At 37.7% G+C, this 72089-nt stretch overlaps 2 protein-coding genes across 2 annotated transcripts; both read right to left on the bottom strand.

Annotated features, from left to right (window-relative positions):
* Positions 1-4806: 4806 nt before the first annotated feature.
* On the bottom strand, positions 4807-6712 carry LOC145135585 (cytochrome P450 93A3-like). The gene is made up of 2 exons (XM_079069836.1): positions 5761-6712; positions 4807-5693 (listed from the first exon to the last, which is right to left on the bottom strand). The coding sequence occupies exons 1-2, from the start codon at positions 6664-6666 to the stop codon at positions 5067-5069; spliced, it is 1533 nt and encodes a 510-aa protein (XP_078925962.1). The 5' UTR covers positions 6667-6712; the 3' UTR covers positions 4807-5066.
* A 39014-nt stretch (positions 6713-45726) lies between these two features.
* LOC145141233 (cytochrome P450 93A3-like) lies at positions 45727-47650 on the bottom strand. Its single transcript, XM_079074540.1, has 2 exons — positions 46658-47650; positions 45727-46569 (listed from the first exon to the last, which is right to left on the bottom strand). Exons 1-2 carry the CDS (start codon positions 47555-47557, stop codon positions 45943-45945), a joined length of 1527 nt encoding a protein of 508 aa, XP_078930666.1. The 5' UTR covers positions 47558-47650; the 3' UTR covers positions 45727-45942.
* Positions 47651-72089: the final 24439 nt, after the last annotated feature.

The following is a 72089-nucleotide window of genomic DNA, read 5'->3' as shown; positions in this document are numbered from 1 at the left end:
TTAATAACATATCTAATAATATATGATGATTTAGGACTTACAGAATAAACCTAAATTAATTAAGATGAATATCAGGTAGTATATCCATAAGAGCACGGGTGAGATATACACGAAGGGTAGAACTCTAAAATTTGTCTTTGATCTGTAAGCATTGATTAGACATAGTCATTCGTCTTTAGTCCAAGAGTATGAATTAGCCATAGTCATTTGTCGATAATCCGAGAGCATGGATTAAACATAGTCATTCGTCCCTAGTCCGAGATTACAGAGTGAGTAAAGTCATTTGTCGATAATCCAAGAGCATGGATTAGACATAGTCATTCGTCCCTAGTCTGAGGGTATGGAGTGGGCACATTCATTTGTCATTGATCCGAGAGCATGGATTAAACATAGTCGTTCATACCTGATCCGGGAGTATGGATTAGGTAAAGTCGTTCATTTTAGATCCGAAAGTACGGATCGTGTCGTTGTGAGGATCGACGGGGCGGGGTAAATTGCTTATATGAAATTGTACATTGCAAGTTCTAATATATATATATATATATATATATATATATATATATATATATATATATATTATAACATTGTGGGATTGAAATCCCTATGTACTCACCAGGTTTCCCAACCTGACCCACTCAGTTTATTGTATCACAGGTAGCGATATTAAAGATACATTCTGTTGCGATATTCAAGGAGTATTAGGCCACTAGTTTAATTACTGTAAGACTTGTAATATTTCATTATGCTTATGTTTATGTATTGACAATGACTTCCTAATATTTTAATATAAATAAAATACATTTCTTCGGAAAGGGTTTGATAATATCATTATCATGTTTTTGGGAACCAATTCCGCAATATTATTCTTCAAAAAGGGTACTCTGATTTTTAAATAAGCATAAAAAAATCGGTTTTTTATGGCCGTAAAAATTGGGGATGTCACAATACATATGCTTTCAAATGTATAAATACATTTTCCATATAGCCTATTCATCCTAAGAGCCTCAAGTACCTCTCTCAGATGCTCCTTATGTTGCTCCCTGGTCTTGGATAAGACTAGAATATCATCAAAATATATGATCACTGAGTGATCGAGCCTAGGCCTGCATACCTAGTTCATGAGATCCATGAATGCGAAAAGTACATTAATCATCCCAAACAACATCACTACAAACTCATAATCTCCATGCCAAGTCCTGAAGGCCGTCTTAGGTACATTCTCATATGTCACATACATCTGATGACAACCCTAACACAGATCAATGTTGGAGAAACCAAGATGCACCCTACAACAAATCAAATAAGTTGTCGATCCTTGGCGGTGGATAACAAGTATTCATTGTGAGATTATTAAGCTCCATATAATCAACGCACATCCTGTGCGATCCATCCTTCTTCTTAACAAACAAAATCTGCGCTCCCCAAGGCGAACATCTCGGTCGAATATGCTTCTTGTCCAATAGCTCCTGAATCTGGGTGGACAACTTCTACGTCTCTGGGTGGACACACCTAAAACCAAATCAATCCTAAAATCAACTAGCCTCTCTAGAGGCACACCCAAAAAATTCGGGAAACACGTTGAGAAATTCTCGAACCACTGGCACATTAGAGATGATATTCTTTTTCTCAACTCGAGTATCCACAACATAGTCTAAGAATCCTATACAACCGTGCTGAAAATACCTTATAGACCTCACAACTGAACAAAAGGTTGGGCCGCCCCGCACACCCTTGCCTTAAACATATAATTCTCCCTACTAGGGGTTCAAATTCTGCCCATTTGCTGACCACAATGAATCAGAGCCCCAAACGGGCTCAGCCAATCCATGCCCACCACAATGCTCATCTTATTCATGGCAATAAGAATGAGGTCATTCGGGAACCTCACACTATAGATATCCTGAACACAATTATGGTAATACCTCGAAGCACTAACTGTTCGATCATCAGGTATCTCAACTACAAGAGTGTGGTCCAACGCTTCTAGAGTGATATCAAAACTCCTGTTAAATGCAAGGGATACAAACGATCGAATAGCTCTCGAATCAAACAATACTAAAGCAAGCATAAAGTTTACTAGGAACATACGTAATCACAAGCATAACAATAAGTACATAAAGAATAAAACAACATAAAAATAAAAAAGAGTAACATACAAGTGACAACGTCTGGTACTGCTCTAGCATCCTCAGTTGTGACATGAAAAGCTCTACAAGCCTCCGCCTCGCCTTAGCGGCCATCTGTGATCATGAATGTAGCTGGAGTAGGATTTATCACCCCTCTGAATGATAAACTGGGACAATTAGCCTTCTTGTGGCCAATCTGATTGAAGTGGAAATATGCCAACATCCCCTACTTGCAATCCCCACTGAAGTGACCCTCCTTGCCACAGTTGAAACAACCAAATACAAACGCACGAAAAACCCCCTCGTATGCCTTCTCGTACTTTTCAAATTAGTTGTAGCTCTTCTGATCCCTTGAACTCGAATCAATAGCCTTGCGCTTCTTCGGTGATGCTGACTATGTCTGAACCTATGCTTGCTTCCTCTCATGCTGCTGCGTCTTGAGCTCCCACTCCTATTTTCGGGTTATCACAATCATCTCTCCGAGGGTATGAAACTTGGAAGAACTCACAAACTCTCGGATCTTAGTCCACAGTATATCAGAATACTAGATTATCTTCATGGCCTTGGTGATCGCGTAGTTGGAGCAGAATAATGCCCTCTCCATAAAATTGTCGGTGATCTCCATCACCGACTCCACCTTAATCCTCTGCTCAAGAGTTAGGAACTCTCGAGTCACCCTCTCAACCTCAGCAGGAGGCACATACTCCTCCCTGGAACTGCGTGTGAACTCGACCCATGTCATTGCCATAAGTTTGACCAGGGAAATTGATCGAACAATCAGACTCCACCAGTTTCTGGCGTCCTCCGACAGCCGGTTCACAACAAACTTGACTTTTTCCTTCTCAAGGCAAAATTTAGGTTAAGTGGGTAAGTTGGGTACAAAATCCCCATTTGGAAACATTCTTTATGTAACTTTTTTTATTCTAGGGCTTTGTTAGTTTTAATATTAATGGCACCCTTATAAAGGAAACACCATTTGCATGTTTAATTTTAAAAAAACATTGCACAACCTTAATCTCATCCTTTCCACTCCGAAGAAAACTCCCCCACCTCTTCTGGTCCTTTGCTATGTTAAAATTTCTCATGAAGTTGCTCACACCTTTTCCTGATCATTTCCCTCTCTGATCTTTTGTGAAAACCACCCTGACCCTAATACTCTTTTTCCTTTTTCTACAGGAGGTTTGTAGCGATTTTGCTGCAAGTTGAAACTGAATTTAGATTAGTTTCTTTGTGGTGAACGGTGGAGATGAGTGGTTGTGGTGGTGAAAGTCAATTATGAATGGTGGTGTTTGTTAGGGGTGAGCAAAAACCGCACCGCAACTAAAGTTAACCGCAAAAACCGCAACTGATAAACCGCACCCACAATAAAAACTGATGGTGAGGTTTTCTGTTTTTCAAAAACCGCAAATTTACGGTGCGGTGTGGTTATTAGTTTTCAAAAACCACAAAAAAAACCTGCACCGCATATATTATATACAATTTTTTTTTATTAATTATTAATATATTAAATATTAAAAATAAGACAAGTTTCATGGATGAAAGATGGATAAAATATTAAAAGACAAAAGTGTTGGTTTTTTGTTATGTTTAACTTTGAAAAATGGTGAAATTAGACAATTTTAAGATATTTATTGTTAATTACTATTGATTTGACGTTTTTAAGATATTAGTTGTTTGTGATTTAAATGAATTGTCTTATACCTTATGGTTTTTTTTTATTATAAGTAATATGTTTGAACTCTTAAAACAGTTTGAGCTCTAAACTATGGTTAAAAAGCACATAAAATAACCGCACCAAATACAAAAAAAAAAACAAAACAAAACAAAACAAAACCGCACCAACCGGTTTTGAAAATCGATTAACCATATTTGCAGTTAGTGGTGAGGTTTTAGCTAATAACCGCACCGCGCTCACCCTTAATGTTTGTCGCTGGAAATGCATGATGTCCGGAGAAGATGAACCACACATAATTTAACGGTAAATCATGTATAAAACCCTTAATGGTAAACCATAAAAAATAAAGCTGAAATGCTTAATTAAAATTGTACTCCCTCCATTTCAAATTAAATGTCCACTTTTGACTTTTGAAATTTTTTTTATTCAAATTTGAGCTTAAATATTTTTATTTGTGTTATATATTATTTGATGAAACTTATAACACTGACAAGACATTTAAAATGAAATTCATTCGTATATTTTCCATCAAGTATTATGTATTAAAAAAATATTTAAAGTCAAAGTTAAATAATAAAATCTTTAAAATTCAAAATGTAACACAATTAATTTTGGACGGATGTAGTATTTCTTTTACTTGAATGAATGTAATACTTGAATGAATGCAATAGTAAATCATATAAAATGACTAATATTTAATAAAATAATATTTTATCATTTTAAAAAGTCATTTTTCTTTTTGAAAATAGTTATTAATATATGTTTTCTTTGTAAATCTACTCTAATAAATAAATGTTTTTTGCCACATGTCATCTTCTTTTTCATTTGGACACATGACATTTTCTAAAATTTTTAAATTTTCTATTTTCCACTTGTCATTTTATTGTATTTTTCATTTTATTAAATTAAAATTCTACATTTAATATGTAAGGTAATATATATGTAAGGTATTTATTAGAAATGTTTTATATATGTAATGTATTCAATACATTAAAGTCTCATTAATTTTAATAATGCAAAAAATTTCTCATTTTTCTTATAAATTCAAACTTTTCAAATTGTTAAAATTTTATATTTAATTTTTTTTTAAATAAACTCATATAATAAATGGGTCTCACATCACATATTTTGACACAAAAACATAAAATACATACAACAAAGCAAATACCCACCCTTGAATCCTTGACGATTGTTCCAAGTAGAAGCAGATATCTCGGCGGATAAACCGAAAAACTTGTTGCGAATTGAACTCAATGTTCGACATATTATATAGACAATGCGATAGGATCAAGTCTTGTAACAGGAACACAAACCAAAGGGTTAGCTCTAGGAATTGTGATCCCGATACCCTCTTCCATGTCAACACTAGTTAAATTCCCATCTTTTCCAGCCTTCCAATCGAAGCACTGAATCATACAACCAAGGGTTACATGAACCAGCATCAGCCCTAACGAAATCCCTGGGCACATCCTCCTCCCACTCCCAAATGGTAACAACTGAAACTGTTGTCCTCTCAGATCGAACTGCTTCTCTTCAAATCTTTCAGGCCTGAATTCAAGTGGGTTTTCCCAATAGGATGGATCTCGGCCAACACCCCATACGTTAAAAAGAATACTAGTCTTTGCTGGAATAAGATAACCTCCCAAAGTGCAACCTTCTGTTGAAAGTCTTAGAATCACTGGGGCTGCGGGGTGAAGACGTAGTGATTCCTTCACGATTGCTTGGAGATAAGGAAGGTTTGGTATGTCTGATTCTTGTAAAAGTCTGTTTTTTCCCACAACTTTCTCGATTTCTTTTACTGCTTTTGTCATTATGTTGGGATGGTTTACAAGTTCCGCCAAAGCCCACTCGGTAGTAATGGCGGAAGTGTCTGTTCCTGCCGCAATTATATCCTGCAATTTGATTACATATATGTCAGTAGTAGCCAAAACCGATAAGATATGATGTGTGGAGTATTACCAAAATGAAGGCTTTAATGTTTTCTCTGGTCAACTTTATCTCCATGCGTTCATCTTCTGAGATATCGAGTAAAAGGTCGAGCAAGTCCTTAACTTCTCCCTTCTCATTCTTCTGCTTTCTTGCCTCTTCATGCTTCTTCATGATCTTTTCTATCAAGGCATCAAATCTTCCACGAATATTCTTTGACTTTTTTCCAATCCCTTGCAAATCAAGATTCTTCAAGAACCATATATGATCCGAAAGGTTAAATGTTACAATGAGTTCATTTATGTCGGTAACTATCTTCCTTATGTCCCCTGTGTCGTCCTCTTCGTCTGTACACGTGTTGCTCATAAGCATTCTTGATATAATATTGCTTGTCATCTTCATCAACTCCCCTTCGAGTTCCACCGACTTCCCAACTTTGGCCTTTTCTGATAAATATCTTATAAACCGATGAATTTCATCGTGCCTAACTGGAAGGAGGGAGTCCAGTGTTTTGGCATTGAGGAGTTCTGACATGACTATCTTCTTCAAGAACTTCCAGTAGGATCCGTAAGGAGCAAAGATGAAGCCACGGCCTCCGTAGGCAAGATAATCCATGGATGAGTTATGGGGTCTGTCTAGAAAGAGATTTTCATATGTTTTAAATAATTCTTTCGCTGTTTCTGGTGACCCGACAACAACACAAGGTTTGGAGCCTAGCAAGAGGCGAAAAACCGGCCCGTATTGGAGAGAAAGCTTATGAAAAGCTCGATGAGGACTTGGACTGAGGAGGTGGAGATGCCCGATGATGGGAAGGGCAAATGGGCTCGGTGGAATGCGAGGTTTAGACTTCCCACGACTTAACTTGAATAGCACCGGTAGCAAGATCATGGATATGACACTTATGAGAAAGAGAATGAAGTAACCTTGAACATCAGCCATGTTTAATTGAAATCATGAATAGGAAACTATGCTCCATTTAAAGATAATGAAAACACATTTTTCCAAGCCGCCATTAAAAAATCTCCATATTTTCTCATACGGTCCAGCCATCGCCACTGGGTATTAACTCCTTGATTTGATTTCAATAATTGAGTGCAACAAATGCCTTTTAATTATCTTTTTACCTCAATGTCCAAGTTAAATTATCATTTATCTACTTAATGCTTATAAACAAAAATCGCGGATTCAATAGGAAGTGGAGGGAGTCGAAAACACAAAATATTTCCACAGAAAAAGAGGAGATCCAGAATAAATGGGTTATCAGTTGGTGGGGTGCTACACTACACCCAGATCCTTCTGTCATAAAAAATAAAATTTGGATTTTTTTTTTCTCCACAAATTTTACAATTCAGGTGAACCACGACCAAAGTGCATTAAAAACATATTCACAACAATTTCTCCCTTGGAAAATGAAGCACTTGAATCGGAGTTCTCTCTTGGTGAAATTAAAGAAGCTGTATGGTGTTGACTGAGTGACAAGGCACCCATGCCGGATGGATTTACTTTTAAATTCATCAAGGAGTTTTGGAGAGTTATTCACGTTGATTAATTTTATTACGACGATTAAAAGCTTTGAGCAGTTAGGTGAGACCAGTAGGGTGTTGAATGCCTCTTTTATATCTCTAATTCCATAAGTAAAAGATCCTGCCACCCCAAAAAGACTTTTATCGCATTAGCCTTATTGGGTGTTTGGTGAAAATCTTATCCACAGTTCTTGTCAATTGTTCTAAAATAGTGATTGCAAAAGTAGTTCCCTTTCAACAATGGTTGTTAAAATAGTGATTGCAAAAGTAATTAGCTTTCAACAATGGTTGTTAAAATCGCGATTCTAATCGTAAGATCGTACGATTCTATCTAGGTAAATCGAGCTCGATCTTACTTGAATCGATTTTCGGTAGGATCGTAGGATCGTTAATATAATTTTTTTTTTAAATTCAAAATATTTTTTTGGACTACTAAATATGTAGAATACCATTTTGAATTGTTTATCATTAAATAGTATATTATAAATGTATTTTCTATGTTTTAAATTATTTATTGTTAACTTAATGGTTTATGTATTTTTTATGTTCTAAAATGCTTTTGGTAGGATCTTAAGATCACAATTTTGCAAAGCGGAAAACAATCTTATATAAGATCCCGATCCTAATAACATTGTTTTGAACAATCGGTATCAAGGTTGCCGCATTTTGGATGACCCTTTTATTATAAATGAGACATGTTGTTGGCCTGAAAACCAATATCAAAATGATGTTCTTTAAAGTGGACATCCACAAAACTTTCGACTCCCTTAATTGGGACTTAGTCTGAAGGAGGAGGTGGATTAGAGGATGAAAAATCTTAAATCTGGTAGGGCTTCGGTCCTTGTTAATGGGCCACTTAAAAATGAATTTGGGAGCATGGGTGATAAACAACAAGTTGCATATTTCTATTTGTTTCCTACTTTTGATTTTACTAGCTAATAAACGGTACTTTTTTTTTTCTACGTGTGATTTTAGTTAATTTCAAAATGAATGTTTTGAACAAGTAGATTAGCTTTTTGATGATGTAATATTTACTAAAAGTTAAAGTAACTTTTAAATTTGGATTTATTGTATATCTATATTGCAACTAATATTATAATGAAAACTCCCAAAGAATTTTTTTATGGAATTTGCTACAAATTTTATAAGAGAAATTAAATATCTTCTTACTTTTTGTTCCTACAAATCTTTTTATCCAATTAAATGGTGACATGTGTAACATTTAATGCTCATTTAATAAAATTTAATGATATTTTAGTATATTAATCTGACACATGTCATCATTTAAATGGATAGGAGGATGTGAGGAACAAAAAATTTAAAGATATTTAATTTCTCATTTTTTTTAAACATAAGAAGAAAATTTTACATAGACGCAGCGGGTAAATGAGCAACAAGCTGTGTCGCAACCCCTTTTTGGATGACAAAACTAATTCTTTTAAAAATAACATCTATAGATCTTGAAGTCATAACATAACTATGTATGACCCGTTGGACTCTATTGAGTAGCTCCACAGCTTCTGACGCAAGGAAACCGAAAGTATCAAATGCAAAGGGTATAAATGTGTGTTGATTTTCCATGCACACTTTCTCATGTTTTGCCACTTTGCTTGATGCAGTTTTTAAAGCAATTTGCCCCACAGTGAAAACCCCACTCCCCAGACCCACAAGAGGGGAAACCCCTGTTAGATCCATGCATGCATGTTTTCCTCCAACCCATGCAAATACTAAAACATCAGCTGGTCTAAGTGTCGAGAGATTGACATTTGGCAAAATGGATCTTCATTTATTATAGTTGATGATGATATGGGTTAGGCTCTGGAATTTCAGCCTCTAACTATGGAAAATTTCTATAGTTCTTCCAAAATTTTCTTGTAGTGATTTCATGTATATAAATAGCAAATGATAGTCTACAATCTATATTAGTAATGTTAGTTGCAAAATAGTTAAATCCATGATTAATATTGCATGTATGAATTAAAGAATAATCTACTTTCTTTGAGTTTCGACAAGGTTTTAATGTAAAAGATGTGCACGCATAATAGGCCATTAAGCATAAATATACCTGCACTTTCTCGTATGAGGAATAACATAATGCATAATCTTTTTCTTTAACTATCAAGCATTTAGACTCTTTGGAATTGGTCATTATAAGTGTGTTGTGTAATATTTGGAGTCATTGGGCTTGGTTATGAGTTGTGGTTTAGTTTATTTTTGTTGGGTTTACTTGAATATCCAAAACGGATATGCCAGGTTTTTGGCATAAAAATGAGATCATCTTTGGCACACAATTTTTTTTCTACAATGTTAGAGTATGAGTTTTTCTTCCAACATTAATGTGATCTTTGTTACCTCTTTTAACAAAAGTTTTGTATTTCGTTGCTAATAGTTCCAATGATTCATTAAGCATGTTAAGGTAGAGTATCACCCTAAAATGAACTTTTGTTTCTTCTTCATCTATATGGTACTCAACTTTTTCATGTACTTCTTTAGGCTACTTTAGTTTTTTAGATTTGTTAGCAACCAAAAATCTATTAAGATTCTTCCTGTTTTCATTAGGAATGTATATATATATATATATATATATATATATATATATATATATATATATATATATATATATATATATATTTCATATTGCTAATCATAATTCTTTAAGTATCCACAAAGTCATGAAGTGTTAATGTATTTAGGTCTTTTATGACGCATGCAGTTTAGAATATCACACTAGTCAAGATCTAAACCCCTCTTAAACTTAATTAAAAATCTTATTGTTCTTGAACTCATAATCATGAAACTAAAGTGTATTCATATGATGTAATAACATTGATCATTTATATCTATTAGACTGTATAGAATCCATGAATTTGTGAAGTTGACGTAGAAAGTTAGTTGGAGATGATTGAGAAATTGATTGAAAATTTGTATTGGATATGAGATTAGTTATTGTGGTACTCGATATTATAACTAAATCATGTGATGAATTGTTAGGATTAAGAAGTCAATTAACACAAACAAAATAATTGAAGATGTGATGAAAATATAAACACAAGGATTTAACATGCTCCATCAGAGAAATCGAGCTACGTCCAAAAAAAACTTGATAGAGATTTTATTAATAATATTCACACATTCATACAAATGGATATATTTATAATGATGAGCTAACTTAAAATATACTAATAGATAGGACCTAAGAAAGCCCATGACAATGTTGAATCATCTAGTCCATTAATCGAGTCCCAAAGTAGTTCTAACAAACGACAAAAATATTTCAACGTTCGTGAAACCTCTTGTAATAGGACATATTGTGTAGTCTTCCTTATTTTTTTAATGCAATCGAAGTCATTACACTTAGAATTACATGTGTAATACCCTATTTGTCTCAAAAAGTTGATGATCGTTAACAAATGAAAAACTATTCACAAAAATAAGTGTTATTAATACATGAAAAATAAAAAATTGTGTATTAAGTATACTTAGGAGAAATTGAGACTCTAATTGGATAGTGTTTGTTAACACGACTTCATGCATATAAAGATCATCAAAAAACGAAGTTCGTATACTAAAAGTTACGGGCTTTTGAAGAAAACGAAATCTAGCCGGCTAAAAGTGTAAAATTACGAAACTTCAAACGCTTCGTTAGGTGCCTTAAATGATGAATTTTCAACCCCGGACAATTTTTCCTCGATCACAATAAGATATAGTACTTGATTTTGAAGTTAACTCATTTTGCCCGAAAAACTAAAAAATCGGCCGATGCGACATAAGCTTATTCGATCCGTGGGGTTAGCTACGCATCTCGTTACCTATTTTTTATCGTGTTTTTGAACTCAGACTATTACATAATATTTGATTTCATTATTGGAATATTTTTCACTCAGAGTTATATCACTTTTGTGAAAAATGTTAATCGTAAAAGTTATAAAATATAACAAAATTGTAACTTCGGATGCTTTTTAACATAGTGTCGTCATTCGTTGGAGAATTTCGATATCATTTTTGGAATCACCACACTCGAGGAAATTGACAGCTATGTTTGGAAAAAATTTACGAAGTCAGGTTACAGCAAACGCAAATCGAGACAACATGTGTCGGTTGACATAACCTTAATGATGTCATCAAGGCGACATCACTTGTCCTATAAATATAAAAACAATCTTCACAAAAATCAGTCATATCTCTTCCTCTCTCTACCTCACTCTCTCTCTTTTCTCGACTTTAGAGTCACCAGTGACAAGCTCCGACCACCTCCGTTACCCAGCACTGCCGCCCTACTCTGTGACATCTCCGCCACCGCCACTGTCACCATCAGTCTCATCTTCGATAAAAACCAGGTCGATGAGCTATTGTCGGAAACACCAAAAACAGTCGCGAACGGCCTTAGAACGCAGCCACGCGCCGCCATGAAGTGGCTGTGCTCCGGCGGTTTCCGACGAAGTTCGTTTGACCCAAAAGTGACTTTTTCGTTTTCCTAATGAATGGATCTACAAACATGTGAAGTCATTTCGTTCAAAAAGCTTTCTGTTTAAAAGTCGAGAAAACGCGAAATGAGCCCAGATTCTCAAAACGAACACTTTTGATGCTTCATGTGTGAGTTCTACGACCCCTTTTATACATTTTAAGCTTCCGGGGGATGATACATGCATATTATTCATTTTACGTTCACGTTTAAATTTTACATTTACGTTTTCGTTATCGGTTACATTTATATTTACGTTTATTTACATTATCGTTAACATTTATGTTATATTTACGTTTATTTACGTTATCGTTAACCTTAATTTTATATTTACGTTTATGTTACGTCATTTACATTTTCGTAATATTTACGTTTAAAGTTCAAGTTATATAACTACTTGTCACTAAAGATATGTCATTTTATGTTCTATATAGTTTGTCTTATATAAACTCGTTGAAGTTATATCACTTAAAAATAAGTTATATAAAGTTATTATAGTTTATATGTATGATTAATTTTATTATAAACTAGATATAGTTTATATTTCATATTTATACATGTTACGTAAATTTATTATAAGTTTAAAATGAACAAATATGGCTACAAGTAAGTATAAAATCTATATTTTTGGGTTATAAAATATAGTGTTTAGGTTATTTTTTTAAACAAAACGACTTATTTTGTATCTATAAAAGGAGGATAAAAAAAAGTGATTTCTATATATATGCAAGACATATATATGTTTTATAAACCATAGGTTGTTTTGTTTGGTTGATTTCACATTGGTTGAAATTTGGTTTTGGTCAAAATGCACCCTTTATGCTACCCGATTTTCGTCAGAAAACTTTGATATAATTTTTGAACACCAAGTCTTGTAAATTTTATAAATTAAGTTCTAAGACTCGGGTTTCTATTATTAAAATGATTTGAACAAATACTAGTCTAAGAAACTTTTAACTAAAGTTTAGAACTAAAATGCACACAAACACTTTTAGATATATTAAACTCGGGATTCCCTATATGAGATGTACTCTTCATCCACTAAGAAAATAAAAACTTATTAAAGCCCTCTGTGTTATCACGGTTAAGCCAAAAGGAGCGTGAAACTTTTTGGTATAGATCTATACGGTTTGACAGTCATGCCTGTGGTTGCTAGCTACAACCTACGTCTGATGAGTCGAAACGGACGTTAATGTTCATTCTTTATATTTTTTCTAGACGTCGATGAAGCGTTGGTGATGTTATCGGTACGCCTCTTTGCATTGCTTTTTCAGAGGCTTTTTCATTCATAGTTCGGTTATAGGCTCATTATAAACTCGGAGTTCACTCTAAAAGTACACGTATAAAATTGAAATAGTATTCATACATACTTTGAATGCTCATACGATTTGAAATAGGACTGGATGTAGTAGGAATATTTTGCTCAATAGATAAGTGTCGGTAAATTAATTAAGTAAGATAATACTTAATAATTTTATGACATGACTTGTATTGTTTATAAACTTATACTTAATAATTTATCAATATAAACAACACCTTCATTTGCATGTGAATACAAACACTTATTTTGTTTATTTTTATACTTTTTGAGTTAGAAAAAATAATATTTTTATATAAGTTCAAAACAGTTATATATATATATATATATATATATATATATATATATATATATATATATATATATATATATATATATATTTGTTTAATACTTTTTGGTCAAAGAAAAAGTAATATTTTATATAAGTTTGAAACATTTATATATTTTTTTCGTTTTTATATATTTAATCATAGAAAAAGTAATATTTTATATAAGTTTGAAACACTTATATATTTGTTTTATACTTTTGGATTTGAAAATATAATATCTTATATAAGTTTGAAACACTTATATATATATATATATATATATATATATATATATATATATATATATATATATATATATATATATATATATATATATATATATATTATAATGTTGGATTTGAACAAATAATATTTTATATAAGTCCGGAACGCTTATATATCTGTTATATTCTATACTTTTTGGTTAGAAAAGTATACTTTTTATAAAAGTTGGTCAACTGGTCGAAATTTTATGTTGACGTATTATGAAACGCATGAACTCTTGGATCATTAGCATTTGGAAGAACATACATATTGAAGACCTTTGATTTTTGTACTACATTTTGTAAACGTCAAATCGTTAGGCGTGTATTGTGACTTAATTGTAACATCCATAAAATTTGAGCCAAATTAAAACATTTTAATTCATCCAAAAACCATTAAGTTCATACATCTCGTTTTTAAAATAGTTTAAACATCAGAGTATCCCCCAGAACCATATCACATAAATCATAAAACATGAGGAGCGGTACGATCACGCCTTCGCCTTGCCACGATCTCCTGAAGTACCTGAAACAATACACTGAAACTGTAAGCCCGAAAGCTTAGTGAGTTACCCCCAAAATACCAACCACACATAAACATACTCATAGCATATCACAATACATAACAGCCATGCACATCGGGTCTACTATGTGACTGGTCCGCCCGCATCGGGCCTTCAGTCCACCTGGTCCACCCTCCGAGTCTAGCCATGTACATCGAGTCTACAGTGTGATTGGTCCGCCCGCACCGGGCCTTCAATCCACCTGGTCCACTCTCTGAGTCTACAGTATGACTAGTCCGCCCACACCGGGCCTTCAGTCGGTCTGGTCCACTCTCCGAGCCTCGGCACGTCTAGTCTGTCCTCTTGGGGCCTTCAGCCTATCCGGACCGCTCGCTGGGACTTCGGAATACCCGGTCCGCCCTGGGTATGTTGGCCTACAGCACAAAGCAGGACTCGCCTCAACTCAACCCCGTCAAACAACCATGTGCACATAAAACAACTATTCACATAACAAATCCTTAACCAGACAAACAGTCTAACAGATCACATAGCATAACAACATCCTAACCAGGATTCCGACCTATCCGGTCACTAGCATAACATTACCCTATATACCGGGTACTGACCTTAACCAGGTCACTAACATAACACCACCCTAAATACCAGGGTGCAGACATAGCAAATCAATACATATCAAACAATTACCCGGATTTCCATCCGATAAAGGGTCGGCCTTGGTGCCGTAGACCCTGTCGATATACTGAGGATAACTCACCTGCAATTGCCAACTGAAGAGATACGACCAAGCTGCTCCGACCACGGATACGAACTTCACCACAGCACACTACCAAAGAACCAATACCAAAATTACCAAAATACCCTTGGAAGTCAAACTGGTCAACTCTTGGTCAAAGTCAAAGTCCTCAGTCAAAGTCAACCTTCCTGGTTGACTCTACTCGCCGAGTCAACCCGTCGACTCGTCGAGTCCTCATACTCAGAAAACTCTTAGAACACGACTCAACTCGCCGAGTCACCCCAAGACTCGTCGAGTCCAACGATCTCCGAGTCCCATCATGTCCAACTCACTAAGTCACCCCTCGACTCACTGATCTGCGTCTTAACCAGAAGAGGTTAAGGGTTCTGCGACCTGACTCGCCGAGTCCAAGAACAGACTCGTCGAGTCCAAGGCAATCTTCAACAGACTCGCCGAGTTGTTCTTCCAACTCGCCAAGTCCATGCACATGTTCATACAACTCGTCGAGTACACCCATGTGACTCGCCGAGTCTCTTCAGTTCTCAATCCATATAGAGGCTTTTCGAGCCATGCAGGGGCTCCAATCCATAGATCCACTCTTCTACAGCCTAACCCTCACATAAAGTTGCAAACTTTACGTGAAACAAAGGGGATATAAGCCCAAAACACTCTAGGGCTAGGGTTTATGACAAAGGGGCTTCACCAATAACTCTTAGACAGGAGCTTTATGACATTAAGTGTTGGATATAGTGTCTAAGTCCATAACTATATTTGGTATGTACTTGACCCGACCCGGCATGGTCCATTTGGGTTGCACTTCACCCGAACAATTTATGGATAATCTTTTGAGAATAGTATAAGTTATGATTTATTAATATATTATAAGTTCTAATATATTAATATAAAATCATATTATTTAATTAGTATTGATCTATAATTAATCTAGGATTAATTTAGAGATCAAAAGTATGACTAATTAAATATGGGCTCTTGTATTTATATAGTGTGGGCTAATGCTTATTTGGAATGGGCTAGGCTTGCATGGAAAGTCCATGGATACTCCATGGAGCTTTAACCCATGGATCTCATGGAAATGAAAAGACATGGGTATTAGGGTTTACATGGATGTAACCCTAATCCACCACACTATATAAAGGAGGCTTTGGTTCTTGAAATCACACTAGTTGTGGTGAGTAAAGTAAGAGGGCCGATTTCAAGAAAGGTGATTACTGTTCTCTCAAAATTCCAAGTTTGTGGTGATTTGTGATTTCCATTTGAGGCATCCATACTATTGGTGCTAGGCTCTAAAACTCCAAGCAATCAACTACAACTACAAGGTAAGTAATTCTACTAGCTTTATTTGATTCAAGTTCCCCATGCCATGCTAGATAGGATAAGAACCTTGGAAAAATAATTATTTGCATGTATCTTAGTCAAACATAGATCCAAGGTTTCTAGGGTTGCATGTACACCATAGGAGTGTTAGAATGGTAAAACCCATCAGTGGTATCAGAGCCTGGTTTGTTTATTTGATACTTGATGCAAAAAAAAAACTTGAAAATCGAAGTTTTGTTCAAAAGCTCGTATCAAAATTTCAAGTTTTGTATATGTACTTACGATTCTTGAAATTTTTGATATGAACATTCATAAACATATGAGTTTAGAAGATCATAGAAATTATGTGCTAATAATTGATTAGATTAATTCTTGATCTTTATGTGTTTTAATGGAGTCAATAACTTGTTCTTAAGTTATGGATAACCAAAAGTCACATTTATAAATAACCATTAAAAGAACACATAGGTTAAAAAAAATGAAGAGTCTTCATTTTTAATAACCATTAACTCATAAGTTATGAGAAATGAAAAGTTTTGAAAGTTTACAAAACTTGCCCTCAAGTTTTGGAACATGTAAAGTCATATTAAAAACTTTAGTTCCAACCCCTAGAATTTTAAAAGTTAAAATTCAACCCTTATACTTTATAATATTATAAGTTTAATAATATTTATATATGTATAAGATCAAGTCGTCTTACCGCTAGTACGCCTCATTCATGAAGCCGGTCTATAAGGGGGGTATAAGGTTGTTGCCTATAAAATGGCAACTTAATGGGTGTCCACTCTCACCCACCGCTTCCTTGATCGGTGGAGGGTCGTTAGCCGAACGGGTAGGATAAGGACTTATAAATTCTCATTAAAAGTATAATGATAATACTAAAGTAACTAAACCTTACAAAATTCCCAATCTTAGTTATTTTAGGAAAATGTGAATAAGGTGCTAATCCATGAAATTACACTTTACACTTTGTTTAAGTCGTTAGTGGAGCGTTTGTGGTTAACCGGCACACTAACTTGAACTTAACAAGGTAGGTAAAGGTTGACTTAATGTTTATCATAGTATCGATGGAGCGTGTGTGGTTAACCGGCACATCGATTGAGGGGTAATACATTAAGGGTACCAAGTAATTTGCATGGTTACTTCACACCTTGTTTTGTGATCCTCGGCATCCCAGTCACAAACCTTGAAGGGCACACTCGAGATTGAAACATGCCATTGAAGAAAGTTCAATGAATCTCAAAGAATCTAGGAGTTTCTAAACCAATTAAAACCTAATTAAATATTTCGTTTTTCATGGTGGAAATTGGTGAATCGTCATTCACCTACCTTCAAATATCTTATAGCTTAGATTACGACATCCCTCTTCTAAGTTATAAAATATTATGTTGGGTCCTAGCCTTAATATTACATTTGGGTGTTTTATTAAGGACTATCTCAAAATCTAATCTATTATTCCCTCTTCTTTTCAGATGTCTTCCAATAACAATGCTTCTGGCTCAAACCCTACTAGCTCATTCTCTCTCATGAATCTTTGTGGGAGAGTCATCTTTGATGGGTCCAACTTTACTGATTGGATCAGAAACATCAGGATGGTCACTCGGTATGAGAACAAAGAATATGTTCTCGACAAGGAGCTGAAGGTACCCGAGCCAACTGCTACTCCTGAAGAGCTTGCTGATTATGAGGTACATGAAAGAGATGCTACAAAAGTGGCATGCATCATGATGGCCACCATGACAGCCGAGCTCCAAAAGTCCTATGAGGACTATTATCCTTTTGAGATGCACTAGGACTTGATGGACCGCTACCATCAAAGTGCTCGTCAAGAGCGATATGAAATAATCTCCTCCATGATAACAACCCGAATGAAGGATGGTGAACCCATCACGGGCCACATGCAGAAAATGCAAAGGTATGTGGACCGTTTACTGAAGCTGAATGTGAACTTCCCCGAGGAGTTAGCAATAGACATTATTTTGCACTCCTTACCATCGTGTTATGATCAATTCCGCATGACATATCACATGAACAAGGAAGAGGTCACCCTCAGCAAACTTCAAGGACTCTTGAAGACCGCTGAAAGTGGTCTAAAGGGTAAGTCGGTTGTTACTACTCCTACTCCTACTCCAACTGCGGCCAATGTCTTGGCAATCGGGCATGGCAAAGGGAAGAAGAGAAAGAACCCTTCTAAGGGTACCAAGGGTAAGACCCTTGAAGGCTCCCCTGCAAGCAAAACCAAGAAAGGTTTTGTCACTCCTTCTGCTAACCCTAATGAGGTTGAATGCTTCTATTGTCATGAAAAATCGCACTGGAAGCGAAACTGCCCAAAGTACCAGCAAGATTTGAAGGATGGGAAAGTAAAACCCAACCATGCAGGTATATACACTATATTGTCTAATAACTCACCTCATTCTAAGTCTTGGGTCCTTGATACATGTTGTGGTATTCACATATGTTGTGATTTGCAGGGACTAAGAAGAAGTGAGAATGTGGAGCAAGGAAAGATAAACTTGATCATGGGAAACAGGAAAGCTTCACCTGTCACCAAGATAGGAGTTTATTCCTTAGTGCTAAATAGTGGATTTACATTAGATTTGAATAAATGTTATTATTCGCCAGAAATGGCAAGAAATGTTATTTCCTTTCATGTATTGTATAAACAAGGTTTTACCTTTTATTTTGATAATAATAATGGTAGTATTGATGCTTTCTTTAATAATGTTCTTTATTTTAAAGCATTACCTTGTGATGGTGTGTATGAAACTGTATCTGTTGTAGATAATCTAGGAAATAATGTATTGTGTATTGACTCTTCCACTAGCTTAGATAAAGCATCTTTATGGCATTATCGTCTTGGACATGTAAGCAAGAAACGCATAGGCCAACTCCAAAAGGATGGAGTCTTAGAGTCATTTGACCTAAAGTCAGATGATAGTTGTGAATCTTGTTTGCTTGGTAAAATGACAAAGTCACCTTTTACTGGCACTTGTGCTAGGGGTGAAGGTTTGTTGGACCTCATACACACGAATGTGTGTGGACCCTTCAGAACCGCCACAAGAGATGCTAATCGGTTCTATGTGACTTTTACTAATGATTTTAGTAGATATGGATATGTCTACCTAATCAAGCATAAGTCAGAAACCTTTGAGAAATTCAAAGATTTTAAGCAAGAAGTGGAGAATCAGTTGGGCAGGAACATTAAGATGCTTCGATCCGATCGTGGTGGTGAGTATCTTAGTACTGAGTTCCTTGACCATCTTAAGGAATGTGGGATTGTCTCACAATTGACACCTCCTAGGACACCACAGTTGAATGGTGTAGCTGAGAGGCGCAATCGGACCTTGTTGGACATGGTTCGTTCCATGATGAGTCGAGCTTCACTACCAATCTCATTTTGGGGGTATGCCTTAGAGACTGCCGCCCATATCCTTAATCTAGTCCCTACAAAGAAGGTTGCCAAAACACCTCACGAGATGTGGACTGGAAAAGTTCCCAATCTAGACCACATCAAGATTTGGGGTTGCGAGGCTTTCGTGAGACGCGAGACTCACGATAAGCTCGAACCCCGAAGCGAAAGGTGTATTTTCATCGGCTATCCACAGAAATCCTTTGGCTACATTTTCTACAGACCTAGTGATAATGTGGTCTTTGTAGCAAGAAGAGGATTCTTTCGAGAGAGAGAATTCATGAGCCAAGGAGACAGTGGGAGGCAAATTGACCTTGAGGAAATTCAAGAGTCAAGTGGTGAAGGAACCTCAAACCCTAGCACTCAACCTGAGGAGGAAACTCCTGTTGAGCAGACTGAAGAATCTATACCTCTGAGGCGTTCCACCAGAGTTAGGACTGCACCTGAGCATTATTATGGTTTCCATATTACTGCAGAAGGTGAGACACTTATCAGTGATAACACACTGGCAAATCTGGATGAGCCTAACAGCTACACGGAAGCCATGGCAGGCCCTGAGGCTGCTAAATGGAAAGAGGCTATGGATAGCGAGATACAGTCCATGTATGACAATCAAGTTTGGAACTTGGTTGACAATGTACCAGATCGTAAGATAGTTAGGTGCAAATGGATCTTCAAGAAGAAGACCGGCATGGATGGTAATGTACACACTTATAAGGCACGACTGGTTGCAAAGGGTTATTCTCAAACTCCGGGAGTTGATTATGATGAGACCTTTTCACCAGTGGCCAAGATTAAGTCTATTAGGGTTCTGTTAGCCATTGCTGCATTTCATGACTATGAAATATGGCAAATGGATGTCAAAACTGCTTTCCTTAATGGAAAGTTGACTGAAGATGTTTACATGGTTCGGCCAGAGGGTTTTGTCAGTACAGAGTACCCCAATAGAGTGTGTAAGCTCGAGAAATCCATTTATGGATTGAAACAGGCACCTCGCAGATGGAATCTTTGCTTTGATGAGAAAGTCAAAGAATTTGGCTTTTCAAGAAATGAAGATGAATCTTGTGTCTATATCAAGGCTAGTGGGAGTATAGTCAGCTTTTTGGTACTGTATGTGGATGACATACTACTCATAGGAAATGACATCCCAACCCTGCAGGAAGTAAAGTCCTGGCTTGGGAAGTGTTTCGCTATGAAGGACCTTGGAGAAGCTGCCTATATCCTAGGGATAAGGATTTTGAGAAACAGGAGTAAAAGACTAATTGGACTTAGTCAAAGCACCTATGTGGACAAAGTGTTGAAAAGGTTCAACATGCATAATTCCAAGAAAGGAGAGTTACCCATCCAGAGTAACGCCAGATTGAGTAAGACACAAAGCCCTAGTTCTGAGGCTGAGATAGTAGAAATGAGTCGAATACCTTATGCTTCAGCTGTAGGATCGATCATGTATGCTATGACGTGTACTCGACCTGATGTAGCCTTTGCTTTGAGCATGGTTAGCAGGTATCAGGGGAACCCTGGCAAGGCACACTGGACTGCGATAAAGAATATCCTTAAGTACCTACGGAGGACTAAGGACTGGGTCCTTACCCTCGGTGGCAGTGAGGACTTGAGAGTTGTAGGGTACAGTGATGCTAGCTTTCAGACTGACAGGGATAATTTCCGCTCTCAGTCGGGCTGGGTCTTTACTCTAAACGGAGGGGCAATTACTTGGAAAAGTTCCAAGCAGGAGACAGTGGCTGATTCCACTTGTGAATCAGAGTATATAGCAGCAAGCGAGGCAGCAAAGGAGGCTATATGGCTAAAGAACTTCATCGGAGACCTTGGAGTTGTACCAGCTATAAAGGAGCCAATGGAGATTTTCTGTGACAGCAATAGTGCGGTTGCCTTAGCCAAGGAATCAAGAGATTATGGGAGATCCAGACACATTGACAGAAAATATCACTTCATCAGACATCGAATAGAAGAAGGAATCCTCGTGGCAAAGAGGGTATCATCGGATGAGAACCCAACAGATCCCCTCACGAAGGGACTGACTCGGGCTAAGCATCTCCAGCATGCTCGGAGCATAGGGCTGAAGGATGATATTAGTTTTAGTAGTTAGATAATCTTGAAATTTGTAAAATGTAATTGACATTTGATGATAAATAAAAGCTGTTATTTATGAGTAAAGTGTTGCTATCTCTTGTCAATCGTTTACTATTATTTCTTTTTGCATGTTTTGACTTCCAGAATAATTATGTTATGGTTTATATCATATTATTCAAACTCTCCACAGTCGGTCATATGTTGGAAGTAGATATGAATCAAGACTGTCATGGGTTGGTTTGTAGAGGTCTAAGATGTTAGACAAAGCGGGGCTACAGCACTCATGAGTGCTCATAAGTTCTGAGTATTGGATTCAACCCACGCTCACTTGTATCACTTCATGGAATTTATCTCGAGTGATCGTGAGACGGTAATATCATATAAGTCTTCAAACCTAGAGATATGATTTGTTGCCTATGAGTTGGTTATGCATTGATTGCACGAAAACGCATTGGTAACTCGATGTTATAAACCGTGCTTTTGTGTGTAATTCAACAAGTAGTAGAGCAAACATATGAGTTGAAGTTTATCTGTTCCTTCTTGGATTAGAAGCGATATCTGGGCCCCTCGATGATTTTGTTTTGACCTATGTATCGGGCCCGGTCAGAACTAAATTGATGTGTTCAGTTAAGTTCTATGTCAAACAAATCGGAAATCGGGAAACAAATGCTAGACAATAAGCAAGACCTTGTTCCATGTATTTGTCCGGCTGATATCTAGAACAGAGGATTGTATGATCACTTATCTAAAATGGCGCTTCATAGTTCAACAGAGTTTAAAGAGCTACGATTGCTGATCGGTTCCTGAAGTCATACTTGCAACTATAGTTATTAGACTTATCCAAGTGGGAGACTGTTGGATATAGTGTCTAAGTCCATAACTATATTTGGTATGTACTTGACCCGACCCGGCATGGTCCATTTGGGTTGCACTTCACCCGAACAATTTATGGATAATCTTTTGAGAATAGTATAAGTTATGATTTATTAATATATTATAAGTTCTAATATATTAATATAAAGTCATATTATTTAATTAGTATTGATCTATAATTAATCTAGGATTAATTTAGAGATCAAAAGTATGACTAATTAAATATGGGCTCTTGTATTTATATAGTGTGGGCTAATGCTTATTTGGAATGGGCTAGGCTTGCATGGAAAGTCCATGGATACTCCATGGAGCTTTAACCCATGGATCTCATGGAAATGAAAAGACATGGGTATTAGGGTTTACATGGATGTAACCCTAATCCACCACACTATATAAAGGAGGCTTTGGTTCTTGAAATCACACTAGTTGTGGTGAGTAAAGTAAGAGGGTCGATTTCAAGAAAGGTGATTACTTTTCTCTCAAAATTCCAAGTTTGTGGTGATTTGTGATTTCCATTTGAGGCATCCACACTATTGGTGCTAGGCTCTAAAACTCCAAGCAATCAACTACAACTACAAGGTAAGTAATTCTACTAGCTTTATTTGATTCAAGTTCCCCATGCCATGCTAGATAGGATAAGAACCTTGGAAAAAATAATTATTTGCATGTATCTTAGTCAAACATAGATCCAAGGTTTCTAGGGTTGCATGTACACCATAGGAGTGTTAGAATGGTAAAACCCATCATTAAGGACCATCACAAGCTTAGATCTGGAGTAGCAACCTCAGATCTAAACTCCAAACCCGAAATAGGTCTCAAACAAGCTAAGGAACTCCAAATCAACCACCAAAGATGAACCCAAAAAGGAAATAGCTTAAGATAATGGCTCCTTACCTCTGAGATGTGCCCAAACTGATGTAGATCCCAGATCTACACAAGCCCCTTGATGCTAGCCTCTAATTTCTCAAGCTCCTTCCACCAAATTCCTCTTCCAAGCTCCAATCTCCTCAACAATGAAGTCTCACACGAAATTAGGGTTTTCTGGAACTCTCTGGGGGATTAGGAGGCTGGGAGAAGGACATAAAGTCCTTTAAATAGGGTGCAACCCTCGGGATTAGGGTTTTCTCATTCCAGCACAAACTCGTCGAGTCCAAGCCACCGACTCGACGAGTTGGCCACTTAACCCGCAATCAATCCCGCTCCGACTCGACGAGTAGCATACCTACTCGTCGAGTAGCTTCCTTTATTTACACTTAGCACCCTCCAACTTCTTGCTTCCGAACTTGGGATGTTACATTAATAATAGACAACGACAATGTAATTTTGTAACATCCCAGAATTTGTACGTATTTTCGAATCCTTTCTTCATTATTATTTTGTCATTTTTAGTCCTTGGGGATGGAAGGGTGTAGCCATGAGATGCCCTAATGGTTAGTATTGTAATTTTGGATCAAGAGGAGTACGTTGCGCCTACATAAGGGTACGCTGAGCGTACTAGGCGCGCCCTAGTACGCTGGGCGTACTCACGTCAGATGGAAACCCTAATATTTAGGATTTGGGTGGTATATAAGTATCCTTATGAGCTCATAACCCTCTACCATTTCAGCCTCCTTAGCCTTGAGCCGTTTTCCCTAAACCTTAACCCCTCTCTTGAGTGTATGAGCTAAAAGTGTGTGTTTTGAGTAGTTGAAGAAGAAGAAGTTGCATCAAGGAGTTGGAGAAGGAAGACAAGCTTGAAGATCTGAGGTTATTTTATCCTCTAGAAGCTCCAGGAGGTAAACAGCTTATGCCTTTGTGCTTATATGATGTAGATCTTGCCTTGATAGCTTTATGACACATTTCTTGTCCCAAAAAATCCTAATATTGTGCATGTTATGTTTTGGACGTGTTAAGCTGTCCTTTCATAGGAAGGGTTCTAAATGATAAAAATGAGGTCCCTAATGGCTAGAAGTGTCCCATGCAAGTGGTAGAGAGGTCTTAATGGATTAAGACCTTGCATTAAGAACTTTCTGGACGTCCAAAGTATTAAAGTTTGAGACTTTATGGTTCTAAGACACATTTGGTCGATGGATCTGGAATTTGGGCTTAAGTGCTTAAGTCATTAAGCACTTATTTGAGTTTTGAGAACAGCGAGGGTACGCCCCGCATAGAGGGTAGTACACCGCGCGTACGCAATCAACGTCCCTGTTTTCCAGTCAACGCGAGGCTCGCGTACGCCCAACGTACGTCTTCTGTTGGGCTTTTGCGATTTGGGCTTCGGGATTGGGCCATCTTTGGGCCAGTTGTTTAGACCCTTTTTGGACTTTCTGAATAGATGTGTTTTGGGCGAAATATGGAAATAGACCTTTGAATGAGGCCCAATTAGAGAGTTGGGCCCAACTTGGAAATTGGGCCAATTATGGCCCTTGTATCTTAGGCTTTTGGATTAAGGAATTGGAGTTGGGCCTTAGCCCAACTTAAGGAAAGGATAGAATGGAATATTAACATATGTTTGGACCCTTAACCAAGGTTGGTATTCAACTGTTGACTTAGTGTTCGTTTATTTTGATAGTTTGGGATTCTCTATGAGTCAGCAGTCAGAGATTTCAATACAGTTCGACATTGTGAGGTGAGTTCTTCTTACTATATCAACAGGGTCTATGGCACCAAGGCCGGCCTTTTTTGGATTGTATCCTGGTTATAGGATGATGTTATGTTTAGTGATCTGTTATATATGTATCCTGGTTATAGGATGATGATATGTTTAGTGATCCGTTAGATCGGTATCCTGGTATATAGGATGATGCTATGATTAGTGATCTGTTAGATATGTATGACTATCTGTACATGCTAGCTAGCGTATGATATTTATGCGTTGATTGTGTGATTGGGGGTGGGTTGAGGCAGTCCTGCTTTGTGCTCTAGGCCAACAGACCAGGGCGGCCCAGATAGACTAAAGGCTCTTTAGGGCGTACCAGCCAGGTCGAAGGCCGGGAGAACGGTCCAGACAGGCTAAAGGCCCGGTAGGGCGGACTAGACATGCTGAAGGTTCTGAGAGTGGGCCAGATAGACCGAAGGCCCGGTGAGGGCAGTCCAGTCAAACTGAAGACTCTCTATGCATGTTGTTTGTTATGATATTGTTCTGATTGTATGGCGTTGGTATTTTGGGGGAACTCACTAAGCTTCGGGCTTATAATTGTTGATTTTGCTTTAGGTACTTCGGATGATCATGGGAAGGCAGGCTTGATCGTGCACCTCCTTACATTTTATGACTTTGATTTCTGGGATTCTCTGATATGAAACTATTTTGAAAACATTTTGTAATAACTAATGGTTTTTGGATGTTTGAAAAAGTTTTAAATTTGCATGAATTTTATGGATGTTACAAGTTGGTATCAGAGCCTTAGTTTGAGTGAATTGGAGGAACACTTGTTTGAATCCACTCTCAAACTAAGGAAAAGATTTTCAAAATGATTTTCAAATGGTTTTCAAAATACTAAAGGAGGATGCGAAGTGTACGATCAGTCGGAGCTAGTAAGTAGACCCCAAAATACCATACTGTTATTTGATATTGTGATATGTTAGAACAACATGCTAGTGATAGGATAGGGATCTTCAGGAATTGCATGATAGAATTGCCTGATTATATGATGCATGATAGCCTAGTGTAACGCCCGTAGATCCGGGCTAGTCAATTTAGAGATAATAGGGGTCGAAAACGACTTTTCGACAAAATATTATTTAGAATAAATAATCTTAACCAAGTTGTAGAATATGTCTCAAGGGTTCCGTACATATAAAGAACGCCGAAATCCGAGTTATAACGAAGAAGTTATGGCCTGTCGAAGTTTTTCGGCAAAACCGACACGGCACCGGGAGACGTAAATAGTGAATTTACGATAGACAACTTTTTAGCCCTAGTGATCTAAACAAAAGTTGTAGTATATGTTAAACCGAAAACATCCATAAAAAGAACGCCCAAATCTGACTTCGTATGAGGAAGTTACGAATTTTCTAAGATTCGACTTAGCAATGCACGACCCGAAACTCGAATTTTAGTTCGAGCGGTTTTTGGCTTACGCGACCTAAATGAGAGTTGAAGATCTCATTAATAGGAGCTCAACGGTAAAAAGACAGACGAAAACGGAGTCCGTATGACGGAGTTACGAATTCTTCGCGGTCATTTAACAGTCTAATCTCCTCCTACTATTAAATTTAAGATCGGTCGAGAATTAGCCGACGAAGTCAAAAGGAAAGTTGTAGATCTTGTTTTTACCTACGCGTGGATATAAGTAACGTCACAAACGGAGCTCGTATGCGAAAATTACGGGGTTTAGAAGTCGGCAGGGTGCTGTTGCAAAAGGGGTGACGTGGCACAATGTAGGCCACCCACGTTCTGCCACCAGAATGGTGACACCTAGCCTGGACTCGATGAGTAGAAGTACCAACTCATCGAGTAGAGCTGTTTCACAGCCTATAAATAGAGGTGTCGGGTTCAACACATCTCTCACACCTTCAACCTTCACTTTCTCTCTCTAAACTCTCTCTCTAACTCCCCAAACCCCCCAAAAGCCTAGGAAACTTCCCTAGCACTTGAAGAAAGCCTCGGAGAGCCCGGAGTCTACGAGAAAAAGAGTTTTTCGGTTTGAAACTCTGCCCGCGCGGAGCCCGGTTTTCAAGCAAACTTCCCGGTTTCGTCAAAGAAGATTATTTTTAGAATCGAGGTGCTGTCTGAATCACTCCTTATCAGGTGAGTGCATAGTTACTTTCATCTTACACATAGATATGAAGTATTTTATATAAATTACGTGTTAAGTGTGCATATCTATTTGAGATCCGTGCTAGATGAAAGATTTAAACTTCTTTGTTTTTAAGATCTAAGCTGTATATGTATTTTATACTTTGAGATCTATGTTGAATGAAAGATCTAACTTCTTTCTTTTCAGATCAGAATCTTTTTCTTCAGATCTAGGCTGTAGATGTACTTTGTTTACATATCTGAATCTTTTTCTTCAGATCCAGGCTGTAGATGTACTTTGTTTACATATCTGAATCTTTTTCTTCAGATCCAGGCTGTAGATGTACTTTGTTTACAGATCTGGACCCTTTTCTTCAGATCTAGGCTGTAGATGTACTTTGTTTATAGATCTGAATCTTTTTCTTCAGATCTAGGCTGTAGATGTACTTTGTTTACAGATCTGAACCTTTTTCTTCAGATCTAGGCGGTAGATGTATTTTGTTTTCAGATCTGAACCTTTTCTTCAAATCTAAAGCTATAGATGTATTTTATATCTACAAAAATATTGGGTAGAACATGGGTAGATAAATGATGAGGTATGAAAGATGATATAGATGAATATTGGTAGCTGCATCACAACCTGTAGATGATTTTGAAATGCAATGTACTCTAAACATCCTAGCAGATGCACCTATAGGATAATATCCGCAGCTGCGCCTAATAGAGAACGTCATAATCTCGACATCTGCGCCTAGATGATAATATTGGCAGCCGCGCCTAAAAGATAACATTGGCAGCTGCGCCTAATAGAGGATATTAGCAGCTGCGCCTAGTTGAGAACAACACAATCCTGACAGTTACGCCTAAGGGATAATATTGGTAGTTGTGCCTAATAGATGACATTAGCAGTAATGGACTTCACACGTATTCCCCAGGATAAAACCTTAGGAGTGAATGAATGAAGGATAACTGATTCTTAGGGTAATCCTTAAGAAGAAAGAAGATAATGGGGATGGGTAATCGGGTTGATTGCTTGATGATTAAACATAATAATTATATTATTGTGGGTTGAAAACCCTATGTACTCACCAGGTTTCCCAACCTGACCCACTCAGTTTATTTGTATCACAGGTTTCGATATAAAGTTGCACTACACTGAGAGATTAAAGAGATGTAGACCACTAATGATAATGAATGTAAGTTCTGTTTATGCTTATGTTTCTGTATTGACGATGACATCCCAAATGTTTTAAAATGAATGAAAATACATTTCTTCGGAAATGCTTTGATAACGTACTTATCATGTTTTCTGGGAACAAATTCTGCAACATTTTATTAAAAGAGGTACTCTGATTTTTATAAAGCATAAAGAAAATCGGTCTTTTCTGGCCGTGAAATGGGGATGTCACACCTACGGTTTTCCTTATATGAAATTGACATCATTACTGTAGTTGCTTAGTGTATGCATCACGGTTGTATATAACTAAGATCTTATAGCCTGAGAATGTTTGGTTTGGCCTTATTTCCTGTTCTTGTCTGATGAAGGGATTAGGGTAGGATCAAATATTCGAATGTCTATAGGGTCCAGCGTTATGTATGGCTAGCATACACGAGTGTTGCAGGGTCGGTGGAAGTTTCATGGATGAGTTGTGCGGGGTCAGTTGGCCAGTTGTGATATATTTAGCCTTCCTATAGGAGTGAGGATTGAGCGCTCACCTATGGTTATGTATATTGTTAGGGCGTTGTGGTGATACTTGAGACAAATATGGGTAGGTGTGGAAGGTAGCATGGGCCCGTACTACTGAAAGCACATGACACATACGTGTAGCAAGGAAGTCACAACCCCTGGGGCTTTTTTGGGAGTTGGTTCCCCGTTATTATATGGAATGTCTGATATCTTCCTGGTATATTTTCAGCATGGTGGTTACGAGGCGATTTGTGATCAGATCCGGGTCAGGATCAGGGGATGGCAGTCAGGGTGGACCAGCAGTGCCCGAGACCATTGGTCAGATGAGACCAGATGAGTTGAATGCCATGATTAGGGAGATCCTGCATGATAAGGTTGCTACACTGTTCCGGGCTCAGTTGTCGGGGATATTGTTGGGTTATGAGCATTCTAACACTCCTATGGTGTACATGCAACCCTAAATACCTTGGATCTATGTTTTCTCTATTATACATGCAAATATCAATTTTCCAAGGTATTGTTCTAACTAGCATAATATAAAGTACATGTAATATAAAATCTAGTAGAATTACATACGTCTTTGTTGTAGCTTGATTCCATGGAGCTCAAGAGCCTAGTGCCCCAAGTGTGACACCTCACATGGTTCACACAACATCAAAACAACTTGGAATAACCATGAGAAGAGATACTTCACTCTAGAAATCGGCTTGCCCTCTTGTGTATGCACTAGTGCCGATTTCACCAACCAATGGGGTCTTTATATAGTGTGCACATTAGGGTTACACCATGTAACCCATGACTTTACTCATCCCTTATGCTCCATGGGTTTTAACCTCCATGGAGTATCCATGGGTCACCACATGGGTTAAACCCAACATAAGGAATCATGGATCATAAGCCCACATATATAAGAATGAATGCTTTACACAATCAATCCCCATATATTTAATTAGTCTCTTTTGATCACTAAATTAATTCCATTTTAATTCTTGATCAATACTAATTAAATAATATGATTTCATATTAATATATTAGAACTTATAATATATTAATATGTCAAAAATATCCTCTTCTCACAAATGGTCTATCCAAATGTCCCGATGCCATGCAACCCAAATGGACCATGCCGGGTCGGGTCAAGTATATACCAATTATATTTATGGACTTAGATACTAATCCAACAGTCTCCCACTTGGATAAGTCTAATAACTATTATTGCAAGTACGACTTCATAACCCGACTAGCAATCGTAGCTCTTAAAAGCCGATGTCGAACTCTGAACAAATCAATGACACGTCCATTAGATAAGTGATCATATATTCCTCCATTCTAGATATCATATGGACTGAGACATGAATTATAATCATTCTCTCTGTCAATAATCATAATAAAAGAAATAACATGTTAGTATAGATCTTATTTGGTAACATTTATAATATTTATAAACGGTCACCCTAAGTAAACATTTATCACTCTATATGAAAAAACACATCACTATAAGTATTTTATGTTCACCGTTTAATTGTTTGTGAGTGAGTAAACATTCACAATATTCACCACATAATATTAAACATGTCACTAAAAGTGATCAATAATCATAATAAAAGAAATAACATGTTAGTATAGATCATTTTTGGTGACGTCTTAATTTCTTTATTTGTTGGTGCATGTAAGCAATAGTAATGATAAACGATAAAACTTATTAGGAAACATAACTTATCGTTACAACTTAATTATTGTGCCACCAAAAGTCGAGAATGGCCGCAAAAATATTTAAAAACGGTCACCTTAAGTAAACATTTATCACTCTATATGAAAAAACACGTAATTATAAGTATTTTATACTCACCGTTTAATTGTTTGTGAGTGAGTAAACGTTCACAATATTCACGATATAATATTAAACATGTCACTAAAAGTGATCAATAATCATAATAAAAGAAATAACATCTTATTATAGATCATTTTTTGTTACATCTTAATTTTTTATTTGCCCGTGTATGTAAACAATAGTAATGATAAACCATTAAACATGTTAGTAATGATAGCTTATCCTTACAGCTTAATTACATTTGTGTCTCCAAAAGTCTGCAATGACCATGATAATAGGTGACCGTAATTTAACATTTATCACTCTATATGAAAAACCACATCATTATAAATACTTGATGCTCACTGTTTAATTGCTTGTGAGTTAGTAAACATTCACAATATTCACGGTATAACATTAAACATGTCACTAAAAGTGATCAATAATCATAGTAAAAGAAATAACATGTTAGTATAGATCATTTTTAGTGACGTCTTAATTTTTTATTTGTTGGTGTATGTAAACAATAGTAATGGTAAACCATTAAGCATGTTAGTAAAGATAGGTTTTCCTTACAACTTAATTACATTTGTGTCTCTAAAACTCTACAGTGGCCGCGATAATATTTATAAACGGTGATCGTATGTGAACATTTATGACTCTAGGAAAAAACACATCACTATAAGTTTATTATTCGTAACTGTTATCAATATAAGATAGATATATCTCCAAAAACACCATAGCATATAATGACGGGTTTGACCTATAATAACGGGTTTTCATGAGTTATACTTACTACAATTGAATGACAACATAACTTATCTTCATTGACGCAAACTTTCTTCTCATGTTCTTAAAAAAAAGACCCGACATAAAATGTCTTTAATGATGGATTTTTTACGTGGATAAAGACCAACTTTTTACTAGTATATATGATATATTTAGTTGTGTAACTAATTTATATCTTGTTAATATGGTTACTCACTAAGCTCATTGTAGCTTACCATTTTTGTTGTGTGCATCTTTTAGGTTCAGGTAAACTTAGTAGCATGAAGAGAAGTTAGTGGCGCCTGACTTGGATTCTTACACAAGGTTATTGGAGGATACTCTTGATAACTACTTGTATTGATTTTTTATATGAATGTACACCAAAGTTTTTATGATTCATGTAATAAAAATGAAATTATTTGGGTATAATATGTATTAAAAAGTCAGGTGTTACAAGTGGAAGTATGGAAGTGTGAGACTGAATTTGTATGGTTACTTTAATAATGGCAATGGGCTTTGTTGTAGTTTTAGAAGTGTTGTTTTCTATATTTCATCTTTTTAGGGAACTTTTTGTTTAATTGGTTTGTTGAGTGACGACCTTAATAGCCTCATGGATTTTCTCAACATGGTTAAAAGGTTCGTTTTCATCAACTTCTGTAATACCAACTTAGGTAACAACATTTTTATTAGCCTTGGTAATAATTCGGTATCTATTAGCTTGGGTAACAACTTGGGTTATAACAGGTTGATATTTTTGTAACTTGATGAAGGCCTTTCTAGGGGTTTGAAAATGAAGGTGTTGAATAGTTACATGGTTGATAATGTACCTCTTATGGTTGAACGCCTGTAGATGAAACATTATTTTTCCTGACCTCCATTTCTTTAATCTAGATATGAGATCTCCTTTTCCCTTTCCAACAACTTTTTTTTCAAAACAATTATTTATTCTCGTTTCTCATGCATTTCTCTATCTTTCCGTTTTCTTTAAGTCTTTTAGAAATAATACCGCTTCTTGTTGATCTCTTGGTCCTATAAGACCCTTCGATTTGATTGTGGGTAATTGAACGCAAACTATTTCTATGTGTTTCGAGCTGATATTGTTGTGGTAATCAATTTGGGTATATAAGACACTTTGATTTGATTTGGCTAATCAGACCTATATGTTTAGATTGTCTTTTTTTTTCAAAGATTTCATTTGAGTAAGTTTGGATTGTCACCACTACTCTAAACGAATCAACCTCGAGTAATGTAACGCCCTGTTCCGAATCGCTTTCCTAATTCGGGACTGTGGCCTAAAGATAGGTTAGCATAAGGCTTAGGGCCTTTGGAAAAGAGAGATTTAGACCCATGTAGGTACGGACAATGTAATTGAGGTGATACGGGAGTTTGGGTTGTGCTTTGGAGCCAAGGGGTATATCGGTAAAGTGGCAGTTCGAGCTCTTTATGAATTTTGGATTTTCGTTCAGAAGGTTTTAAGGTGAGGATAAGTTGACAGATGTGTAGATCTTCTCGCCATCTTTTAGTGGATATAAAGAACGTCAAAAACGAAGTTGAAATTAAGAAGTTATGGTCGTTTGAAGTTGGAGTAGTTCGGGTGAGTGATCGTTGACTTGTTAACCAAGCTCATTTCAGGCTCACGACGTGAGCATGAAGTGCTCATGGCGTGAGGAGCGTTTGATACACCAAAACCCTAATTTTCAGGCATTTAAAGGTATGAGATGATCAGGGTTGCTTCTCCTCAGCCTCTTTCACTCCCAAGACCTCTAAAAACCCTAATCTCAGCCCCCATTGAAGTTCTTGGTCATTCTTGGTGTTATTCAAGAAATTCTAGAGGCTTTGTGTAACATCCAGATTTTCAGGGATATTAATGTGTATGTTAATCTTGAGATCGAAGGAGAGACTCGACGAGTTGAGGGTCCAACTCGCCGAGTCGAGTCGAGTTGCTCGCGTGGACTTAATGAATGGACTCGACGAGTCAGAGGAGGGACTCGTCGAGTAGGTGCTGGGCAGAGAAACCCTAATTTCCCGGGTTTGGGACCTATTTAAAGGCACTTATGGCCTCCTATTGCGGCCACACCTTCCAGAGAGCAACCCTAAAGAGCCTTGAGCGTGTAGGTGAGAGAGAAAGCTATCTTGAGCAAGTTGGTGTGAGTTTGCAAGAAAGAAGAAGGTTCAAGCTAAAAAGGAGGGCCAGAGAAGATTGTGGATCTGAGTTATTCAAGCAAGGAGCTTCAGTTGGAGGTATCAATTCGAAACCTTTCTTCCTTATTGTGTAGATCTCATCTCTTGAGGATTAGGGCTTGAATTACCTCCTTGATGGGGTTTTGAGTGCATCAAACCCCTTCCTGTGGGCTTGTATTATAGATCTGGACCTTGTTAGGTCCAGAGAGTCTGAAAGTGTGAAGCCATAGTTGTGCAACCATAGAGCTTTGAAGCTAGGAAGCTTTAATGGAGTCTAAATGGCATATAGAGAAAAATATGCTAAGCATGGATATCAAGATCGGACCTTTACGTGACTTTTGGGTGCTAGAAGGCCAGATCTAGTTAGAGAAACAGATCTGACCTCAGAAGGTCAAATGAGTGTTGCCATGGAGGAAACTCGCTGAGTCCATGAGAGGACTAGACGAGTCGGATCGGGTTGCCCCGCGATTCGTGATCGGTGGTAACCCGTCGAGGGAAAGGTTTGTTGGATTAATGTCTAAGTCCATAACTATATTTGGTATGTACTTGACCCGACCCGGCATGGTCCATTTGGGTTGCACTTCACCGGTACAATTTATATGGATAGTCTTTTGAGAATAGTATATTTATGATTTATATTAATATATTATAAGTTCTAATATATTAATATATAATCATATTATTTAATTAGTATTGATCAAGAATTAATTTATAATTAATTAAGTGATCAAAAGGAACTAATTAAATATGGACTCTTAGATATATATGTGTAGTGGGCCAAGTTCATTTAGGTTGGGCTAAGTCTTCATGGATAGTCCATGAAGATTTAACCCATGGATCCTAGGAAATGAAGTCATGAAATGAGGCTAGTGGCTAGTGTGGATACACTAAAGAGGGCAATAACCGATTTCATAAGTGTGAGCCAAGTATCCATATTCTCTAAAGGTTTTCCAAGGTGTTTTGGTGATTTGTGATTCCACTTGAGGCTTCCACACTATTGGGGCTAAGCTCTTAAAGTTCAAGACTTCAAGCTTCATTAAAAGGTATGTATTCTAACTTGTTATATTACCCAAGTATCAAGGATTGTATGCTAGATAGGGTAATACCTTGGAATATTCATATTTGCATGTATAATAGAGAAAACATAGATCCAAGGTATTTAGGGTTGCATGTACACTTAGGAGTGTTAGAATGCTCAAAATCCAACAAGGTTAACTCGACGAGTCGAGTGAGGCCTTAGGAGGATTTAGAGGACACGCATGGACTCGCCGAGTCACCCGAGTGCACTCGACGAGTCTGGTCAAAATTGGACCGTTGACTGGAGTTGACTTCAGTTGACCTCAGGGTTTGGTCAAACTGATTCAAGAGAGGTCATGGAGGGGTAGAATGGTCTTCTACCCATTCTTTAGAGATGAGAAAATAAAGAGAGTATTGATTAGAGATTATCATTTTGATAGGAGGAGGGTAGATTGGGGATATCGAGAACGAGAGTATACTAGACATCATACGAGGTGAGTCTTCTCACTATACATTACCTAGAGTGCTATCTATGTGCAGACCGGAGGGTCTTATGTGTATGTGTATGCTTGAGATTTATGTGCTTTGTGTATGCTATGTGTTATATAGACCGGGCCAGAGGGTCCAACGACTTATGAGTCCAGAGGGTCCTCGATCAGACCGGACCGGAGGGTCCAACGATTTAGACCGGACCGGACGGTCCAACGAGCTAGACCGGACAGGAGGGTGTAACAAGCTAGACCGGACCGGAGGGTCCAACGAGCTACGGGACTGGAGGGTCCCGCTGAGACACATTGACTAGAGGGTCATACCGAGTTGTAGCCTTGAGTGGCTTATGTGCTGTATGCGGTATTTGGGGAACTCACTAAGCATTTATGCTTACCGTGTTATGTGATATGTGTTTCAGGTACTAGCGAGGATCGCGGGAAGGCGCCGCCATGATTTGTACACACTGACAGAGAATTTTGTATTTGAGATTCTGGGATATGTTTTAATGAGATAACATTGATACTTTTGAGTTTGAGATTTCTTTATGAGATATGTTATGTTTTAAAAATGAAAAATTGTTTTGAAAATTCACGTCGTTACAAGTTGGTATCAGAGCCTTGGTTTGAGGGATTCGGATGCACCTTCGGGTGTGTTTGAACTCAAACTGAGGATTTGAGAAAGATTTTGAAAAGAGATAACTTTTCTAAAAATGAGAAAGAATTTAAGAGAAAACGAGTTGGAGCAGTGTGTACAATCAGCCAGGGCCCGAACGGTGATTTCCCAAAATACCCTTACTTTTGTATTAGGAGATATTATGCATGCTAGAGATGGGCTAGGTATTTCATATTTTAGGACTAGAGTGGCCTGATTTGTTATGCCTTAGCCTAGGAGTTGCTGTTATATGTGATGTGCTTTCGAGTATGTGCTGAGTAAGAGTATCCAGCAGGGATCCTTTTAGAGAGGGATCTGAGTAGAGGAGTAATCTAGGAGAGATACCTAGATGAGCATTTGAGGAGTCTACTGAGAGAGTAGTCTGATGCCCGCGTGGGGTAAAGTTGCTTGAGTTCGGTGATATCCTTTGAGTTTGAGGAGAGCAAGTGGGTAATAACCTAGAGTGGTTTTACATGTTGGTAGAGATTATTCGATGCCCGAATACTGATTGCTTCGTGCTTTGTGGAACTCTTGATGATGGGAGTCAGCTACTAAGTGAATATGACGATATTCAGGAGGTAGATGGCTGGCATCATAAGGAGTTCTTCAGCAGCTGATGGCGGAGAAGTGTGAGAACCTAGGAAGAGCCTAGGAAAGGGTGACCCTAGTCAGATGAGTACTCTGACAGAGTAGAGCATTTCGCAGAGGAGCGAACACACGTGACGGGATTGGTGATCGAGAAGGTTGAGCAGCTACTTAGGAACTCGGGGATGGTCCATGTAAAAAGTATGGGTAGATGTGGAAGGTAGTATGGGCCCGTACTACTGAAAGCAGAGGACCCATACTCGATACAGGGAACAGACCGGAGGTTTTAAGTAGCAGATCGAGAGGTGATTTCATGGTTCGAGTACCATGATTTGTAGCGGATCGAGAGGTGATTTCATGGTTCGAGTACCATGATTTGTAGCAGATCGAGGGGTGATTTCATGGTTCGAGTACCATGATTTGTAGCGGATCGAGAGGTGATGTCATGGTTCGAGTACCATGATTCATAGCAGATTGAGAAGAGAGAACATGGTTCGAGTACCATGATTCGTAGCGGATAGAGAAGAGAGAACATGGTTCGAATACCATGATTGTAGCGGATTGAGAAGAGATAATGTGGTTCGGGTACCATGATTCATAGCAGATCGAGAGGTGGCCACATGGTTCGAGTACCATGACTCGTGGAGGTTAGTGCTTCTGGTTTACCAGTTATTCCGTTGTGATTGGCTAGACTGAGATCAGATGTGAAAGAATATGGGGCCAGAGGTCCATGTTGAACGAGTTTCAACGGATCATCCCTTGTGTTGGTGAGATGTCAGATGAAGTCGCAAGGCTCAAGGATGAGTAGAGATGACGTTTATGGAGGATTGCGGCATGAGTTAAGTAATCAACCGATAGCGGAGATGTCACCTTCTGTGACCTGGGTGGTATTATTTCCGTTTCCTGTGGGAAACATAAGAGGTGTTGAGATTTCGGTTTCTGAGCCTGGGGGTAAAACCCTACGGGTTAGAATTGATGGCGACCTTCCATCAGAGTATTTAGGCAGTATGTCTGCCGAGAGGTAATGTTAGAGCATGAGAAGGTTGTCAGTGGGGACTGAGATGGTTAAGGACAAGGATACACCCTATTTGAGCATAGTAGGGCATGTATTAGCTACAGAGGCAGACGATCAAAAAGAGGATATTGGGGCGGTGGCTCTTATTGTCTATGATGGGTATCGAGTGTGGTAATGAGGTCTCCGCTCTTATTACAACCCACGTGATGGAACGTTGGTTGAGGAGTCGAGAATGAGGAGTATGATAGTTCATTATTTCAGATTAAGAGTCAGAGTTACTACTGGACAGCTGAGATGTCCGGTAATGGGATGGTATGAGATTCTGTATGATTAGAGGCAATCATGATGAGAAGTTTCTGAGGATTTCATCTGAGATTCGGGGTATTTGGAGTTGCGGGGTCTCTATCGGGGAGACCACCGAGTATTGCGTTGTACCTTCCAAGAGTAAGTGTGATGTTCCTGGTGTAAGCAGACTGTGGAATAGATGTTTGGTGCGCCAATCGGTGATGGTTCGAACCCGGAGTGGGGGAGAACCGGGTATTCTATCGAGAGGATCAGAGATTTGTTCAAGAGCGGTTAGAGAGCTGGATAGAGTCACACACTATGGATTCATGAGACCAGGGTTATTGATGGTCGAGGTGAGTTGCAGAAGGAGTTAATGAATGTTGTCCGCGTTCAAGAAAGGATGAGTGTCTGCACGGCAGGTGGCCGTTGGTCAGAGGCCTTGTGGTAGATAATAATTTTTCGAGGTGGTTGGTTCGTAGGGATACTTCGGCAGTTGGGAAATTTTGGTTCGATGAATGGATTATTCTATGCTCTTTGGAAAGGGTAAGAGATGATCGGGCAGCCAATTTCCGGGACGGCATGCGTAATCTCGCTTGGTTTTGAGCAATAGAGGAAGAGTTTCGGAGGGTCATCTTCGTGTTCTAAGCCGTTGGCGATTTCTCCGTGTTTCAATTTGGGAGATGGAGTATTCCGGGGTATCCGAGTTTAATGTTCTAAGTTTCGGATTATTTCGAGACTTGAGTTATGAGATGACGAGTGGTGTATCAAGTGTCTATGGTTCTGGTGGGGGCCCTTCAGCTAACTGACATCAAACGGGATTATCTGAGAATGTGAATTGCAGCGAGAAAAAGAAGTTTTGTCACGGCGGTGGTCGTCCGAAGTAGTGATGCTTAGCCTGGATGGGTGTGTGTACCTATCTACGCTGGGCCGCGGAGCATGAGTGAGTGAACGCAGTATGGCGTCGACTTGAGGATGAGATCGTGGGGTGGTAAGAGAAAGCACGGTAAGACTACAGAGAGCTGTAGCATCCATGAGTTAGTGCGAGAGAGTGCAGTGATACTGCGGGAAGCCGCAGTATCCGACAGTCAGTGAAAGGGTGTTGTGATACTGCGGGGAGCTGTAGTACTCACTAGTCAGAGAGAGGGTGTTGTGATACTGCGGGGAGCCGTAGTACTCACTATTCAGTGAGAGGTTGTGGTGATGCTGCGGGGAGCCGTAGTACTCACTAGTCAGAGAGAGGGTGTTGTGATGTTGCGGGGAGCCGTAGTACTCACTATTCAGTGAGAGGTTGTGGTGATGCTACGGGGAGCCGTAGTACCCGCTATTCAGTGAGAGGTTGTGGTGATGCTACGGGGAGCCGTAGTACCCGCTATTCAGTGAGAGGTTGTGGTGATGCTACGGGGAGCCGTAGTACCCGCTATTCAGTGAGAGGTTGTGGTGATGCTACGGGGAGCCATAGTACTCACTATTTAGTGAGAGGTTGTGGTGATGCTACGGGGAGCCGTAGTACTCACTATTCAGTGAGAGGTCGTTGTGATACTGCGGGGAGCCGTAGTACCCACTAGTCAGCGAAAGAAAGTTGTGATGAAGTACTCTCTGATCAGAGCGTGACGCAGAAGAGTTTTAGGCTTGGGTAGCCCTAATACTTGAGTTTGTGGGAGCCTGGTGGTCGAACCAGGGGCGAGACTGGGGTCTCCATATTTATCGGGAGTCGTTATATTCTGAATTGAGTAGTGGTTGTCGCAACCAAAGGGAAGTGGATAAGTGAGGAACGCATGGGTTACGGGTCATGAGTCATGAGTTGAGTGGTTCATTGTGATGAGTGGTTCCAACTCTGGGTCAGACCAAACTCTCGAGTTTGAGTTTGGCTCTGGTAGTGCGTCGGGTAGGCGAGATGAGATTCCAGATTCAGAGATGAGTTCCATGTTGAAGGGTATTGGTTGTCATCTGGTGTCTTAGACCAGTGTAGGTCAGTGCTTGGTTAGGGAGGTACCGCGAGATGCATGAAACTAATGAGCCAGGGACGACAGAGGTCAAGGGTGAGACGACTTCCGTATTCGCTTGAGGTAAAGCGAACTCCGTGACTTGTGTGTGTCACATTGGGCCGAGATAGTTGTTGTGAAAAGGAAGTAGGCGATACGTTTTGGGACATGCAATGGGTAACCTTTGGAGGTTCAGCTGCTGGGTCGGGAGAGGACCTGGTGCTCAGTTTTGAGAGGGGAGCTAAGGTTTATGTTTGTTAGATGTCGGTGGACGCTTCTGAACAAGCAGGATCATTATCTGTGTCTGAGGTCAGGGTGTTGAGGATTCGTTGTTCAGATGGGTTTTAATTGCAGTACAGTGGATGGGTCCCTGATGTGATGAGATCTTTTCATTCCTTAGTATACGATCTGGATACCTTGAGAGGGTGGTCTGGCTGTGTGGCAGGCCACCAGAGTTTCCAGATGCTGGAGAGTCAAAAGGGGTAGCGTAGTGGCGGATGGATCTGTCCTTTTTCCAGGGGGAGTCCTTGTATGGATTCAGATGTCCAGAGAGGAAGATAGCTGTGTGGTACGAGATCCTTTCGATGGTGCTGTTCGGTTATTGGATTAGATCTATATGTTGTTGAGGAGCGATTTCGAGGGCGAAATCTAATTCAAATGGGGGAGAATTGTAACATCCAGATTTTCAGGGATATTAATGTGTATGTTAATCTTGAGATCGAAGGAGAGACTCGACGAGTTGAGGGTCCAACTCGCCGAGTCGAGTCGAGTTGCTCGCGTGGACTTAATGAATGGACTCGACGAGTCGGAGGAGGGACTCGCCGAGTAGGTGCTGAGCAGAGAAACCCTAATTTCCCGGGTTTGGGACCTATTTAAAGGCACTTATGGCCTCCTATTGCGGCCACACCTTCCAGAGAGCAACCCTAAAGAGCCTTGAGCGTGTAGGTGAGAGAGAAAGCTATCTTGAGCAAGTTGGTGTGAGTTTGCAAGAAAGAAGAAGGTTCAAGCTAAAAGGGAGGGCCAGAGAAGATTGTGGATCTGAGTTATTCAAGCAAGGAGCTTCAGTTGTAGGTATCAATTCGAAACCTTTCTTCCTTATTGTGTAGATCTCATCTCTTGAGGATTAGGGCTTGAATTACCTCCTTGATGGGGTTTTGAGTGCATCAAACCCCTTCCTGTGGGCTTGTATTATAGATCTAGACCTTGTTAGGTCCAGAGAGTCCGAAAGTGTGAAGCCATAGTTGTGCAACCATAGAGCTTTGAAGCTAGGAAGCTTTAATGGAGTCTAAATGGCATATAGAGCAAAATATGCTAAGCATGGATATCAAGATCGGACCTTTACGTGACTTTTGGGTGCTAGAAGGCCATATCTATAAGTTAGAGAAACAGATCTGACCTCAGAAGGTCAAATGAGTGTTGCCATGGAGGAAACTCGTCGAGTCCATGAGAGGACTCGACGAGTCGGATCGGGTTGCCCCGCGATTCGTGATCAGTGGTAACCCGTCGAGGGAAAGGTTAACTCGACGAGTCGAGTGAGGCCTTAGGAGGATTTAGAGGACACACATGGACTCGCCGAGTCACCCGAGTGCACTCGACGAGTCTGGTCAAAATTGGACCGTTGACTGGAGTTGACTTCAGTTGACCTTAGGGTTTGGTCAAACTGATTCAAGAGAGGCCATGGAGGGGTAGAATGGTCTTCTACCCATTCTTTAGAGATGAGAACATAAAGAGAGTATTGATTAGAGATTATCATTTTGATAGGAGGAGGCTAGATCGGTGATATCGAGAACGAGAGTATACTAGACATCATACGAGGTGAGTCTTCTCACTATACATTACCTAGAGTGGTATCTATGTGCAGACCGGAGGGTCTTATGTGTATGGGATGCTTGAGATTTATGTGCTTTGTGTATTCTATGTGTTATATAGACCGGACAAGAGGGTCCAACGACTTATGAGGCCAGAGGGTCCTCGATCAGACCGGACCGGAGGGTCCAACGATTTAGACCGGACCGGAGGGTCCAACGAGCTAGACCGGACCGGAGGGTCCAACGAGCTACGGGACTGGAAGGTCCCGCTGAGACACATTGACCAGAGGGTCATACCGATTGTAGCCTTGAGTGGCTTATGTGTTGTATGTGGTATTTGGGGAACTCACTAAGCATTTATGCTTACCGTGTTATGTGATATGTGTTTCAGGTACTAGCGAGGATCGCGGGAAGGCGCCGACATGATTTGTACACACTGACAGAGAGTTTTGTATTTGAGATTCTGGGATATGTTTTACTGAGATAACATTGATACTTTTGAGTTTGAGATTTCTTTATGAGATATGTTATGTTTTAAAAATGAAAAATTGTTTTGGAAATTCACGTCGTTACACTTTGAAGCCCTTTGAGGAAGAAGAAGATCATTGGTGGTGCATTTGTTAGCTTCTTGGTTGCTTCATCAGCTATTTGTGGAGCTTTTGGACCTTTGTAAGTCCTCAAGCTCATGCCTTTCCTTTCCTTGCTTACTAGATCTAAGTTTCCATGTATTTCATGGCTTGTAATGTTGGTTAGCATGCATGGGATCTATAAAGTTGGCAACTTTATGGATCATGGTGGTATCTTAAGTCCTATATGTTCTAGATCTGGACTTTGGTCATGGTTTTGGACTCCAAGTTTGAGTCTTGGCCCGTTTTCCTTCATTTTGATCTTGGTTGGTGTTTAAGTCATGTATTGGACATATGTGACTGGAAAGCTTCGATTTTTATGATCCTTGGGGTTAAGGAAGACCCTCTAGACTGTCCCATGATAAGGCTTAATGGATTAGGATCTTAATGATCATTTTTGCTCAGATCCGGACTCAATACGTGAGGAATGAAGCCTCACGACGTGAGAGCGTGTTCGGGGAAGTTTCTGGGCCAAATTCACGACCTCACGACGTGAGTATATGGTGCTCACGACGTGAGCATCACCTGTGCAAGTTTTGGGCTCTTTGATTGTGGGCTAGCTTAGTATCGGACTTATCCTTTGGTTTGGGCTCATAATGGACTAAGGATTTTAGAGTAATGGACTTTTGGTTGGGCTTGCCCTAATGGGCCTTGGATGATGAATTGGGCCTTAATGGGCCCAATGTAGTTAGGCCTTGATTGGGCCCAATGGGCTTGTACCTATAGGCCATCGGAAAATCATTGGTTTAGAAAAGTAAATGGGCTTTAGCTAAAGGCCCATGTAAGGGTTTGGGCCCAATTTGGAAAATTGGGCCATTGATGGGTTTTTATGGACTTGATAGTATTGGGCCTTGAGGAAGTGTTTATCTTTTGGGCCAAGGTTTGGGTAGAGTTCATTCTGGGACAAGAATATGTGAGGGGTAGAATGGTCTTTTACCCCAGTGAGGACTTACGGTTAAGTTATGAGAATCCCGAACTTATCTAATTTGTATGATGATCAGTAGCTCGGGGAGTCGAGAGATCAGCAGTTCGGGGATCTGCCAGCCAGCAGCCAGAGGTTTATTCGTGGAATTCTGCAGTCAGCCTGTGAGGTGAGTTTTCTCCTGTAGGAACGGGTCGAAGGCACCAATGTTGGCCCATTTATGTATGTTAGTATATTCTGGACTAAGGTCTGATGTCGGACGGTGCCCGAGGAATGTTTGTATGCTTGATGTCTTCGTGATTCTTTCATGTACTTGTTTTATATGTTTCCGGACTTCGGTCCGATGTCGGGGTAAGCCCAAGGAATGTTTATATGTTTTCGGATTCGGTCCGATGTCGGGCGGGGCCCGAGGAAGGTTTATATGTATGTTTCCGAACTACGGTTCGATGTCAGGTGGTTCCCGATGAAGGAATGCATGTTTAGTTATACTCGTGGTCTTTGTGATACTTGTATGTGCCTGGTAGGGAGGTGAGTGTGGGCGGGGTCCCGTAGCTCATCACTACCTGAGTGTGGACGGGGTTCCATATCTCACCATTAGCAGAGTAGGGGCGGGGCCTTAAGACTAGAAGAGATAGTGTTGCGTATGATTATTTATGTACTAGAATGATTATATGTTATTGTTTGTATGTGCATAGCGGGCGGGGCCCAGTGACAGGCGGGGCCTGGTAGAAACAGATCTGTATACCGAGCGGGGCTTGATGTCAGGCGGGGCCTGATGTCGGACTCTGTCCGATGTCGGGCGAGGCCCGAGGAAGGGGTGGGGTCCCAGTTTATGTGTTTATGTGATTATGTGTATGGTATGTGGTAGTTTGGGGAGACTCAGTAAGCTTCGTGCTTACAGTTTTCAGTTTTGGTTTCAGGTACTTCCGATAGCAAGGGGAAAAGCTCGGGATGATTGCAGTGCACACACCATTGGTTTAGCCTGTGATGTTTATACTCTGATATATTTGACAGATGTTTATGATATTCTTGAGATACACGACTTTTGATTTTTATATGATGAATGATATTTATGGTTTTATTAATGATTTAAAATGAAATTTTTAGATTCTATTTTTGGGATGTTTCAAGTAACTCACTAGGAAAATCTATTACCTAACTTATTTTGATGTGTGCTCAAACTGAAGACCGTAGCTCGGTTTGGGGACTATCTTGGATTTTAAGAAGGCCAGGAAATGTATGGCGTCCTTAAATCTTGTTTTAATATACTTATTTTTAATAACATTGCTGGTTTTTCAAACTTGAATTAAGTTTACTATTTTAGGACCAAAGTATTTTTCCGCAAACCTAAACAGATATATTACAGATTGTAACTGTAGGTATCGATCGAAATATTTGTAGATGTGGGAAATTGTAAAAAAGTGGTGTACCTTGTGGATATTTAATAGCGTTAGTAAGATAGTTTACTGTGTCAGGAATTCATCAACTAATTAATTATAATTATATTTATGCAATGTATCGAGCCACATATCAAACTAGTATGGTTAATCCTGTGTCGTCTGCTCCTCAGTGAGAATTACCAAATGATGCATTGACAATGTTACCCCATTTGTGTCGAATAATTTCAATGCATCAAGTTTAGTCTCAACTTTCTTATTAATGGTACATGTGACACTCTTATTCTAACGATAAGTACAACTTTCTGACCAGCAAATTTGGTATCTGATTTGTCCATGGATAGTCTTTATTACAAATTATAAAGAACACAATGAAAAAATATTATATTTTCAAATGTAGTTCGTATACAAAAGTTATGAAAGTTCAGATGGTCATTTTTAATATTTTTCACCGACTAACATACTTTAGAGTTAGAAAGAGTATGACTTTGCGGCCTCTAAATTTGCAATCAAAAAGTTATAAATCAACGTCATTTTGGAAAAAGAAAAGAATTAGCAGGCATTTTTGGGTATTTTACTTTTTACTATTTTTAAAAAAGAAGTTTAAGAAAATTAGCTATTATAATCATTTTCTCATTTATTAATACATTAAAAATTTGTAAGTTAGATTTTTCGTGTAGATTGTCCGTAATACATTTTGGTGTTCATAAAAGCATTAATATATTATCCTATTGTACGAATTTAGAATTGCCCCTTTAAAATAATTTCCGAGAAACTAGACGTCCCTTTCATAAAAATTAAAAAATCCCTCCCATCAAATCAACATCATAAATTATTACCCCTTTGTCAACGTTAGTTTTATATTTTTTTTTTGTCAAATATATATGATCGTAGAAGTAGATGTCAGGTCGTTATTCTTAGAATTTAGCCAGTGGTAAGAAATTGTTGATTTTACAACCAAAGCTTAAGATAACACACATAAACTCATTATATATATATATATATATATATATATATATATATATATATATATATATATATATATATAAGTTTTTTGTATATGGAATTTGTAAAAAGAAAGTGTGGTGACCTCCTATCCTATGTACATAATTTTTTTGTGAACTTCAACGCCATTTGCATGTGAATAAGAAATAGTCGATCACTAATAAAGACAAGTTCTGAGAAAAAAAATAGTTCGAAAACGATAAAGAGTGAACATATGATTTTTTTTATTTTATATCTTTTATTAACCTTTGTTGTAGACATCAAAATGAATTAGATTAAAAAAGATGACGTCTTTCCCGTTTTTGTTTATGCCAAACTGAAAGTTCGCTGGGGTGGCAAGATCTGAAAATGACAAGCAACGAGGAATCGAAAGCATAGGATCGAATTATTGGATGAAAACTGAAAATAGTATGATTAACATGATCCATGGCATGTTAGGTTGGCAACGGGAGGGAATCCAGTCGAATGATTGGTACACAAACCAAAGGGTTGGCTCTAGCAAGTGAGAGCCCGTGTCCCTCTTCCATATCAACACTAATTAGGTTTCCATCTTTCCCAGCCTTCCACTCGAAACACTGAATCATGGCACCAAGTGTTGCTTGTATCAAGGACAACGCAATTGAAATCCCAGGACACATCCTCCTTCCGCTTCCAAATGGTAACATCTGAAAGTGTTGTCCTCTAACATCCAACTGGCTCTTTTGGAATCTTTCAGGCTTGAATTCAAGTGGGTTTTCCCAATGATTTGGGTCTCTTCCGAGGGCCCACACGTTGACAAAAATAGTGGTGTTTGCTGGAATAAAGTAACCTGCCACAGTGCACTCCTCTGTTGATTGTCTTGGTATCATTGGGGCTGCTGGGTGGAGTCGTAGGGTTTCCTTGATGATTGCTTGGAGGTAAGGAAGGTTTGGTATGTCTGATTCTTGTAAAAGTTTTTCTTTTCCCACAACTTTGTCTATTTCTTCTACTGCTTTCTTCATGATGTTTGGATGGTTGATGAGTTCTGCTAAAGCCCATTGGATGGTAATCGCACTAGTGTCTGTTCCCGCAGTAAATATATCCTGAAATGATAGATCATGGATATTTTAGTACTTATCTTCACATACAAAATAGAAAAATACATAGAGATATGATATATTTTAATGTTACCATAATGAAGGCTTTGATGTTCTCTCTAGTCAACTTTATCTCCATGCTCCCATCTTCGGAGATATCGAGTAAAATGTCGAGCAGGTCCTTCACTTCTCCTGTCCCCTTCTGCTTTCTTGTCTCTTCATGATCTTTCATGATCCTCTCAATCAAAGTATCAAATCTCCTACCAATATCATTCAACCTTTTACCGAATCCCTGGAAGTCTAGATTCTTAATGAACCATATGTAGTTTGAAAGGTTAAACCTACCCATGATCTCAGCCATCTCAGCAACCAATATCCTCATTTCTCCTGCCTCGTCATCTTTGTCTGAACATCTTTCTCTCATAAGCATTCTTGATATCACATTGTTTGTGATCTTCACCACCTCCGCTTCAAGATCCACTGCTTTCCCAATTTTGGCTTTGTGAGATATTGATTTCATAAAACGATTAATCTCATCACGCCTAATTGGAAGGAGCATATCAAGTGTTGTCCCATTTAGGAGCTGTGAGGTGATTATCTTCTTCATGAACTTCCAATACGATCCATAGGGAGCAAAAGAGAAGTCTTTTGATCCATAAGTTAGGTAAACCACGGCTGAGTTTTGGGGTCGATCTAAATAGGCATTTTCATAGGTCTTAAGGAATTCTTTTGCCATTTCTGGGGAGCAAGCAACAACACAAGGTACAGAACCCAGAAAGATACGAAAAACTGGCCCATGTCGGAGAGAAAGTTTGTGAAAAGCTTGATGAGGATTCGGAGCAAGTAGGTGGAGATGTCCAATGATTGGAAGGGAAAACGGGCTTGGTGGAAGATGATATTTAGCACCACTTGATTTGAGTAACGACCAGCGGACCAAGATGGTCGTGATCAAGGACATGAGAAAGATGGTGAAGTAGACATGGTAATCAGCCATGGCTTAGAAGTGTTAAGATGGTGATGTGCTAAAACTAGAAGAAAGAATGATTATGTATTCATGTGGACATAAATGGACTGAATCATCTCTTTCCATATTCTATATATATAAATAATATAGACTCTACTTTTGCTCTGTTTCTAGCCGCCAGTAGTACTACTAGTGATATTTGATATTTCGGCTCTATCAATTTAATATTAATATTTTGTTCAACTATAATTTATAATCAAAGTAACTTCACTACAAGAAGACACCTAAAATTTGGTCAGCATCCTTTAGCCACCAAAATTAAGTGGTTTTTGGTAATCCTATATATATATATATATATATATATATATATATATATATATATATATATATATATATATATATATATATATATATATATATAGGTTAAAGACCTAGAAAGGTAACGAACTTTTGTTTTTGTCTATATTTAGGTAATCATGTTTTTTTCGTTCACATTTGACCATTGAACTTGTTTGACCTGTTCAAAATATGGTAATATGACCGGTAATTACGGTAATATTACCTTATTATAAACAGGTCAAACAAGTTTATTGGTCAAATGTGTACGAAAAAAACATGGTTACCTAAATACAGACAAAAACCAAAGTTTCTTACCCGTTTTGGTAATACTGGACAAGAACCGTCTTAGGGACTGTGTGCCCTGGGGATCAGGCTCCGACAGTTAATGAACAATTAGGTTAGGCTTGGTCTAACCCAGTTTAGTCCCGACTAGTCATGGGCTAAGCTGTGTTGATCGGTCTTTAAAACACATACAACCTAGCCTAAACTGGGTTGGCCCAAGACTTAACCATCTCCTCATACACAAAACTGGACAACCCAATTTCATTTCACATCAATGGATCTTATGACTACTTGCACTTAACATAAAGAACTAAATATTACCAAAATAGGTAAGGAACTTTGGTTTTTGTCCATATTTAGATAACCATGTTTTTTTCGTACACATTTGACTAATAAACTTGTTTGACCTGTTCATAATAGGGTAACGTTACCGCTAATTACCGGTCATATTACCCTATTTTGAACAGGTCAAACAAGTTCAATGGTCAAATGTGAACGAAAAAAACATGTTTACATAAATGTGGACAAAGACCAAAGTTCGTTACCTTTCTAGGTCATTAACCCTACATGACCAATTCTATGTGGTGGTCATTAACTCGGTCATTAAACAGCGAAAAAATTAAACTGTTTTTGTTCCGTATCATAATAACTATTTAGTGACTAAAAATAATGGTTGTTATGTTAGAAGCTTAGTAACAAAAATAATGGTAACTATATTGGAGGTTTAGTGATCATGTATTGAAGGTTTAGTGAACAAAAATAGTGGTCATTGACTGCTCTTATTCAAAACTACAAGAGTACTATTTTCTTATTGAAAACTACTTAAATGTGGAAAAACAATTAGAAACCATAAAATAGTAGTCAAAGTTCAAATTTACATTTTCTAATTATATGTTAAATTTGAAGTTATAATAAGTTTAAAACTTTGATATATCTCTTAATTAATAATTTATTTAAAATGACTTATTTAAAATAATTGATTAATAATTATAAATTTTTATTATAAAAGTTTAATTAATTTTATAACTGTGTTTCCCACGGGTTATAAACTAGTATATATATATATATATATATATATATATATATATATATATATATATATATATATATATATATATATATATATATATATATATATATATATAAGGGTTAGTGAATATGTGACTGTCATGTACGTAAAGTTACATATAAAACCTATCAAAACTATATAATTTTAACTAAAATTTGATTTAAAACATTTATTAATTTTGAACTCAATTCTAATTTTCTTAAATTACGTCCAATTTTTCAAAGATAACATGGTTAGTTTTGTTTAATATGCAAACAAAAAAAGATAAACATGTCTTCGGTGTCGGTTGGCACATAAATTAATTGTCTCCATAGATTTACATATGTTTTTTCTTTATTAAATACCCATCGAATGTCAATATTTATGAATGCTAAAATTGTTTATCTCATTTAGGATGGAAATTGAGAACGATTATAACAAAGTCAAAGTAAAAATGATAACTTGAAAATATTTTCTTCTATGGAAAAGAAAGTAGATCGGAGATAACCGATATATGAAATAGGAAACATATTATATTTAAAATTGAGTTAGATAGAAATTATATTATATTTAAATTTCAAAATTTGTATTTATACTGTATAGTTTTATGTTAAAACAACGTACTATTGAAAGTTCTATACCTAATCTTACATAAATGACAGCCACATATTCACTTTTTCATATATATATATATATATATATATATATATATATGAAACTGCAAACTAATCTTGTCTTAAATTATCAACCGTGTCTCACTACTAGAAAAATAAGTTTTAATGACAGACGAACAATGACATATACTATTCTTATGACAGTCAACATAACAATTATATCTATTCTGTAAAATTTCAAAGATTTAAGCAGATGTAAGTGTTCTTACTATAATAATGTCATATTTTAAGAAAACAAGGGATAATATATCGTGTTGAAATAACACAATGTTGCTTGTTATTTCTCCCCCAACGATTTATTAGTGTGCTTGTGTTTAGGTTTTGGGTTCTCTCTTTCACACCTCCACCACTCCGATTTAGTGTTTCGAGTCGACAGATAGAAATAGCAGCATATCATTTCTTACCTGTAATTCCGTCGACACCATTACTTTCTCCACCTCCAAATTCACCTCTATCTCCACCTCCGCCTTCAGTGCAGAGGCTTGGGGTAGTGGATGAGAACGATGACCACCTATAGCGATACAATTAGGGTTCAATAGGTTTTGATTTATCATTTCCCTCTCACTTCCACGCCACCTACTTCGGTCACCAACATCGTCGATGGTGACCACTGTTTGTGCTGTCTGCTGCTTGTAATGCCTCCACTGATGACTTATGGCCGATTCTTGTTGCTGAATCTCATATATTGCATTCGTTTTAGTAAGTTTTTGAGATCTAGTTCAATGGACAGGGGAAGATATGTGGAGCTACTATAATAACTTATTTGATTAAAAGGTTACATGTTTGTAACTTTCAGACCCTGAGAGAAATTACCATTGCTTTTACATGCTTTGTGTTGCACCTCTTGTTTTTTTTTCCACTTTTCCATATGCTGATTTACGACCTTCAATGATGCTTTTTCATGTGTCTGAGAAGTATAAATTGGGGAACCTGTAACACCCGGAATCTAGAAGGCCGATTAAGGAAATAAAAATATTCAATTAGAAAGCCAACTCGTCAAGTCTATGGGGAAGAACTCGACGTGTTGGAAATCAAGGTCGTGTGTTTTGGAAGACCAACTCGATGAGTTGGACTGGGTTTGGGAAACCCTAAAATCAAGACTTTGCACCCTATTTAAACAACTTAAGCTCTAGGGTTTGGCCTCATTTCCAGCCTCCAAGTTCCATACCCTAAATCTCGAAACCCTAAGCCATTTTTGGTGATTGTGAGCTAATCTTGTGCATTCTTGGTGGGTTTGAAGAAGAGGAAGCTTGAAGGAAGAGCAAGAACGTGTGGAAGGAGAGTAGATCCAGAAGTTGGGCTTCATTTCTGGTTCATCTGAGGTATAAAGCTTCAACCTTGTCCATGACATGCTTAGATCTAATTTTAGGATGCTTTCTTTATGTTTTGGTCCAAGTATGTTGGTTGTTGGGATTTGGACGTCCCATGTAGGCAAACCCTTCAAATCTAGGATCTTGAGGGGACTTCATGGCATAAAGGTGCCAACTTTATGGCCATGGAAGTCCCATGCAACTTTTAGACCATTTTTTTGGTCTTTTAAGCCCTAGTATGTCATGCATGCAAGTAAAGATGGGAACTTTACGTGACCAAATTGTCCCTAGAGTCCAGATCTATGACCTCATGGTCTATCTTGTAGTTTTGATGGCTTTTAGAGTTGGATCTAAGCCATTTTGAGTTAGGGTTAGAGCTCATTTCTTCTAGGGTGGGTATTAATGGGTAAAGTCGGAAACTTTACCCTCCTAGGTGTGTTTTTAACCCAGATCTAGAATATGGGACTTAGATTCGAAGAATAATGGCTCAATGCATTAAGAAGGCTTAACATAATGAAGAACTCGACGAGTTCATAGAGGAACTCGATGAGTTGAGTCGAAGTGTCCCAATTCTGTTAAAAAGAAGAACTCGACGAGTTCAAGGATGGACTCGACGAGCGGATTTGAAAAGTCCTGATTCTGTTGATAGGAGGAACTTGACGAGTTCATGAAAGAACTTGACAAGTTGAATCGCGATTTCATGATTTCATGATTATGGAAACTCGACGAGTTGAAGAGCAACTCAACGAGTTGAGTCAACTCGGAATGTTGACTTTGACTTTGACCACGGTGTTGAATTTGAGTTTGACTTTGACCAAAGTTGACCCTTAAGGGGTTATGAGTATGAAATGGTATATAAAGGAAATCTTCTATGTGTAGGGGTTTGAGTTGGGTTGATTTCAGAGTCGGGGACTGTTCAGCTACTTTACAACATTTAAGGTGAGTTACCTTCCCGGTAGTAGTGGGTCTAAGGTACCAAGGTCAGCCCACTAGTAGGCGTTTGTAGTTAGATGATTGTCTTTGTGATAATCGTCTGGTATTCCACTATCTGTTATGATTTATGTTCTAGTATGCTATGATATTATGTGATAGTGGTAGGGGTGGAATAGACCCCGTATCTGGTTGATAAACTGGAGGGTAGGTCGGGCACCCAGATATGCTTGACAGTATGTTTATGTATAGTTATGATATGACATTATGTGGTAGTGGTAGGGGTGAAATAAACCTTGGAACCGGTTGAAATAAACCGGAGGGTAGGTCGGGCACCCATATATGCCTGGCATGGGTAGGTCGGGCACCCAGGTATGCCTGACAGGGGTAGGTCGGACACCCCGGTATGTCTGACATGGGTAGCTTGAGCACCCAGATATGCTCAACAGGGTAGGTCGGGCACCCAGATATGCCTGACAGTATGTTTATAGTATGGTGTGTAGTGTGATGGGGGAACTCACTAAGCTTCGTGCTTACGGTTTTCAGTTTTGGTTTCAGGTACTTCTTCTTCGAAAGGAAAGGGGCCGGCATGATCGCAGCGCATCACAATATGATTTTCTGCACATGAGATCTTTGGGATTTGTACTCTGATTATGTTTTCTTATGACATGTTTTGGTTATTGAGATATTGGTTTTGGTTATGATATGAGATGATACTATTGATGTTTTCAAACTACTATTTTATACATTACCTAATTTAAAATGAAATTTTTGGTTATGAATTTTGGGATGTTACAGAACCCTAGGATTTTATCATTACCTTAATCAATCGAAATGCTATGAATTAGTTGGAGTAGATGAAGCAAAAGGGTATCATACAACCATAAAATCCATGCATGTTGTTGGAATAAGTTCTGAGGAACAGGTACATGTATAAATATGTATGATATATTACAATTTCACAATAAGACTTCACCTAAAATGTTTCTTTTCCCACATGAAGCTATATTATTCCCTGTTGTGACTACAATTCACCACTTAAGGAATATTGAGTTCAATAGAGGGATTGAACTAGATTCCTCTCAACCTAAGGGTGAGAAATCTCAATCTCATATGAAATTGCAGCAACGATTTTCATGTATTTAGTCTTCGTTAATCTGTTTTTATGTTTATGTTCTTACAAAAAGTCTTTCTTATAAAGTTTCAGATTTTGTTTAGGTGTCTTGGGAAAACTATGCCAGACTCTTTCTTGTGATTGTAACTCATGGTGAGAGCATCATAAAATCAATTGATCCAAATTCTTTAGCTCTTAATCGAGAAGCTTAGGCCAAAATAATTTACTTAAGATTATTATGATTCTAATTAGAAAATTGGTATCTTCTTTTTTATTATGATTCAAGATGTTTATTGTATCATCCAGATCTGTGAGCAAGACTGTTAATTCTATCGGTCAAGATCCAAACTCCAATGAAACATCCCAAAAATACGGTCCAAAATTTTCATTTTTACATCGTCAATTAAACCAGAATTACTAAAAATCCTTTATCAAAACATGAACCATAATATCTCAAATGTTAAAACTGATGGGTTTCGAGCAATACATCATTCCTATGGTGTACATGCAAACCCTAATAGCTTTTGGATCTAGTTTGTCTAATGAACATGCAATTGAATATCCAAAGCTATAAACCCTAGATCTATCATATAAGAACTGAAATAAGGGTTTAGTAATTACCTTTGATTGTTATATAGTAATAACAATCAATTCCTTGCTTTGATTGGCTTCAGAAAACTTAGTGCCTCAAGTGTTGCACCTCTAATGGAGTCACAAACACCACTAAGCAACTTGGATGAAGAGGGAGGAGAGAGGAGGCACCAAAAACGGCTGGAAACCCTAAAGGATTAGTTCACCACGTTTTTGGGGCTTAAGGGTCCTTTATATACATGTAGGCTATTAGGGTTTACAACTAGGAAACCCTAATCTGGCTGCTTAAGCCCTAAGCAGCCCATGGACTCCTTTAACATATCCCTTGGACGATTTCTAATGGGCTTCCCATAGAATTCGTCCAACCTATATATTATTAGGTGATCCATAGCCCAATTGTAATTATCTTATAATTACAACTCCAGTCCCCTAAGTTTAATTAATCTCTTTTAGCCACAAAATTAATTCTTAATTAATTCTTGACTAATATCAATCAAACATTATGATTTCTCCTTTAATATATTATTCTTATAATATATTAATAAATCATAATTAAACCTTTCTCTCCTTAATTCATCCTACATATTGCTATGGTGAAGGCAACCCAAAAGGACCATGCTCATAATCGGGTCAAGTACATACCAAAATAGTTATGGACTTAGACACTAATCCAACAGTCACCCACTTGGATAAGTCTAATAACTATTCTGTATAACTTCAGAACCTGATCAGCAATCGTAGCTTTCAAAAGTCGCGGTCAACTCTGATCTTATCAGATACGCGTGTCCTTTAGATAAGGGATTATATATTCCTCCATTCTCAAGATATCGTATAGACACAAGACATGAATTTGATCATTCTCTCTATATAGTTTCCCGACTTCCGATTTATGACGACTGACAACAGACTACAATTGAACACATCAAATTAGTCCCGGCTTGGCCAAGCGCTTAGGGTGTCATCACTAAATCATCGAGAGGCCCACAGATATCACTTTTATCCCACTTTGGGTAAAAGGAATGGCTAAACTTCGACTCAAATGCTCGCTTGCATTTACTGATCGAATCACACACAACAATAAGTTTTATAACACCAAGTTACTGGTGCGTTTTCTTATTATCAATGTGCAACCGACCAACAAATAACAACTCACACGTCTCGGTTTCAAGAATATACAATGTTATCGTCTCACAATTACTCATGACAAAAATCATGAAGTGATTGAAGTGAGCGTGGGTTTGATCCAATACTTTAATCTTATCAAAGCACTCATGAATTCTGCAGCAAACTTGTGCTATATCTAAACACTTTAGACAATCTACAGACAGATTCATGACAGTCTTCCTTCATACCTACTTCCAACGTATGACCAACTGTGGAGGTTCGAATAACCCAGTTATTCTGGAAGTCAAAACATGCAAAGTGAAACGCAATAATAATATTAATCCTATATAGCCCCAAAACTTTTGAGCGTAAATAAAAAACACTTTTATTTAAACACCATATTGATTACTCATTATTCATTGCTTACTGTTTCAGAAAATCAACTTATTACTCAAATTACAACCACAATTGTCCCATGCTCCAAGCATGCACACTTTGGTTTCCTATGGTCCATACTTTGTGAAATAGATCAATTGAAAAACTTTTCCAATGTAACTCATTTCACAATCCTCAATGCTTATTATTAGTATAAGAATAGCAAATTCTTGCCACTTTTAGAATATGTCAGATTCTAACATTTTATGCAATGATTCTTCCGTAATGTCATAGCACATAAGTCACCAAGACCCGGCTAATGAAACTTCAAGGTATTCTATCGGAAATTGTTACAAGACAATTCCATAGACGTGAAGTCTCACATTCAAAGTACATTCCTTTGAACATCCTTCTCGCATAAAAGTTTATAATCTAGACATATTTCTTAATATCCAACTCCCATTAATGGAAACATTTCCATATTTGTCATATGACAACTCATTCTTAATAGAATCTTATCTATTCATAATAATGTCAATATAGTCCATCCAGTACTATACTTCCAACTACTCACAAGCGACAAATCCTCAGTGAACCTCAGATCGTCCTTTGATAGTTGTTTAATTATTTTAGTCAAAACCGATTCTAGTCCCTTTTTCCCTCTTAATGCCCTAGGCATTTGGAAAATTTTAGAACGGTCAAATATTATAGCATATGCAATCGATCCTATACTCGAAGCGTATTGGACACGATGCATAATGTCTCACATAAAGACGTGATACTTTATCATCCTTCTGACATAATATTTTATGTGCCATGTTCCCACAATTCGAACTATGAAGAGGGATGCCGTAATCATAATCGAATTTTGAGAATGCACTATGTATCCTTGACTAAATTTATTAACATTTCTCGATCTAAGCTTTAGAATTTTTGAAACGAAGTATAATATTCTCTCCCTTAATTATAGCAAAACAACTTTTCAACCTTTGCAACTTTGCAAAGTGAATCTTTGTTTTTTATAATTAATATTGCTAACTTGCAATACTTACCATAATAATCATGCTCCCACTAACATGATGATTATTTTCTTACCAGCATAACACTTATGCTCCCACTAGCTTTGACATGTATTCAGAAAACAATTGAACTTCCAGAAAACAATGCTTATTGAATTCCTTAAGTTCATATTTCTAATACCTAATGCTTTGATAAGACTTTATCTAAGTTTTTTAAGCTCATACACCTTTGCCTTAGATAGCTCACATGTGTGTCTAAACAATTCAGAATTTATGTTACTAAGTCCCAAATGTTCAGACCAATTGCCAAATCTCACAATTCGAGCTATGAAAAGGGATGTCGTAATCATAATCGAATTTGAGAATACAATTTTTCACAATTGCTACCTTCTTAAAATCTCTCTTAGTGAAAGCATTTCCTCACAATCATTTTCACGAAGGATGGAAACCTCATGACACTTAGATTTTAAGATGTATGTGTTCCTATCCATGTGAATTTGTCAAAACCAAAGTTTGCGACAAATCTAAACTCATATGGACCGAACGTGCTCAATCTCGATTTCTTGCCTCATGGTAACATGAATGCCCACCATGTCTTCCAAGCAACTCACCCTTTCATATCAATGTACTTTCCATTGATCAAGGTGCTTTGTCTTTATGCATTCAAATGAGAACTCATAGAACTCACATGCATAATTAACTCAATTGGAATGGCACAGAAACAAATAATGTCAACACGATAGGTTATAAACCTCAAGTCGTGCGCTAGTGATGATTAACTAGGTTTACTCTTGATTTGTACTTGAAACTTTTCAAGACCATTAAGACTCCCACTGACTCCTTGACATTTAAGATTCTCTTGTCAAGAACCATTTCTTGACAAACAAATATTCAAGAGTTAGTGCAGCCTTTTGTCAAGTTTAACACTTCACACAATTGGTCCTGGTTGGTCTTTATCTTATCCAAGACATCACAACTTACCAATTTCAAATGTGCAAGAATAAGAAAACTTTTCCAAACTCCACATTTGACGAGTGTTATAAACCTACTTAAGACTTGTCACTCATGTCAGAATCTTGACTCTAAGACTTGATATTGGAACGAAGTATGATTGACTTCTTGATTTTAACCATTTCTACAATTCTTGATTCCTCTTCTTAGACATACAAATGCACTAAGACTCACTTGGAGGATCAATTGAGATATGGTTCTTAATCATTAATACTTATCATAAAACACAATAAAAGGTACTCTCCCTTCTTCTTAGAATAGAGAAACTTTTATCTTTCTGCCTACTTGATTCTTCTTATTCGTTCTGCTATTGATTGAAACTCTTTCAATTAACTCATAATTATACTTAATCTTATAAGTATAACCATATTTACTAAACTTTAGTAAATCATGACGAATATCTCTATCACTCTTGTGGGGAACTTGATCAACGCACAGCCTAGTGTACTCGATCTCCCAGTCCTTTTCTTGACACTTTGTCAAAGAATTAGTCTAATTTCCAAATATGAAGTTTCTCATTCATCACGCAACCAAGTTGCATGACTCCAAGTTTCTGTCCAACTGAAACTTGGGCGATGAGAATCTTCCCTTATTTGGCAAATTCTCGACATTTCCACAAATAACATAATAAAGAATCCATTATTGCTAACAATAGAAACAATCAAACATCAATTATTCATACACACCATTGCAAGGATAAATAAATAAGACAAAATCAAAATTTATTTTATTGCGGAAAAAATTTTGTCCTTACAATGCAATTCAACTGAAAAACTATGCTATTTCATATTTCTTATCATTCTATCCTAACTCTAGAGTAGCAGCTCAAAAATCTGATCCTCGAGTCCATGCGCTTCATGATCAGATTCATCACGCTTCTTCCTTAAGCTTCCTCTCTTTTCTTCGATCCTGCAAAAACATCAAAATGTAATCTTATCACATCATGTATTAAGAATCAAAGAATAGGAACTTATAGAGTTAGTTAATAGATTTTACCTGAAGTAGAGCCATACGTCTTGACTCTCCCATCTCTTAGATATCTCAGGTAAACAGGGCAGCTTCGTCTCCAATGCCCCTTCTCTTGGCGGTAAAAGCAGATGGACTCTTTTGGAATGGCACAAGGAACTATCTCAGAATTTACCTTTTCTGGATTTCCAATGTCACCATTTTCAATGTCCATTGAAGTTTGGGAGTTTGATTTGCCAGACAAATTTGCTCGATCAGCACGCCAAATCATTTCTGATTCAGCAGCTATAAGCAAATAGGTCAAATCAATGAGGGTCACGTCATGGTCCATCATATAGTACTCTCTAACGAACTCACTATATGATTCAGGAAGTGACTGAAGAACCCAGTCAACAGCCAACATTTCTGAGATATCGACACCCATCATCCTTAACCTATCAATGTGTGACTTCATCTCTAAGATGTGTGCACACACAGGTTTCCCATCTTCGTGTTTACTTGCCAAAAGGGCTTGAGTGAGCTTGAACTTTTCAAGCCTTTGAACTTGTGGGTGAGGGAGAATAATTGGAGGAGGTGGAGGAAGTGAAACATGACTCTCATTTCCTTGATCGTATCTTGGAACGCCATCTTCATTTGGAAAGCTTGTTCCAATGGATTTGGGAAGACCATTGTTAGATTCAGACATCTACAAAACGGGAGAAATTCAAGTCAAGTTGATTAGAATCCTTGATGTAACACCCAAACGAAACATCAAGGCTAGGATCCAACACAATACTCTACAACCTAGAAGAGGGATGCCGTAATCCAGTTGCAGAATATTTGAAGGTAGGTAAATGACGATTTACCAATTTCCACCATGAAAAACGAAAAAGAAATTTAAGTTTTAAATGAATTGAAACTCCTAGATCTTTTGAGATTCACTGAACTTTTCAATGGCATGTTTAATCTCGATTATTCCCTTTAACTTTGCGACTGGGATGCCGAGGATCAGAACAAGGTGTGGATAACCATACGAATCTACATGATGCACTCAATGATACTATCACCTAATCAATGTGCCAGTTAACCACACACGCTCCATTGATCTATGATAAACATCGAGCCACCCTTCGCCACCAATGTCAATCCCAAATTAGTGTGCCGGTTAACCACACACACTCCACTAACGTTTGACAAGGGTACGAAGTGTAATTCCATGGATTAGCATACAATTTCATATTTTTCTTAAAGTAACTAGAATTTGGGAGTTTATAAAAGCATTTAGTTACTTTGTACTTCATTATACTTATAATGGAAGGTTTCGTCCTATCCTACCCGTTCGGCTAACGACCCTCCACCAGTCAAGAGTGCGGTGGGTAAGAGTGGATACCCATTCAATCGCCATTTTATAGGCAATTTCCTTAAACACCCCTTATAGACTAGCTTCGTGAATGAGGCCTACTAACGGTAAGACTGACTGTTTACTTATATATATATATATATATATATATATATATATATATAATATTAGACTTTTAATGTTACATATATATAGTATAGGGTGTATTTTACACTTTTAAAATACTAGGTGGTCTAATTTAATAAATTATAATTTTAATTTAATTAAATGTAAACCAAAACATTATGGATTTATTAACTCTCTTTTAATTATACACTTTAATTAATTAACAAAACCATAAGGGTGTAATTTGAACTTTTCAAAATGCGAGGGTTTTAGAATTTAACATTTCAAAATCAAACTTTTAATCAACTTTTAAATTCCAAAACTTGAGGGCAAGTTTTGAAACTTTTCAAAACATTTGAGATTAGAATTTTAATATTTCAAAATTAACTTTTAATCAAAAAATTTAAATTCCAAAACTTGAGGGCAAGTTTTGAAACTTTTCAAAACATTAGGGTTCAACTATTCAAATTTCAAAAACAAAACTTTTAAGTTCAAATTTAAACTATAAAACCTAAACGGGAAAACTGAAACTATTTCACAAGATAATTCAAATCTAATTTACAAATAATCAATCTTTATCTAATAAAACAAAATATTATCTAAATTTTGACAATTATCTTCTATTTTGGCAAGGATAATCTCCAAATATTGATAAAAATCGGATTTTGTTAATAAAAAACGTTTTAGGTAATTATCCACAGCCAAAACAGGTCAAAATCCCGAAATCTGCTCCATCTGCGACTCTTACTCGTCGAGTCAGGCTTGGACTCGTCGAGTTCACTATGGACTCGACGAGTTCAGCCATGGACTCGGCGAGTTCAGCCATGGACTCGGCGAGTCCAGCCCCCATAAACCAAAAAATTTCGATTTTAAGCATGAATAATCAACTATAGCATCAAATACATCAAACAAACAGTCCTAGGCTCTGATACCACTGATGGGTTTCGAGCAATACATCATTCCTATGGTGTACATGCAAACCCTAATAGCTTTTGGATCTAGTTTGTCTAATGAACATGCAGTTGAATATCCAAAGCTATAAACCCTAGATCTATCATATAAGAACTGAAATAAGGGTTTAGTAATTACATTTGATTGTTATATAGTAATAACAATCAATTCCTTGCTTTGATTGGCTTCAGAAAACTTAGTGCCTCAAGTGTTGCACCTCTAATGGAGTCACAAACACCACTAAGCAACTTGGATGAAGAGGGAGGAGAGAGGAGGCACCAAAAACGGCTGGAAACCCTAAAGGATTAGTTCACCACGTTTTTGGGGCTTAAGGGTCCTTTATATACATGTAGGCTATTAGGGTTTACAACTAGGAAACCCTAATCTGGCTGCTTAAGCCCTAAGCAGCCCATGGACTCCTTTAACATATCCCTTGGACGATTTCTAATGGGCTTCCCATAGAATTCGTCCAACCTATATATTATTAGGTGATCCATAGCCCAATTGTAATTATCTTATAATTACAACTCCAGTCCCCTAAGTTTAATTAATCTCTTTTAGTCATAAAATTAATTCTTGACGAATATCAATCAAACATTATGATTTCTCCTTTAATATATTATTCTTATAATATATTAATAAATCATAATTAAACCTTTCTCTCCTTAATTCATCCTACATATTGCTATGGTGAAGGCAACCCAAAAGGACCATGCTCATAATCGGGTCAAGTACATACCAAAATAGTTATGGACTTAGACACTAATCCAACAAAAACAATGTATCCATATCAATCACATGTCAAATGAATCAGAGTAAAATATCCCAAGCTAAACATAAACGGTGTCTGTCATTCAGTCATCCCGAGCTCTTCCCCTTGCTACCAGAAGTACCTGAAACCAAAGCTGAAAACTGTAAGCACGAAGCTTAGTGAGTCTCCCCAAACTACCACATATCATACACATAATCAAATAATAACATACATTGGGACTCGCCCGCTACATCGGTCCCCGCTCGATATCGGACCGAAATCTGGTATACATATAACATATCAACAAGCACATAACATAAACATATAAACATTCCTCGGGCTTACCCCGGGATCAGACCGAAGCCCGGAACACATAAACAAACACATGCAAGAATCACGAAGACATCAAGCATACAAACATTCATCGGGCTTTCCCCAGCATCGGACCGAAGTCCGGAAACATAGAAACCTACATCGGAATAACGTCGGCATCGGAAGGAGGTCCGACATACGCTATCACACATAAACGGGCCGGCATTGGTGCCTTAGACCCGTTCCTACTGGAGGAAAACTCACCTCAAATGTCGAGTGAAGTAGCTGAACGTCTCTGCTCCTGCAACCGGCTCTACTCACTCCCTATACAAAACAACCCCTTAGATACCATTCCTTATGTCAAGACCCCTTCACAGGTCAACCTTGGTCAAAGTCAATGTCTCAGTCAAAGTCAACGCTCAGTCAAAGTCTAAGTCAACAATCTGAGTTGACTCAACTCGTCGAGTCATCCCCCTGACTCGCCGAGTTCCCTTGCTACTCATAGTCGTGAAAACACGAGTCAACTCGTTGAGTCCTTTCGCAGACTCGTCGAGTTCTAGCTTGTACAGAATCGGGACAAATCGACTCAACTCATCGAGTCCCTCTCTGGACTCGCCGAGTTCCTCGGTCTATTTGGACCATCTTAATAGATTAAGCCCCAACTCTTCAGGTTTAAGCTCCATACTTCTCATATACCCTGAAAATGTCCTTTTAAGGGTAAAGTTTCCAACTTTACCCGTTAATACCTTTTAAAGAGTTTAGCTCAAACCTTAACTCCTTAGGACCTAGATCTTGGTCCACAAGCCATCCATACTCCAAACTAAACCCTACAAACAAAGATCTAGACCCTAAACACTACATGGACACGTAAAGCTTCCACCTTCCTCTACATGCATGGCCTTTTGGAGCTTAAAAGGCCAAAAAGACACCCTATGGCTTGCATGGGGCTTCCATGGTCATAAAGTTTGCACCTTTATGCCATGAGAGACCTCTATAATCCCAGATCTGAAGGTATACTCACTTGGGACGTCCATATCCTAAAGATCAAGCTTCTTGGACCAAAAACCCAATAAAATGAAACTAATGAGATATAAGAAACTACTAAGCAAGTTAGAGACTTGATTACAAGAAAATGATGAGGATGAAAGGAAGTCTCTGGATCTACTATCTTCTCCTTGAATCCTCAAGCTCTCCTCTTCTTCACAAGGTTCACTCAAAAATGGCTCACAAGCTCATAAATGCATTAGGGTTTCAGAAACTAGGGTTTGGGACTTGGAGGCTGGAAATGAGGCCAACAAGTGGGGATTAGGATGCTTAAATAGGGTGTAAAACCCCGAAATTAGGGTTTCACTATGGTATCCCTACTCGTCGAGTCGAGGCTCTCAACTCGTCGAGTCGAGGCTCTCAACTCGTCGAGTAGGTGACTTAAAACCCCACATCAAATCTGGTTCCTACTCGACGAGTTTGGGGGTCCCAACTTGTCGAGTTGCTCTATAAAAGTGAATAATTATGATTAAAATGCGTACCATGAACCAGACATTACAATTCTCCCCCACTTGTATTAGAATTCGTCCTCAAAGTCTGCTTCGTCGGGAAACAACTCCGGGTAGTGCTCCCTCATCTCCTCCTCGAGCTCCCAAGTCCACTCTGAACCCTTGCGGTGCTGCCACTGCACCTTCACCAGCTGAACAACCTTGTTCCTCAAGGTTTTTGTCTTGCGATCCAGAATCACCACAGGCCTCTCAATGTAGTTCAGGCTGTCGTCAACCTGAATATCCTATAAAGGCACAATCGCTGAATCATCCACTAAGCACTTCTGCAATTGGGAAACATGAAAAGTGTTGTTGATCTGGTTGAGCTCTGCTAGAAGATCCAATCGATACGCCACATTTCCTACCCGAGCTATAACCCTGAAAGGACCGATGTACCTGGTGCCCAGCTTGCCCCGCTTCCTGAACCGGATGACACCTTTCCAAGGTGACACCTTCAGGAGAACCATGTCGCCCACCTGAAACTCCAAGTTGGAACGTCGATTGTCGGTATAGCTTTTCTGCCGACTCTGAGCAGTCTGGAGCCTGCTCCGGACCTGTTGGATCCTCTTTGTAGTCTTAAGTACTACTTCAGTACTCCCCATGACCCTCTGACCGACCTCGCCCCAACATATTGGGGTCCTACACTTCAACCGTAGAGCATCTTGAAGGGAGGTCGGTCTATGCTGGCGTGGTAACTGTTGTTATACGAAAATTCCGCCAACGGAAGATACGTATCCCAACTGCCACCGAAATCCAAAACACATGCACACAGCATGTCCTCGAGATTCTGAATCGTCCTCTCGCTCTGCCCATCCATCTGGGGGTTGAAAGCGGTGCTGAAGTGGAGACGAGTACCCATCTCGTCGTAAAAACCGCTTCTAAAATCTGGAAGTAAAACGGGCGTCTCGGTCCGACACAATCGAGACTGACACTCCATGAGGTGCCACTACCTCTCGAACGTAGATCTCGTCCAACTTCTCAGCCGATATATTCTCCTAGATCGGGATGAAATTGTTGGATAAGGTGTCTAAGTCCATAACTTATTTGGTATATACTTGACCCGACCCGGCATGGTCCATTTGGGTTGCACTTCACCCAAACTGTTTATGGATAATTTTATGAGAATTGTATACTTACGATTTATTAATATATTATAAGTTATAATATATTAATATAAAGTCATGTTATTTAATTAGTTTTAATCTTGAATTAATTATGAATTGATTTAGTGATTAAAAGGAAGACTAATTAAATCATGGGCTATTGTATTTATATGGTGTGGGCTAATGCTCATTTGTTAATGGGCTAAGCTTATATGGAAGTCCATGGATTATCCATGGAGCTTTTAACCCATGGATCCTTGGAAAGGAAAAGACATGGGTTATTAGGGTTTCACCATAACCATGCACACTATATAAACAAGCTTATGTTGCATGAAAACCCCCCCTAGTGTGTGTGTAATAGTGGTGGCTGATTTCTAAGTGTTAGTATACTCTCTCAAACATTTTCCAAGTTTGTGGAGATTTGTGATTTCCATTTGAGGCATTCACATTATTGGTGCTTGGCTCTCAAACTCCAAGGAATCAACAATCAACAAAAAGTATGTAATTCATCTAGTCCTTTTATGTTTAAAAGTACCCCATGCCATGCTAGATAGGTTATAAACCTTAGAAATTAATATTTTGCATGTACCTTAGACAAACATAGATCCAAGGTTTATTAGGGTTGCATGTGCACTTAGGAAGTGTTAGAATGCTCAAAACCCAACAGTGGTGTCAGAGCCTAGGCTTGTTTGTTTGATACTTGATGCAAAATAGTGATAAAAAGTCGATTTTTTGCTGTCTGACTGATGAACTCGCCGAGTCCATGGGGGGACTCGCCGAGTTCATGAGTAAACTCATCCTACTCGGCGAGTAGGTTCGTGCACTCGGCGAGTAGGAGCCTCAGAATGCAGATTTTCGACTTTTGCTGCTGGAAATGGACTAGAAACATTACCCTAAACTGTTTTGGTGTTTTAAAACTTGTTTTAGTTGGTGTAATGGTTGTTCTAATCCATTTACAATAGCTTATATCAAAATTTCATGCTTTGTATGTGTTCATATAATTCTTGAAACTTTGATGATCATGTTCATGTTCTTATGAATTTAGAAGATGATATGAATTATTTGCTGAATTGTTTAGGATTAATTCTTGATCATTTATGTGTTTTAATGGAGTCCATAATTTGTCCTCAAGTTATGGATATCCAAAGGTCACTTCTTTTAAACATACACTTAAAACACATAAGTTACATAAAATGAAGAGTCTTCATTTTTATGAACCTTTAATTCATAAGTTATGAAATGAAAAGTTATGGAGAGTTACAAAACTTGCCCTCAAGTTTTGGAATTTGTAAAGTTCCACACACTTTAATAAACTTTAATTCCAACCCTTAGAGTTTTAATAGTTAAAATTCAACACTTATACTATTTATAACATTAATGGTTAATTATTATATATATGTATAAGAATAAGTCGTTCTACCGTTAGTAGGCCTCATTCACGAAGCCGGTCTATAAGGGGGGTATAAGGTTGTTGCCTATAAAATGGCAACTTAATGGGTGTCCATTCTCACCCACCGCTTCCTTGATCGGTGGAGGGTCGTTAGCCGAACGGGTAGGACAATGACTTTAAATTCTCATTAAAAGTATAATGAATATTATAAAGTAACTAAACCTTTTATAAATTCCCAATCTTAGTTACTTTAGGAAAATGTGAATATGGTGTTAACCCATGAAATTCACACTTTGTACCTTACCAAGTCGTTGGTGGAGCGTGTGTGGTTAACCGGCACACTAACTTGGACTAGTAAGGATCACGAAGGGTGACTTAATGTTTATCATAGATCGGTGGAGCGTGTGTGGTTAACCGGCACATCGATTAGGTGATAATATTAAGGGTACCAAGTGAGTTTGCATGGTTATTCACACCTTGTTTTGTGATCCTCGGCATCCCAGTCACAAAACCTGAAGGGCACAATCGAGATTGAAACATGCCATTGAAAAGTTCAATGAATCTCAAAAGATCTAGGAGTTTCAAATCCAATTAAAACCTAATAAATTATTTCGTTTTTCATGGTGGAAATTGGTGAATCGTCATTCACCTACCTTTAAATATTTTATAGCTTGGATTACGACATCCCTCTTCCAAGTTATAAAATATTGTGTTGGGTCCTAGCCTTAATATTTCATATTGGGTGTTATATTAAGGACTTGAATCAACTAACTTGATTTTCTCCCATTGTAGATGTCTGGTTCAGACAACTATGATCTTCCCAAATCGCTTGGAACAAGCTTTCCTCTTGAAGATGATGTCCCTCAACATCATGCTTCACTCCCTCCACCTCCTCCATTTATTCTCCCTGACCCATAAGCCCGAAGACTTGAAAGGTTCAAGGTCACTCAAGCTCTAATAGAAATGAAACATAAAGATGGAAGACCTGTGTGCACTCATGTCTTAGGAATGAAGTCACACATAGACACGTTGAGAATATTAGGTGCTGTTATTTCAAGGAAGTTCGCTGTTGACTGGGTTCTTCAGTCTCTTCCTGAGTCATATAGTGAGTTTATTAAAGACTACCATATGACAGATCCTGACATAACCCTAATAGATCTTTCTTATTTGCTTGTTGCTGCTGAATCAGCAATGATTTGGCGCAATGGTCAAGCAAATATTGATGGAAAATCTATTTCTCAAACTTCCATGGACATGGACAATGGTAACATTGGAAGTCCAGAAAAGCTCTCTCGTCCCAATGGAAGGGGATCGGCCTTGGTCAACCCGGTTGACCAAAAGGTAAAGGGAAAGGCTAAGTCTGTGATTGTCTCGTGTACCATTCCCAAAGAGTCTATATGTTTTTATTGTCATGAGAAGGGACATTGGAAGCGAAGCTGCCCTGAATACCTGAAATATTTGAAAGCAAGTAGAGACAAAATGTTTGACTCGGCTTCAGGTAAGTCCACTATCTAACTTTGTTAAAGTTCCTAATTGTTGATTCTTATTACATGATGTGACTAGGTTGCATCTTGATGTTTAGCAGGATCGAGCAAAAGGAAGGTTAAAATAAGAGTGTGTTGAATCTGATCACGAAGATGGATTTCTATCGCATGGTTCGAGGATCGGATTTTGAGCCACTACTTAAAAGTTATGATAGATTGCTAAGAAATATGTAATAGCATAGTTTTCATTTAAAGTTGCATTGTAAGGAATATTTTTCCGCATTTTAATAAAGAAATAAAAGTTTTGTTTAGTTTATTTTATATTATATCCCCTTACAATGGCATTTATGGAAAATTGATGTTTGTATGTTTCTAGCAATATTGGAAATATGAGTTTGATTCTCTCATATGTGGTAGTGTCTGAATTTACCAAATGAGGAAAGGTTCTCATCACCCAAGCTTCAGTTAGACAGAAACTTGGAATCATACAAGTTGTATTGTATGATGAATGAGAATTTTCATCTTTGTAAAAATTGAGACTAATTCATTGATCACATGCATATATGAGTCAATTGAAGGACTAAGGAATTAGGTACACTGGGTGTGTGCTGGTCAAGGTCCACCACAAAGATCAATTCGTCATGATTTACTAAAGATTAGTAAATATGGTTATACTTATAAGGTTAAGTATAATTCTGTAACATTGGAAAAGTTTCAATGTATGGCAGAACGGATGAGAAGAATCAAATTTGGCAGAAAGATAAAAGTTTCTCAAATCTGAAAAGATGGGAGAGTAGTTTAGTATCATGTTTTTATGATCATCTTAATGATTATGAAACCATATCACAAATTCATACTCTAAGGACATCTTAGTGCATTGTTATGACTAAGATGAGGGGTCATGAATTGTTGGAATGGTTAAAATCAAGAAGATGGATCATACATGTTTTTATGATCATCTTAATGATTATGAAACCATATCACAAATTCATACTCTAAGGACATCTTAGTGAATTGTTATGACTAAGATGAGGGGTCATGAATTGTTGGAATGGTTAAAATCAAGAAGATGGATCATACTTCGTTCTAAAACAACTCTTAGAGTCATAATCCAAGATTGTAACATTGAGTGACATAAAGTAAGGTTTAAAACACTTATCAAATGTAGTGTACAATGTTTTCTACTCCTGTACATTTGAAATTGGTAAGTTGTGATGTCTTGGATAAGACAAAGACCAACTAAGACTAATTGTGTGAAGTGTTTATCTTGATAAGAATCTGCACTATCCCTTGAATATTTGTTTTGTCAAGGAATGGTTCTTGACTAGGGAAACTTATATGTCAAGAGGAAAGTGGGAGTCTTAAAGATCCTGAAAGGATTTCAAGATTTAATCAAGAGTAAAACCTGAGTTTTATCACTAGCACACGACTTAAGGATTGCAACCTATTAAGTTGACATAATTCTTGTTTCTGTGTCTGTTCCTATTAAGTTGACTATTCATATGAGTTTTGTTAGTTCTAAACTGTGTGCATAACAGCTTGGAAGCATTGGTGGGCCTTGTGCTACCAGGTGACAAGAAATTAAGATTAAACAAGTTCAATCCATGTAAGGGTAATTTGTCACTAACCTTGTCTTGTGATTATGGTTTTGACAAATTCACATGGATAGAAACTCATACACTATAAAATCTAAGTGTCATAAGGTTTCTCTCCGATTCATGAAAATGATGGTGAGGAAATGCTTTCACTAAGAAGATTTTAAGTAGACAGCAATTGTGATGTTTGCATTCTCAAAGTCGTTAGTGGAGCGTGTGTGGTTAACCGGCACACTAACATGGACTTGTGAGAAATGGCAAAGGTCTAAACAATTAAGACTATGATTACGGCATCCCTTTTCATAGTTCTGGAAATTGTTTAGACACACATGTGAGCTATCTAAGAAAGGGTGTACGAATCTAAATTTCAGAAGTCCAGCCGACTTTTGGAAATATGTCAGAGCTAGTGGGAGCATAAGTGTTATGCTGATAATCATCATGTTAGTGGGAGCATGATTATTATGTTTAGTGTTGCAAGTTAGCAATGTTAATTATAGAAAAACAAAAGTTTCAATTTGTAAAGTTGTAGGGGTTGAAAAAGTTGTTTTGCTATAATTAAGTGAGAGGAAATTATACTTCATTTCAATTCTAAAAGCTTAGATTGAGTTTTAATCATCTTTAGTCAAGGATATATATATATATATATATATATATATATATATATATATATATATACATATATATATATATATATATATATATATATATATGAATTTTATGTTGGAATGGTTCAACATAAGGAAATTCTATATAGATTGCGTTCTCAAATTCGATTATGATTACAGCATCCCTCTTCATAGTCGATTTTTGAAAACATGGAAAATAAAAAAAAATATTGTAGCAAAAGACTGATCCAGTATCAGGTCTTTTTGTGAGACATCGTGAATCGTGTCCCATATGCTTCGGGTATAGGATCGGTCACATGTGCTATAATATTCATCCTTTCTAAATTTTCCAAATGCTCAGAGCATTAAGAAGGGAAAAGTCTAGAATTGGATAAGACTAAAATGATTAAGCAATTGTCGAGGACTATCTAAGGCTCACCAAAGATTGGTTGCTCAGGGACAGTTGGAAGTATAGTGCTAAATTTTGGAAGGACCATATGGATATATTCTGAAAAGAGGTAGCTCTTGTTAAGATATGATAATCAAAATAGGAATATGGAAATTTTCCATATTGGGAGTTGGATATTAAGAATCTATGAGAAAGTTAGAAACTTTTATGCAAGAAGGATGTTCAAAGCAATGTACTTTGAATATGAGAGTTCGTTTCCATAGAGTTGATCTCCTTTGGAATCCTCTGTAATGACTGATGACAAGGTTTTGGTGACCTTGTGCATAATCATTACGAGAGGATCAGTGCATATAAGTTTAAAATCTAACAGTTTTTTTTGGTAAATGGTAGGAATTAGGAATTCTTACATTTACAATAAGGATTTGGGATTGTGAAATGAGCATCATTGGAATCATGTTCAATTGATCTATTTCACAAAGTAAAGATCATAGACAAACATAGTGTGCATACTTGGAGTATGGCATAACTATTGTTTAGAAAAACAAAGTGTACATGCTAGGAGCATGGGACGACTGTTGTTTTTTGTTCAAGTATTAAGTTGATTATTTGAAACATTATACAATGAATAATGTGTAATCAATATGGTGATAAATAAAAGGTGGTTTTATTTATATTCAAAAGGGTTCTGAGACCATATTGGATTCGATTATTATTGTGTTTCACTTTGCATGTTTTGACTTCCAGGATAGCTAGGTTATTCTTTCCGAATGACTAAGTTATTTAAACACTCCACAGTCGTTCATATGTTGGAAGTAGGTATGAATTAAGACTGTCATGAATCGAGTTTGTAGATGGCTAAACGTGTTTAGACATAGCAATGGTTGCTACAACATTCATGAGTACTCATAAGTTATGAGTATTGGAATTAACCCACGCTCACTTGTATCATTTAATGGAATTTATCTCGAGTGATCGTGAGACGGTAATATCATATAAGTCTTCAAACCTAGAGATATGAGTTGTTACCTATGAGTTGGTTGTGCATTGATTGCACGTAAACGCATCAGTAACTTGATGTTATAAAACGTGTCTTTGTGTATAATTCAACAAGTAGTAGAAACAAGTATATGAGTCGAAGTTTATTTGTTCCTTCTAGTCCTTGGAGGATTAGAAGCGATATCTGGGCCCCTCGATGATTTTGTTTTGACCTATGTACCGGGCCCGGTCAGAACCTAATTGATGTGTTCAATTTAGTTCTTTGTCAAACAAATCGGAAATCGGGAAACAAACTGCTGGACAATAAGTACGACGTTGTTCCATGTATTTGTCAGGCAGATATCATGAGAACAGAGGATTATATGATCACTTATCTAAAATGGCGCTTCATAGTTCAACAGAGTTTTCGAGAGCTACGATTGCTGGTTGGTTCCTGAAGTAACATACGCAAATACAGTTATTAGACTTATCCAAGTGGGAGACTGTTGGATAAGGTGTCTAAGTCCATAACTTATTTGGTATATACTTGACCCGACCCGGCATGGTCCATTTGGGTTGCACTGCACCCAAACTGTTTATGGATAATTTTATGAGAATTGTATACTTACGATTTATTAATATATTATAAGTTATAATATATTAATATAAAGTCATGTTATTTAATTAGTTTTAATCTTGAATTAATTATGAATTGATTTAGTGATTAAAAGGAAGACTAATTAAATCATGGGCTATTGTATTTATATGGTGTGGGCTAATGCTCATTTGTTAATGGGCTAAGCTTATATGGAAGTCCATGGATGATCCATGGAGCTTTTAACCCATGGATCCTTGGAAAGGAAAAGACATGGGTTATTAGGGTTTCACCCTAACCATGAACACTATATAAACAAGCTTATGTTGCATGAAACCCCCCCCTAGTGTGTGTGTAATAGTGGTGGCTGATTTCTAAGTGTTAGTATACTCTCTCATACATTTTCCAAGTTTGTGGTGATTTGTGATTTCCATTTGAGGCATTCACATTATTGGTGCTTGGCTCTCAAACTCCAAGGAATCAACAATCAACAAAAGGTATGTAATTCATCTAGTCCGTTTATGTTTAAAAGTACCCCATGCCATGCTAGATAGGTTATAAACCTTGGAAATTAATATTTTGCATGTACCTTAGAGAAACATAGATCCAAGGTTTATTAGGGTTGCATGTACACTTAGGAAGTGTTAGAATGC

The sequence above is a fragment of the Lactuca virosa genome, chromosome 9, assembly GCF_052849685.1.
Source record: "Lactuca virosa cultivar CGN04683 chromosome 9, Lactuca_virosa_CGN04683_v6, whole genome shotgun sequence".
Taxonomy (NCBI): domain Eukaryota; kingdom Viridiplantae; phylum Streptophyta; class Magnoliopsida; order Asterales; family Asteraceae; genus Lactuca; species Lactuca virosa.
The sequence above is the reverse complement of the archived record's forward strand: the minus strand, read 5'-3'. Positions and strand labels throughout refer to the sequence as shown.

Bases quoted from the DNA above. Each gene is read 5' to 3' on its own strand.
- LOC145135585 (XM_079069836.1), bottom strand. From the start codon at position 6,666: ATGGCTGATGTTCAAGGTTACTTCATTCTCTTTCTCATAAGTGTCATA. The intron at 5,694-5,760 runs GTAATACTCCAC...ATCAAATTGCAG, and splicing joins ACATTAAAGCCTTCATTTTG to GATATAATTGCGGCAGGAAC.
- LOC145141233 (XM_079074540.1), bottom strand. From the start codon at position 47,557: ATGGCTGATTACCATGTCTACTTCACCATCTTTCTCATGTCCTTGATC. The intron at 46,570-46,657 runs GTAACATTAAAA...CTATCATTTCAG, and splicing joins ACATCAAAGCCTTCATTATG to GATATATTTACTGCGGGAAC.